The 61643-nt window shown below is 39.0% G+C and overlaps 1 protein-coding gene across 2 annotated transcripts; it reads left to right on the top strand.

Moving 5' to 3' along the window:
- The first annotated feature begins 4902 nt into the window (after nt 1–4902).
- Nucleotides 4903–56625, top strand: STT3B (STT3 oligosaccharyltransferase complex catalytic subunit B). 2 transcript variants are annotated; one of them, XM_086614616.1, is made up of 17 exons: nt 4903–4987; nt 5036–5183; nt 26879–26987; nt 28748–29035; nt 30732–30797; nt 34345–34444; nt 39019–39117; nt 40713–40859; nt 43539–43587; nt 45215–45369; nt 47102–47313; nt 48188–48375; nt 48870–49041; nt 51047–51220; nt 52279–52392; nt 53462–53674; nt 55679–56625. In XM_086614616.1, the coding sequence occupies exons 1-17, from the start codon at nt 4903–4905 to the stop codon at nt 55757–55759; spliced, it is 2400 nt and encodes a 799-aa protein (XP_086470742.1). In that variant the 3' UTR covers nt 55760–56625. The 2 variants fall into 2 exon arrangements, with proteins under 2 accessions (XP_086470742.1, XP_086470741.1); XM_086614615.1 differs by having other exon boundaries at nt 4903–5183.
- Nucleotides 56626–61643: the final 5018 nt, after the last annotated feature.

The raw sequence follows: 61643 nt of genomic DNA on the forward strand, positions 1-61643 counted from the left end.
GAGGTTGATGCAAAAGGTGCTGGTGGCAAAAGAATACGCTAGGGGCTGGCTAGGGAGAGCAAAAGCACTGTGATTCCTGGCAGGCCTGTGCCTGCAAACGGGAGTGATTTTTACCACTGCGCAGGTTGTGGGAAATGGAAATTAAGTAGGATAATTCAGACAGGAGAAGCAGAGGAGGAACATCAACATTGTGTTTAAAAAATATTCGAAAGGAAGAGAAATCACCAGTAGAACACTGTCAGAAGTAAGACAAGTTTCTACTGTTATTGAATTAAATGCTAGATGAAGGCCTTGTCTAAACACAACAGTTGTGCTACTTTAATTCAAATCAATTAAAAACCTCATTATAGTTGCACAGGGTGCAAAGTTCTTTGCAGACAATCTGGTATCCGTTTACAACTGGCTTAAGTGATTTACACTTATCCACAAAGGGTTGCACTTGCCTTAACTAAATTGACTTCGAAATTATTTTAAACTAGTGTCGTTTTGTCTGTATGGAGGCTAATAGATGGTTATTTTTAAAATGCATTAAACTCCACATTCTCAAGGATAATTATGTGCAATAGTACTATGTTTTCTCTCATTTAAACACTGTCATAGATTTTTAAACAACAATCATCTGGGCACACAGCTGACATCAAGCATCCTGCACCACATCAAGTTATGCTCAACTGTGCCACTGACGTTGTCATATTCTTCAGGTCAGGGAAGTATTGCATCGCTCGTTTCCAAAGCCACCCTCGAAAAATCTTAACACCAAACCTATTAATTTGCTCATGTGCAGGACCATAAAGTTGGAAGGACTGTTTAAGAGATTTCTTTGTTCACCTCAAACCTGAGCTGCTCTTCAAATGGCTTTCTAAATTAAGGTACCTACTCCTCTTAATAAACACTGCTGAATTGTTGCCAACACAGTTTGGTGAAAAGTATGAATTGTTCCCACCAACCACGATTTCGTACTTCTGATTAATAATTTATTACCTGGATGTGTCCATCTGCACCAATTTTGTTTGCTGTTCTTTCAATAGCAGACTGAGCATCAGTGATAGACGGTAGCTGTGTTGAGGAGTGAGGAGATCTCATCTAACATTTTCCTGTATGCAGCTCCACAACTTTCAGGATGCTCTGATTTGTACAACCATAACATGAATTGTGTGCTTAGCATTATCCCCTGAATAATTCCATTATGAAGAAAGCTTGAAAGTGAAAAAAGGTGTGGTTTTTTTTTTCCTAAGGCATTTGGCTATTATTTTACATGCTCAGAACAGGAAACTAATTTTCTATATGCAAAAGGGTTCATAATCACTACGTAAAGTCAACTGCTCAGTCACTAATGTGGACATTTTTGTGGGTTCTGTATTCAAAGAAAACACCATCATACACAGTGGAACGAATCAAAACCAAATTACCTTAAAACAAATGGAAGGACACAAGAGGACGGGGCAGGGGGGAGAAGGGGGGAGCTTAAAAAAAAAAAAATAGAGATTAGAAATCTTTCCCCATCAAGCTATTAGTATGGGTTGAATGTAGTTTTCAGTAGACATGTTTTGCATCTCCTCTACAGAAACGTACTTTCTATTGCTGTCATGGCAGCATAGCATCAAAATCACTTAATCCTTCCATCTCACTACAGGAGTCTATGAATTTCCACCTGTGTGCATTTGCATGATTTTTTTTTTTTTTTGTAAAACTACTAAACCTTATTTCATACAAAAATTCAAACCATGTATTTACAGAAACATTAAGAAAAGCTTTTACTAGAACTGTGCTTTTGCTGCCACTAAATTTCATTGCCCAAGCTCTGAGGTATTCAACAGTACAGACTTTTGAATGGTTTGAAAACGAATAGGCAACAATATCATTTGTTACCAATGACAAAGAAACACTTTACCATTAGTCAGCATTCAAATAAATCACATTCTGTCTGGGCTTGTCTATGCTCAAAAAATTGTCTGATTCAACTTTGCCAGTACAGTCAGAACGATATAACCTCCCTGTTGGATATAAAAGCTATAGCACTGAAATTTAAACACCATATAACCTTATTCACACCATGATCTGCAATATTTTTAAAATAAATCAGATTCCCAATCAAGGAAAGTTAACATTGATACTAAATTTTACATAAGAAACGTTCTGATATACAATTTTTTTTCCAGTTGATATGCATCATCAGTCCTTTTTGGCTCCCTGACATGTAGGGAAACCGTCTAGGCAGTGAGGCAGGAGAAGATGAACAGACAAAGGTATTCTACGTACAACACTACTATTTAAAGCAGCAAATCTACTGCATCGTGAAGCTTAAAGTGCTGTTACCTAAACACAGGATCTCAACTGTGAGAATGGAAATACCACACTGTCATTTCAGAAAAGTAGACCAGGACTGAGCCTGTTGTAAAATCAGTCAATGCATTTTAGAAAACGTTTGATAGTTGCAAATTTCTAGTCACATTTGCTCTTTGTTCATGAGCCAATTAAAATAAAAAATCCTTCACTTGAAATGCCAGTTGGTCAGCTCATTAAAAAAGTCTCACTGACAACATTAGAAAAGGGGCAAATGTCTAACTTAGTTTATCTTGAACATATTATTGGTCGATTTTAACAAGAATAAGAAAGAACAAGGGATTAAAAAGCAAACAAAGAATTTGTCAAACAAAAAACTCTTTCAAGAGCCAAATTCAGCAAAACAAAACCTCAAGACTTTCTGGAAGTTTTCATAAGCCTTATTCTAAAAGGGTATGTAAAATTGAGTCCTTTAGGAGTAACAGTGTATCAAAGTGCTCATATTAAAACATGCACACACTTTACAATACAGTAACTCTGCTTTCAAACCAAGTAAACAAATCACAGCTGCTGACTAACATAAGGAAAAATAGTTACATTCCCTACAAATTGTTAAACAGAGCTTTCCACTAAAAGAACAACTTTAATAGAAAGGCTCCCACTTCGCTTACAATGAAACATACTGTTTTCTTCCTCTGGCAAATAAAACAAAAACAGAGACAATAGCAAGGACTAATTAGAATGATATAGTTAGCTAAGGCACAGTGTAGTCTCCATCGATACTAGTGAAATTGAACAGCAAATCTTCAGGGCTTCTGAGGAGCCTTGTTTGACTGGAGCTCAGACAAGAAAACCCAGGCTATTTAATTTCAAAAATACACCCTACATAAAGATCACAACGTAAGTCATTAGTGTAAACAGTGCAAATAACCATATATTTTTATTTTGCCAGTGCTTAGTATCACACTTCTTCTAAAAGCAGGCAGTCTTTCACCATCTCAGAATGGAATGAAGGTCAGCAGGACCATTCAAAAGCCTGACTGCAAAGCTTCGCTAGCTTTCAGTTTTCTCCACGTTTTTGTTACAGCTGTAGGTTTCACAAAATATTTGAGGAAGTTACAAGACTCCCAAATAGCATTTCATCATGAAAAGTACTAAAAGAGAAGTCACTTTAGAAAAATAAAAGTCAAGGTTTCCATTCGCCAGTCTCCACGCCAGACTGGAAGTGCTCCCAGCAGAGGCAGGTGCGCCCAGACACCCTGCAGGTGAGAGCACCGGTCCCAGGCCTCGGCCAGGCCTTGCCTCCAGCTACACGTCCTCACCGCCTGAGGGCCAAGCTCTAGCACACTTGCCGCAGCAAAGATGATTCCAGAAGTACTTGAGCCCCGAGGAGGTACAGCATGGGAGAGCACATTCATACCGTGAGAGACAAACAAAAGCAGGCTCCAGGGCTGAGGCGGGTGACCAGCACTCCGCGCCAGCCCAGGGCCCCCTCACGGGAGGACGAGCCCCCCGGATTCCCGCTGCCTCCCGCCACACACACACCCCCCGCGCCGCCAGCAGCGCCACAGCACCCCCCTGACGAGCAAGAGGCGTTGGAGCCGTTACGGCCGTTGGCGCAGCTCTCGCGCGCTCAGGGGCTCGGGCACGCCCCTACCCCACGGACTACGGCTCCCGGCAGGCCCCGCGCCGCGCTGCCCGGGCGCCCCCGCGCAGAGCACGCCGGGAGCGGGGCCGCCCCGGCGGCCCGCACGCACCGCAGCTCCCTGGCGCGGCGCCGACGGCCGCCAGGGGTGAGCGCCGCTCCTGGGGGCGCCCACGTGACTCGCAGGCCTTGCTCTGATTAGAGCAAACCGCCGCCAGCCACCGCCGCCCCCTTTTTGTCCCCCCAATGGCTGGCGGCGAGCGCAAGCTCCCCGCCGCGCGCTGCCACGCCTTCACCCCCGCCGCTCCGATTGGCTGCCTGGGCTCGCCCCGCCCCTTTTAAATACCTGTCGCTCTGTGACAGGCCGTCACGCAGTTCCTGTTAGAAGGGCTACCGCGGGGATTGGTCGCTCCCCCCGCCGTCCGCGCCTTCTCCCCGGAGCCCCGCCCACCCCCCGTAGCTCCTCCCGCGCGAGAGGGCGGCAATGTCAAACCGCTCGCTCGCTCTGACCCGATCCGCGCGCCCTCCCGCCCCCTCCCGCCCGGGTCCTCGCGCGCCCGGGGCGGCCGTAGCCCTCTGCTGCCGGCCGCGCGCCCGCGGCTCCCCTGCTCTGCCCTCGGCCCGCGCGCGCGCTGCCGCTGGCCGCGCCCCCCGCCTCGAGCTCGAGCCCGGCCCTCGGCCTCTCGGCTCCGCCCCGTCCCGTCACTGGCCCCGCCCCCGGGCTCGCGCGCCGCACCGGCCCTCTCCGCCCCGCGCCGCACTGGGATGGTGACGGCGGCGGCGGGAGGCAGAGCCCGGCTGAGCGAGGAGGCGGCGGCGGCTGGGAGGCAGTGAGGACCGCGCAGGGAGCGGGCGGGCTCCGCCCCTCCCCTGCCGAGCCTCCCGCCCTTCCTCCCTCTCCCTCCCCCACCCCTCCTCCGCCTCCTCCCCGCACGCGCCAGGCGGAGAGGCTGCGAGGGAGCCCCGGGTACAACATGGCGGAGCACTCGGCCCCCGACAACAAGCACAAACCCGCCGCCAACTCCGTGGCGCTGCTCAACAGCCGCGCCGGGGCGGGCGGCGGCGGCGCGGCGGCGGCGGCTGCCGGCGGCCCCCCGGCGGGCGGAGGCGGCCTGTCGGGGGGCCTGTCGCAGCCGGCGGGCTGGCAGTCGCTCCTCTCCTTCACCATCCTCTTCCTGGCATGGCTGGCCGGCTTCAGCTCCCGGCTTTTCGCCGTCATCCGCTTCGAGAGCATCATCCACGAGTTCGACCCCTGGTGAGTCCCCGTCTCTGCCGGACAGGACGGGACGGGACGAGGAGGCGGGAAAGCCGCCCCCTCACGGGGCGCGCCTCTGGCGGGCGCCGCGTCGTGAGCCCCGGCGGGGGAGGTGAGGGGGGTGGCCCGCAGGCTTCCCCCGCCGCCGCCTGCCTCCCGCTCCGCCACTTCGCGAACTTGCTCCTTGCCTGTTCCGCCGGGCGGAGGGAGGGAGGGAGGGAAGGAAGGAGGGAGGCGGTGCGGACGGGACACGCTACGGCAGGTCGGAGGGAGCCCGAGGGGTCGTGGTGCGCGGGGAGAGGCGTGAGGGGCCGCAGCGGGGCAGGAGCCGGCGGGGGAAGAGAAGGGAAGCGCCGGGACCGAGCGGCGGTGCCGGGCACTTTGGTGTTCCCGCGGGGCGGGAGGGAGCTGGGCGGCGGAGACCTCGGGGCCGGGGAGGCGGCGGTTCTCCCGGATCCGGTGGAGCTGTGCGGGCTGGACGCGGCGGAGTTGCGGCAGGACCCTCCGCCGCGCTGCCGAGGGGCGCGGGGAAAGTTGCGGCGCTGGCAGGAAGGCGGGGTGCCAGGCGAGGACCGGGGGCTCCGGCCGCCGCCGTCGTGATGAAGCAGTTGTACCGAACGTGACCGACGCCCGGGTCCGGGTCCTTCTGTCGCGGCGTTGGTCTCCAGATGTGCGGTGCGGCTTCTCGGAGTGGTCTTTCCTTGTCGGCCGGGGAGGGAGGAGGGCGAGGAATGCACTGCAGGAAGTAATCTTCATAAAAGTGACTTGAGGGATTACAGTGAAATGGGTGACATTGATTTACTGCCAAGTGTTTCAAAGCTGCGTTTCTGAGCCCAAGGACTTTTGCTGTTTCCCACGCATCTTGATTTTTTTAAAAGATTGCTTTCCTTCCTGTAGAAGCTGTCTGTTCTTTCCCCTGTTGGAGGGGACTGAAACCATTTTATGTATAAGATCAAGAAATGCTGCACTCATTCCTTGCAGCAAGGCAAAGTGAAAGACAACGGGACATGTGGGGCAATTTTTTTTAATGCGAAATCGTGACAATTAGTTTCGATATTTGTGGCTACTTCGTCCTGGGAATCCATGGGTTTTTTAGAACTTTAGGTAGGGTAAGCAGCAGATGACTTTAGAGTAATGAATTCTCTGGTTTTAGTTTAAAATTTTATGTCTCGGGTCTTATTGTTAATCGCATGAAGGAAGGAGATACTTCATTTTGAAATGCACGGTAGATACTCTTAAACTTAATCTGAAATTGTACTTATCTGCAGAGAACACGCTCCACTTTGATAGTTGCAAAAGCACAACTTCCTCTTTTCTGGTCTTTCCCTCCCCCCCACCCCCCCCCCCCACCTCGCTTCCCACCAAAGTAATCCATTCACAAATCGTGGCTCAGAATAGTGGATAGAGAACAAGGAATTGCTTTGTTGTTAAATGCTGTCTGAAGTAATACACGCTTTGTGATGTGAAAGCCAAATATCTCAAAGTATCTTCAAAACATCAAGTAATTGCCCATAATTTAAGTGTTTTTCTGCAAAGGCAAATGAATGGATGGAATGCAAACTTTCAATTAATAAAGTTAACAATGGAGGGAGCATAGTTAAACACATCTGCAATGAGACTATGAACCTGGGGTTCTGTCCTGTGGAGTGTAATTCTCAGGCTCTTCTAATCTAAATTTAAGCAAAAAGACTTTCTATCATGGAGGAAACTTTCTAAGCATACAACCTACATTTTTGTACAACATTATCTGATCTTTATAATCAAGGCTCATCCTTGTTGGATAAATGGAAATTTTACAGTGTTGAGTTGCATAACTTTTGTTATTAAGCGTTGAAGGACATTAAAAAGGCTGCTATGGAAGTTAAGTTCATAGTCGTGATATGGTTGTAAAGATAAAATTCTGGTTTAAGCAGTGTGGAAGCTGATGCAAAGTCATCTTCCTGAGTACACAAATAGAAGGTATTGCTGCCTGTGCTGCTGTATGTACCTTTGCTAATTAGAGAATAGATGAAGTTGACAAAACGCATTGATTTTAATGCAGGTCTGTGGGAAGCAGTTGAAATGTCAAGAATCATGCTAGTGTCATGTTGCTGCATGCCAGAAACGGTAGAGGCAAATGCACTTAAGTTAATTAGTAGGAAAGAGAACCTAAAATGGTAGAAACTGAGGAAAAACAAAGGGCTTTCTCAATTGCGGTGGTAATATTGGTGGAAAGAGTAAAAAATTATGTTGCTCCTAACTACTGTTGAGTAGCTAGGTAGGAATGGTTTTTCACAGTTGTAAGGGTCTTACAAGTCTGAATCTAATGTGGGAAAGGAGCTTATGAAAAGAGATTAGAAGCAGTGCTCTATTTTTATTTTTTTTAACCACTTCTTTAGCAGCTTGCCAGGTAAACTGGATTTTCTCATTTATCAGGACAGTGGCCATAGTCTTTCCTGGTGGAACAGTTCCATAGTTTTCTCCATTCCTTTGGGGTTTTTTTCTGTCAAGCTTGCATAGGGTACCTCACAATGTGTTGATATGTCACCTATTCGCTAGTATCTGCTTTGTGATCAAGAGAGGAAGCTGAGGTATTTTTGATAAAATGAAGAGCATTTAGTCTTTTGAATGAAAAAATATTGTTGCCTTTAAGGTATAGAAAACTCATTTACTTAGGAATCCACTTTTCTGGTATGGATATGATAAGAGATCTGGGGTGGGAAGAAAGGGAGATTTGCCTTGGGTTTTCTGCGTATTAATTGAATAGTACTTTTTTCTAACACCTCTTTCATGCTGCATTTCTGAGAGTAAGTTAGGTTTTGATTTGGGGTCGGTTGGTGCAGGGTAGCTTTGCTTGTTTTATGAAGTTAGCTTCTGAGACTTATTCCAGTTGGCATTTCTTCCAGAAATGACCCAAATGTAGTACAATAGACCAAGGCAATAGAGAGAGGACAGCTTTTGCTTTTGATCTCGATTATGATACGATGCCTGTGTGAGGGCAAAAACAAACTTGTGTCTTAAGGTCACTGTACTGTCACTTAAAAACTTATAACCTGTTCCTCATTACTTAGGGTTACTGTTGTTGTTTTTTTTTCCCCACGCTGAATGCCTCTTTCGTATAGTATAGCCACTTTATTTTGATACATTCTTCATGTCTTGTTCACTTTCCTCACTTGAGGTGGTCCAGAGACTTTGAAAAATGTGTGTAGTTTTTGGCAGCTCCTGTGTGAGGTGAGCTGATACATGAAGTCAGTCAGCATTGACTTTAAGCTGTACTATTGACAGGCCTCCAGCATTTAACTTCAAGATTTCATCATCAGGCCAAGAACTTGAAACGTGGACAGTGATGGTACGTTGGGATGGACAGATTTCATGTCTGAAATTTGGTTCATCTGTTGGCTGGTTTCACGGCTGGGTGGATCAAGAGCATAATTTCTGTGCTACGTACACACAAGTGCACGGTGAAAGCTTTTCATGAAAGTACAACAGTGTGTTTAACTCAGTTGTCAAGTGAGTTCATTCTTTCTGTCAGATGTTGGCTTAAATGCCAGCATGGCTGCTGGACCAAGGCAACCAAAATTACAGAGTACTTGAACAGAGACGACTTTCTACGTACTGATTTGTCTAAAGTACGGCTCCAGCATGCCCATATGCTACTTCATTTGGCTGTTCGTATCATATATATACACCTAATAGTGTATATGTGTGTGTGTATATATATATATGTATACATACAAGGTAGATATATCCAGCGAGACCATTGCATCCTGATACTGCTACTGACTAAAACAGTAGCAACTTTTGGTACCTCAGTAGTTTTCAGAGAGTGCTATCAAATAGTAACATTCATTCTGTTTGCACGGTTCTCACATGTGTGACTTAATGGTATCTGAATCATTAATCATATCCCATGGCATTGGATCAAACTTTTGTCTTTCCCTGAGAATGTTAGCATCTTACTAAACACCAGATCAACACTAGTTACCTTAGGAGTGAAAGAGCTGGCTTAAGCTGGAATGCAGAAGCTCATGTACCTGAGCATGAGACCCTCTCTGTACCAATTGGCATGTGCAGTATGGAGCCCCGGTGCAATCTTTGTCAATTACGTTTGCCTACCTGCTACTGCCAGGAATGTTATCTCCTACTGTCCTGCCAGTTTCTGGTGCGGAACAGCACTGCCACAATCTCATATACGTCCTTGTGTTTTCCAAACCGACATCATTGATCGCTCAAACCAGCAGCTTTTTAACTGTCATCGGCGTGACTGTTGTTTATCATACCTCATTGGGGTAACATAATTGTGCGAGTGGGAAGTATGTTTTATATATGTGATAGCAGTCCACTTTCTCGTCATTGATACCATCGTCTACCGTTAGTGGACTTTGGTGAATGAGAATGAACTTCTGAAAATAAACATAAGTCCAGTGTTTATTGCTTGCATTTCAAAGGTAGACAGGTTAAAGGAAGTTAGGATTTTATTTTGGGCACAGCCAAAAAGACAGGTTTTGCTAGGGTCAGATCATATTTGCTAGATGGATTCTTGAGCTGATACGAATTTATTTCATTAATGAAAAATTAACACCTATAAGTATGAAAGCTTCATTAAAATACAGAGTGTAACTCAAGTGAACATTAGAAGTGGTGTACGGAATTGATCGAACACCGGAGGTTGTGTAAATATATTGATTTTGTTGGGAGAGGCTAAGGTTGTAGGTTTGTATTGTAGTTAGCTGATCTGATGGTTGCCTTTTGGAGTAGGAGTTCTCCTCTGTCACCAACTGTGCAGTCCTGCTTTTTCCTTTGTGCTTGCTCTAAAGCACTCATGGTGAGTTGATTCACTGAGGTGAATTCTCAAAATACTGTAATGTTTTAGTTCCCTGAGCCTGCCCACCATCAGTTTTTATTTTATAGTTTAGTTTCTTAATTTTGAGGAAGAATATGAACGTTGGAAAGTAATGGAATTAGCAACTGATTTTAGAGGGTAAACTGGGATTGAGTGTCAAGGTGGAGACATGTATACGTACAAAACCATAGCATGTTAAGACACTGGAGCAATAGGAGCGACAAAAGAAGGGGTATGTAGCAGTGAAGGAAAGGACCTTAAGCTGGTGTTCATAAGGGGAAAAAAAAATCATGTAAAGAGGATGGTAGTGTTGATAATCTCAATTCAGAATGCTTAATCTGTAGGCTGTGGGCAGATGTGGCTCACCCAGATAATTCATCTGGCCTGCTAGTGACTCTTCTTGCTGGGCAAAAAGACAGCAGATTGCATAGTAAATGTGTTTTCTTGAGGCGTGGCAGCCACCATCATCTCCAAACTGATATCTTTCTGGAGGCTTTCAACCCATCACATAATCCCACTTAAGGATTCTTTTCCCAAACACTCCCTTTTGTTTATAATCTTCAACAAGGTCGGCAACTAAACTCCACACAGCCACTTGCTCACCCTCCCCCACCTCCCGGGGATGGGGAAGGGAATTAAAGGAGAAAAGGGAAAGAGACCTGTGGGTTGAGATAAGAACAATTTAATACTACTACTACTAATATATGAATATATATAGATATGTATGTACAATGATAATAATATATACAAACAAGTGATGCACAGTGTAATTGCTCACCACCCCTTGGCCAAGGCCCATCCTGTCCCGGACTAATGATCCCGAAACAGATAAGTTGCAGCACTGCAATCCCGGATGAGCGAGAGGCTCAAAAAGAGAGAGAGAGATCACTCTGAGAGTGAGAACCCCAAAGGAGCAAAGGCCCTTCTTTCCAGCTGACCCTCATTTTTATACTGGGCATGACGCTGCATGATAGGGAATACTTCATTGGCCAGTTTGGCCTTCAATCCTAATTCTAAGTACAAATCATAAGGAGAGTTGTGGACCCTTTGTCCCAGCCATGCTCCTGCACACCGGCAAGAACACGGGAAGTTGAAAAGTCCTTGAGACCTCAGTGCCAACTATAAACATCAGTGTGCCATCAGCATTCTTCTCAGAATGAGTCCCAGACTAAAACCAAAACCCAGAGCTCTTCTAGCTGCTAAAAAGAAGTCGTCACTCTGTCCCAGCTGAAACCAGGACACAGACCTTGGGAAAGCATTTGATTCCAGTCTGGTTTGAATATAACCACTTTGGCTTCATTCTGAGATGTTGCAAATGTCATGAGATTAATATTAAAAATTTACCACAGTATCTTCATTCATAAGTTTTTTTTATGCTGTGACATGAGAAGTATTCTATTTCTATTTTATAGGAATATATTTTAAAAGATTGTGTACTTACTGAACAGTTGGATTAAGTATTTTGTGACTTTTTTCTAAATGTAAGATACATACTACATTAGAAAGATAAAAGTTGTTTCCCGTGTAGTAATATGGATAATTTTAGCAGGATTTCAGGTAGCTGGGTAGCTCAAACTCCTTTCTGTCATTTTATTATAGTAGGACAAATATTCTAGCTTAGTCTCCAAATGTGATTTAGTGGGGCCTGTGTGTTCATGAAGGGCAAGTTTAGAGATTTTTGTTCTTGAAGAATAGTCTGCCAGTTATCTTCCCCTTCCCCCTCCTTCTTAATGAGGAAGATCCAGATCAGGCATCTTTTTTGACCACTTCTTTTGCAATATGACATGAGTTGAGAAAGTCTCTTAGCACATGCCAGTCTGGCTTTTGGGGCTTTCTAGATTATAAGATAGTAAGTCCTGTATGTCTGGGGACTTGAACAGCCTTTCCTTGTTTAGGTACGTGGAGGGTGCTGTTTGGAAGCAAAGTAAACTTTTCTAGCTAGATACAGTGTTAACAATCAAGAAGGTGTGCAGTTGACTCTTCTGAACTTTTTGGCTGCTTAGGAAATTGCAGAAATTGGTAAATATTAGGAATTCAATGGAAGGAGGATAATATGGAAAAAGAACATTGGACAGAGTTGAAGGCATAGCAGAGGCTGTGCTTTGCGAGCGAGGAAACCTCAGGCTAGATTTGATCAGTTAGACTGATGGAGCTGAAAAGTGGTTCACCATGTGGCCTCGTAAAATAACATTCGTGTGAGAATAAAACCTCTGCTCCGTCTCTGCTATTGTTTTCTACCATCTTTATCTAGCAGGTAGTATTTCTTTCCTCACTTGCACAACTTTTAATTGGGATGAAAACCTCATCAGGCTTCATATGGGTGCAGTAATGGGGTTATGCATGGGAGGGTAGGAGGGGCAGCGTTCATAAAACGCATGCAGGGTATGGTTGAATACAGATACTATCCCTACAGTCATCATCTTGAAAACAGGAGGTGAGATAGAATGCTTGTGGAGTGTTGACCCTCTCATTGATTTCTGGATAGCAGAATGAAACTTGAAAAGGAAAATGTATTGGAATGTTTTATGTAGGCTGAGTCGAACTGAACCAGCAAGCCTAGCTTTTAATGCCATGATTTTTTTTTTTTTTTTTAAACTGCCTTCAACAAATACTCACAAACACTTGACTAGCTAGAGCAAATGCTATGATAAAAATCCTTGAATGGACTCTTCTTGGCAGGTATCCTATAATTTGAGCAGCTTAGTATGTTCTGTTTTTTAAACAGAAATTTGATTTGATTACATAGGGTTAGGGTGGTTTATAAAGGTTACCTTTTGCTTTCTATCATAATTCTGTCTCTAATAGTCTCTGGTTTTGGCAGCCTGAATCCTGATACTCATGTTTTTAAACCTGTCTCATCTTGAACTGGTGGGGGAAGGGGAGAATAAAAATTTTGGACAGTAAAGCTAGCGAGAAAATTTGAAATTCTATAGGTACTAATAGGTTTTTTTTTAATTGCTTGAGGGTAGGCTGGGTTTAGGGAGGTCTCTGCTGTTCCACAAGGACCTCCTCTGATTCAGTCAGATTATTTTTCATTTAATGTCTATCTGTGCTTGTGCTGCAGAGTTTCCTCCTTAATTTTTGAAAATTCCATTCTTGCAAGCCCTTTGAGGTACATTTGTAGTGACATTTAGGGCTAGTCCTGAAGGCTTCTTTCTACTTAGTGGAGCCGTTAAAGCTGCTGCTTTCGGAGCCTGTGGAGCCTGCACCCTGTAGCAGGGCATGTGCAGATGTTTTTGTTATTATTAGCTCTAACTCCTTTAGCATAACTTCTTTAACTGTCAGTCTAACCACTTGCTTAGAGAACAAAGTGAACTTAGAATATAGTCTTTCTGTGCTTTATGTCTGCAGTAAATTTCGTCGTATGTCCAACAGGTAGACTGCATTTCCGGCCCTGTAGCTGAGCAGAGCTTGTGATCTTTATCTGAGCTGTTGCTGGGAATCAAGCTGAGGTATTTTTAATGTGGGTAGCCAGTAGGTCTGGGCTTGAGAGGTACCATGAAATTGACCCTAATGCTGCACCACACCTTATATAAGTTGAAGCAGCCTGAGGAATGAATTTAAGGACATAGATACAACAAAATAACAGATCAGCTGCTATATTTCTCAGCTTACTGCTGTTTTTCCAGGGTAGAAGCTCCTGTGGCATATGGAGAATTAAATGCTTCCTGTACTTCAAAAGTTCTTGCTATTAAGTGAGGCAATATCCCAGTGCTTTAGAAAGAGAAATGGTCTATTTTAAACAAGGAATAACTGAGCGTTTGTCCATGACTGCTTGTAAGAGCAGGAGACAGCATTTAAAATGTCTGTCTGCTGTGGGAGACCCAAGTCCAGTACCATGCGCTACTTTTTAAAGAGCCTGTTTAATGTAAATGGCTGGGATATGTGAACTGTTATGATAATTACTTCGCAGTGTTACAATGCTTATCATATAATTTTCTATGGCAATTGATTTATATGGGTTATGTTAGTTATCATAGAATCATAGAATGGTTTATTGAAAGGGATCATAAAGATCATTTAGTTCCAGCCCCCCTGCCATGGGCAGGGACACCTTCCATTAGATCAGGTTGCTCAAAGCACCATGCAGCCTGGCCTTGAACACTTCCAGGGATGGGGCATCCACAACTCCTCTGGGCAACCTGTTCCAGTGTTTCATCACCCTCAATGTAAAAAATTTCTTCCTTCTATCTAATCAAAATCTACCTTCTTTCAGTTTAAAGCCATTGCCAGTTGTCCTATCACTACACACCTTGTAAAAAGTCCCTCTCCCTTTGGAAAGGGACTCTCTAGTTTGTTAGTTAAAGAGCATGTTCGGCTGATAATCCACAAAGACAGAATTGCTAAACACCTTTTCAAAACTTCCCTCACTTGAAACAATCATTAAAAAAAACCCCAAACCCTTGGGAAACTAGGTTGCAACTGAGAATGTGAGTTTGGTTTGATTATTGATTTTTTTTGGTGGTGTTCTTAATGGGAGTGCTGTTATTTTCTAGACTGTTTTACACAGTATTATTTACATTTACTTTAAAAGAGTGGCACACTGTATGCATGGGCACCATATATCCTGTTTGAATGGTAAATGGATTTTGCAGAAGAGAAAAATAGCATGTAATTGTGTAATTTTAAACTGTTCTATGTGGCTGGGCAGCCTATGCCTTGTGAGTTCTTTGCTTTGTTTTGTTTGGTTTTTTTTTTTTTTTCAGTCTGTGTTGGTTTTTTGCAATTGTTATACTGTAAATGGTAGCCAACTTCAAGTGCAAGGAGTGTGATTTTATTTATTTTTATTCTGATCTTCACAATAGATGGATATTTTAAGGAAATCTAGCTATGGAAAGCACCTGTTTGAGGATGCAGCTGACTGGGAAGATAACATGTTGAACAGAACACTTGTGTGCTGTAGCTAGAGGATTTGATAATACAGCAATGCATTTTCTTGACGCAGAAGCAAAACATAACAGAACAAGGCTGCTTGTCCTGAATACCTTTCTTTATGTCTATCTTTATCCACCTTTTTTTTTCTGTAGTCTATTGCGTATGTTGAATTTGCTTCCTTCCTATACTAAGCTTATCCCAAGCAGCATTTGGAAGTTCAGTTGACGAACTTAAAATTTCATAAATATTGTTTATAATGTATATCTTGAAAAGGGCAGTTTCATCTTCATGGTTGAAATATTTAAAGTTTATCATTTGGCTGTTAAAGACCTTTAAAATACCTTTAATTCTTTCTCTGGCAATAGATAAAATGCCTTAAAGTTGCAATTCTTCTAATTTAGAAAGTCAGTGAAACAAAATTGAAGCTTTGGCATTATTATATTGATGTTAACAACGGAAGTAAATGGGTGTCTCTTTGGCTCATTTTACTATAGAACAAGAGTAATGAAAGCCGATGCAGTGCTTGAGTTTTCCAACAAGTTGTGTAATGCTACTGTTTTGACTGTTTTATCTTATACAGGTGACTAGAATGATATATCTAATGTCAAATGTCTCAAGTAATATTTGAAAAATGGTTGTATATGTCTCACAATTCATTTTACTTTGTAACAGTTTTAATCTTTCATTTGCCAAATAGAAAATGGATTTTGACGCTGGAGAGACTGCCTTAAACATTTGCAACAGTATCTTAATTTGTGATGTCTCAGGTCAGCTAGTAATGACAAATGTAATTTTTCTCCTATGGCTAAATATGTTCAGGAGCCAAGGAATTTTTAGTTTTTTAATTTTGTAATCCACCACTATTTCACCAACGCTAGCCACACCCTTCCACACTAAACCCCAATTTTTGCTCAGGAGAAGAGTGGGTGATGTTTTGTGTCAAATATGTCATGCTTGTAATTGTTTCATCGCTGAATTTTAATTTCTAGCTTTTGCTTTATTAAGTCATCTTCAGGGTCCCTTGTTCTTTATGTTTCCATCATACTCTAGTTTCAACGCAACATTCTTACCTGTGCACATTGTGGGTTTGCTTTGTGATAGTATGTTCTGTACAGTACCATCTACTGTCTTCTTTCAGGGCTTTAAATGTTAGTTGAGTGCTTCTTTTACCTGGGAAGTTAAGCAGTGTTGTCGTCTATCTCAGTTATCTAATAGGTTGTGCTGGAGTACCCATGGATATCAATTGCATGTTGTAAAACACATGGAAGATGATTCCCAAGGCTCCTTCAGGAACCTCATGAAAGCTGCTGTGGTTGATAAGATGGTGATTCAGAGTGTTTTGTGTAAAACCTCACTCTGAATATCTACAATATGACAAGGTGCTGCTAAGCGTCTCTTCACTGGTATTAATTTGCTTTATTTGCATCTAATCAAGTGGAGCAGTTCTCCTGAATTTCCGATCATCTGTTGGGCGTTTCTTGGGATAGTTTTCTGCTGTGTTAATAAGTTAACTCACAGAAATCTGATAAGCGCAGGTGTCAGGTTCTGCAGCTGGATGCAGGGAGAGGGAAACTCCCTTTTTCCAGTGTCAGTGAGCTACTATGTTGCTCGAATCTCAAGTATCCATGAGTTCACTGACCAACAGGCCACTGGGTTATGGAGGGGTGAACATATCAATAGTTTCTCCTAAAGCTCTTCTGCTGTGCTGTAACTGTTTATAAGTTCTGCCAGAAATAAGACTATCATTGCTTAAATGGTTATATGGGATGTTTGGGATCTAGAGCCAAATCCCTTTTCTGAATCAAGAAGGCTAACTCTAGTTTTCTAATTTAAATGCGCATCTGTGGAGAGAGAGTTGAGAGGCCATATGGTCTGGTGGGGATTGAATCGTGAAAGGTCCTGGAACAGGACGATTTAATTCATGTCTGGAGGGTGAGGAGAGAGAAGATTTAGGATTATGTGACCTAAGAACTATCACTTGAGAACTTCTGCTAGGTCCTTCCCAAAAACTTTGACGTATTCCCTGCAATACACCTCTTTTCAGCCCCGCCTGAGCTGCAGCTGATCCTCTTGCTTTCGTATCCTCCTTTCCTCCTTCCTTTTCATGGGTGACCAGATGACCTTACTCCATTTTATGTGGCAATGAGGGAGAAAGGGTGGGCATGGTACCTCAAGTCAGTACTTGTTACTTAATAAAATGTTATTTGAAATTAAATTCATCCCTTTTACTGTTCATTAATATATGACAGATGGGCTGTAGCTACCAAACTGTGTACTAATGTAGCCAGCTGGTCAAAGAGGTGATGGATTTTGGAAATGACATGCTCCTGGACATACGATAAACGAGGCAATGCTGGGTGTAGTCTATGTTTCTGTAATAGCACTTGTGGCAGAAAGGCATCGCAGCCTCAGAGCGTATGTGTGCAATACTAAGCCTAGTTCATCTTAACAGTGTTGCCTCACCTCCATATTTCAATTGTATTTTCTTTTCTTTAAAAGCCTCTTCAAGGTTGCTTCTGAACATGAATCGGATTTTACTAAAGTGACAGAGGAGCACAGTGAAGTAGTTTGATAGTTACAATATAGTAATACTAAGCAATACTAGAAATTCCATCACGTAATGAGAAAACAAACGTAGCTTTAATTTTACATTGTACGTGGCAGGAATTTAATATTAATTATAAATACTGAGCGCTGTAGTCCCTGAAACACGCTTAATCCATAATGTTTCAGTGAAGATACCTAATAAAAAGCAAATGATGTTTTGTTACTACATTTTTGTGTTTCTTTTGCATAGTCTTTAAAGAAACATTGGTAACAGTTAAGTCCAATTCTTAACAAGTTGAATTAAATTCAGTGTAAACTTGCTTTTTTATTTATTTAGACTTATTTGAAACAGTATGAAACATAAAATGAATGTAGTGGGTAGCTGATTTTAAATTCTGCTTGCCATACTTGTTTCAGAATAAATCGGACATTGAAAGTGGATCAAGAATGCAAAATGTAGTTAGAAAGATTAACTCCAGTCTGTGTATTGCAGGGAAGGATGAAGACCGCTTTCTGTTGTCATCTACTTTCCTGGTCTTTGTTTGTTTTGTTGGTAACATCCTATTCCCACATCAATTTCCTCCAGTGTGAGAATATGCAGTCACTTTGCAAACAGCTGGAAGTCTTTCTGCCCTCAGCTGGAGGCCACCATCCCTTCTGTTGGACTGTATTAGTAGATCATGTGAGTACTCCTAATCTGCTTCAGAAAAAAATCAGGTGAAATAGTTTAGATCATCTTTAGAGAGGTTTGCTTTTTAGCTGTGATTCGAGCTAATTTGTCTGATTTGGGCACAGAAGCAGATTAGGAGTGCTTCTGCACTCCTTTTAACTAGCAAAGGTCAGTTGAAGGATAACTGCCACAATTAAATTTAGGTGGGTGTGTAATTCAGTACATGGCATCCTGGAGTCGTGAATACTTTTTTTTTTTTCCCCCTTCCCCTTATCCTTTTTCACTTTGGGCTATATTAATGCATTTTTCTTTTCAGCTTCATTTGATTAGGGCATGAGTAGATCTATCTCAAGGTTTCTGCAAACCCTGGGCATATTGTTTGATTTGTTCTGCAGATAGCTGTATCTGTATATCTATATACGTACATACACACAGTGGAAAATTACCTGATCCCTGCTACATGCCGGATGGATGAATGCAATGTTTATGTCTGTTTATGTCAGGGTACTGAAGGGTTAAGCAGAATTTGAGCAGACATATTTAAGTTAGATAAAACTAGGTCTTTAACCTGGCCTCAGTCACTGGACAGAAATTGTTTAAGTTAGATAGACTGTCTAGTTCTGCCCTGATGATACTTTGTATTATCCACTTTGAAACATTCATTTTTATTTTTTTCAGCATTCATTGTAGTAAAAAGTCAGTAAGTCAATATTGCAACAGATGGAGCTGAACAGGTGCTCTATGAGACGTCCAGCTTCTTGGACTAAACATAATCTACATATAGAAAGAACAATAGAAAGAAAGCATAGTCAGAGAATTCAGGTAACTGAGAGCTAGTTGCAGGAGGAAGAATAGCAAGTGCATTAAAAGATGGGCTAAAGAGCAAATACTTAAGCAATATTGAATGAAACACTGTTATTTTAACTTGCTAAACTGACTTGGATTGCTGACATGCAACCACAGTGCTGTAGATTCTTCTAATTTCTGTGAGCTAACAAAAAAATCTATGTTGGCATAATCTGTACAGAGTGGTTTGATATCTAGTGTCTGGTTCTAGCTGGACCTACTCTTTCTTATATTAAATGGAAGTTCAGGTCACAGGCTGTTGGTTATTGAGGGGTTAACACAATAGTTTCTGCTATTTCCACAGTGCTATAACTGTTCAAATGTTGTGCCAGAAATAAGATTGTCATTGCTTAAATGATTATATGGCATGTTGGTGATTTAGTGATCTTTCTAAAGATCCTGTTTACTTTTTACTATGTCTCCATATTTTATGGGTGGAAACGGTCTGCCAGGCTACCTTGTGTCCAGACTGATTCCTTAAATTTCACTTAATGGGAAGTGATTGTGAAGTAGGTTCAAGTGCGTTTTGATGTACCTAGTACTTCCACAGCTACCACTGCCTTGTAGCATACAGGTGACTTTATGTAATAGAGATGATGACTGAGCCACATACTCCCAAATAGTTGAAATAGAATTGAAGTACCCACAATGAATAGGAAATATCCCTTATTTTACTATGTATTTCAGACTATTCTTTTTTTTTCCATTAGCAGTTTGCCTTGAGACATGGAATAGTTCAAAAGCAAGATAGAAAAAAGTCATGAAAATGCCTAATAGGCATCAGAGAAAGTGTCTGAAAATGTAGGCAGATATACGCCTACTATAGTGATGATGGGAAGCATATCGTGGCTTCAGATGTGGTATATTGTGTGAAAAGTATAAGCTGTGGTCATGGAACGCTCTAAAAAGCTTGCAGCTCTTGAGCAAAAATTTTGAAGATGCCCTGGGCTCTCTGAAGAAGTTAGAGTGACTGTGTGCTCCCTGTAGAATTTTGTGTCATTAAACTACTGGCAGCATGCAGTTCTTGATTTTAGCACTTGCTAAGCGTGACATCTTATTGCAGGCAGTGAAAATACCATGCCAAGTAGTGGCAGTAGGAATGCTGTAATCCTTCTTAAGCATGTTGGGGATATTCTGCTATTCTTAATGGTTATTCTATAACCATTCTGGTATTCTTCAGGATTTCCATTGAGCATGATTGAATGTTGGACCTGAAAAAATAAGGACCCTTCTGGTTGTGCCATCCAGCTTTTTTTTTTTCTGCCTGGGCTTTCTACTGTTCTTCCCCATCAGGGATTATTCTAATGGTATTACAAAAAGGAGGAGTTTCATTGCTCAGCTGCGTTCCAGGGACAGAAACTTTTTCTTCCTTTGACTCAGAATTTCCATCTTTTCTGAAGTTAGGTGGCCACATCACTGCAGAACTTTCTGCCATTTTATTAATTCAACATCCTAACTATCCTTCGTACAGCAACAGAGTCTTTGCCACATTTTTCTGAGTGAGTGTGTTTGCTCAGAATTAGGAAATCTGAAATCAAAAGCAGGATTATGACCGATTTTGAGCCTGAGGGAACTCAGAATGATAGTACTGCTGCCAACTCTCTTATCAAACGTTATACTTCCAGTTGACAGTTGACTTCCAGGATGCATATTTCTCTTTTCAAATGACCCTCCTTGCAACAAAACTCCTAAAGATCAGTTGGGCCTCTCTAAACGCAGGGCACTTTTGGGACCTTTCACCAAATACTTGATTTTAGTTGATGCTTATCTCGGAGTACAAGAGTAACTACCTATCCATCTTTTTTGAGATAAAATCATAAAGACTAAACCATTAAAAATGCCATATTTAACCCCCAAAGAACCTCAGAATTAGGACAATATTGAACTCTATGTCAGCCAAAGGTTTTATTTTTTCTTTCTGATGGACTTAGCAATCGTCTTTCAATCAACTTTAATAAGAACTGTGCAAACATGTTCCATGTCCCTTGTGGAAGACTGCGTAAAGCTAATGCATTCATGACTCCTTAGTGTTAGTTGTCCAATGAGGTGCAGAAGCTCTGGTTGAGTGTGCAAAGCGATAAAATCTTCCACATAAAGCTGTGGTAGGTGTGCATCTAGAGGAATTCCAGAAAAAAAGATTTGTGGACACTTAAATACTTGATTATATATAAATGTTGTAATTAAGGACAATTCATGCAATGTATCTTTATGTTTGTATTAGATTTAAGACCTAGTAAAACCATTCTGCTGGCGTCAGCTTAAGTTAAAAAGAAAGGTACGTGAGATTTTTCTGAAATAAAATTGCCTGGTTGCTCTTCCATTTTGTAGAGTTATGTCGGTTTTGGCTCAGGTAGATGGAGGATGACTCTCCCATCTTGCTGCTTCTTACACATGGAGAGCTCAGTGTATGTTTTTGATACTCTTACTGTGATGTCTGTAACACCTTCGTTTTGGGTTGTGGTAGGAAAGGCTCTTCACCTGTCATGAGTACTTTTGCCTACAGGTATTGCTGCTGCAAAATTCTGATCTTGATTGGTTAAAGCTGGCTTAAATGTCCGTACATATTTTTCCAAGAATATAAACTCAACACAAGTTAGCATTTCCGTGATGAGAAATACTGTCATAGTACATTGAATTCCTTATGTGATTGATGGGGTGCCGTACTTCCGTTTTAAAATCCATATGCAAAATTCATTGTGATAATTGCTTATCCGTAGATACAGACTTCAGAATAAGTCTTTCAGGATGTTGTGCTTGTAGTGTAATATGTAGGCAAGCAGGTGTTTTAAAATTTAATATGGAATACTGTATGTATTTTTCTTCATTTCAGTGGAAGTTGATGAAATTTCTTGTTAGATTTTCCATAAATGTGTTGCATTGAATAAATTCTTCTTGTTAGATGCAAAGAATATGTCAGATGGAGAGTCAATCCACAACTATCTCTTTCAAGAATGTAGACTTGCCATCTCTAATTAGATGCTGTATGGCAAAATTGATTCTGTAATCTACATTTGCATTAAAAACTGACTCCTAGAATTGCTCAGATAGCTTGTGATGTTCACAGTTAGTTTGTATCGTGTCATTTTTCCAAGTTTGCAGATGCGAAAATTTTGTGCATCTGCAGCTGAAGACTTTTAGAGCACAGAAGCCTTTATAATTGCAGTCTTAGAAAATTTTCAACAGATTCTGCTAGTAAGGAATTATATATTCTCAAATGGCTATAAAATGCCAGATAGCTTGAAATTGATAGTGTTTTCAACAGTCAACAACATTCCCACAAGAAGCATCACGCCGATCTTGAGCTCTGTTGTAACTGGAGGGTCAAATGAATTCCATCACCATCAGTGTAATTTCCCTTAAATGTTGTTCAGATCTGGATGAAGTAATTGCATTGCTGTACATGTGCTCTTTTCTTATATGTTCTCACTTTCTCAGTAGCCCGAATTTTATTTGAATGTTCATCTTAAGTAGTACTTTTGTCAGGGAAATATAAGCTTAGGAATGTCAAAGCCAAAGATGTCTCCTTATAAATATAGCAGTAATTGTTGCTGAGAAGTGCTGGAGAATTCTGTAGCTCCTGGAAAGAGCCAGTGATTGCTGTGAATAGTCTTAACTAATCATCTTACAGCTTGTGTCATCAAAAAAGCAGTTCATAAGGTGGAATAAAAATCGAACCCAAACATGAATAGATAGTTAAGATTAACGGTACATAACATATAACTGAAAACTTTACAGGCTTTATTTTGCAAGTTGCCTAGTTAAGCTTTCCAAATTAATGCTGCTACTAAAAAAAAATAAAAATGTCTATGCTGAGTTACTTTGCTGTTGCTGCTTAAACTCTGTTCTCTGCTGAAATTGAAATGTGCTTTGAAAATGAGAACCATATCTTTATTAACTCATCTTCAGTTTTCAGCTGAACCAACCAATACAGGTATCTCCGGTAGTGCTACAAAATTAATGGTACCATGCATTGAGTGCTTTTGTGATCATCAGAGCATCCCTCAAATGGTTCAAACTACAATACCAGGCTAATTTGGTGTTTGGGACTTTGAATTCTGAAATGTCGAAAGACTTAGGATTGTTCGATGATTCCTTTAAAGGTTAGCTCAGAGGAGGAGACAGTTCAAACTACAGACCTGACAGAAAGAGGCAAGGAGAACAGCAGTGCATCACTTTTCCTCCTAGAACGTCAGCTAAAATAAGAAAAGTCAACGCTTATTGGTGTTAGTCAGTCAGGTCTTTAAGAGCTCTTCTCTGCTGAATGTTCACAAGTGTGTGGCTTCTTCACAACATGGACTGAGAACTTGAATATTCATCTGTCTTTCAAGCTAGGTTCTTAATTAGGCATGCGCTTCATATCATTTTGTTCTTCATTCTTCTCAGGTCTGTCTCAAATTGACTTGCCTTAAAGGGATAAGGAGGGGAATCTTGGGAGATGGGTGAGAGGTTCTCATACCACAAGATCAGATGGGTATAAAGATTGAGAGCGGGAGAAAAAGGATCCTTTCCTTCAGTCTGGTCCTGTCACATAGTACTGCATCCTATTTAGTCACTGTAACCAGTAGTGTACTCCAGTTGCTGTGTCTCCTTGGCTAATGTCTAGCCAGTCAGAAAGACGGTTGAATAAAAGCCCTAAATATCTCTGTCACCTATTCTCGCTGCTGTTGGAAGAACTGGAGAAGGCAGTGACACTCAAGCCTGAGAAGTGCAATCCCTACCCAGCACTGACTGTTCTTGTCTCCATTACGATTCCTCCCTCAGTAGCAGCCCCTAAATCTCCAGGATGTGGGCATAGGCAAAGGCAGCACTTCTGATATTTCTCAGAGCTGTTTCACACCCCTGTGAAACCTGTAGATGGTTGTAGATACCATAACAGTACTGCTGTAGCAATACAATATCACTGTGCTGCCTTTCAAACAGTTTGAAAAGTACCAAAATGGTAAAAACGTTGTGTGCCTATGGTTTGCCATACACTGTTCGTTAGCAGCTGTCTCCATTCTGGCCAAAAGGGAAACACTTTTATAAGGTACAGGCTTGTCCGTAGAGTGCTATGAAGTGAGTAAGCGGCGTCAGAGCATCATGCTGGTGTTACATAGTCGCTATACCATACCGTTGTCTGCCCATGTCTGCCACTTTGTCAAGGCCTGAAGCTGGCTTTGATAGGCAACATTACTTATCAAATGTCTCCTTACATATCCCTATATTTATATTTACATTTTAATTTATTTTTGGTTACAGGTTACCTAGTGGGAGGGGAAGTGAGCAGGCTTTTTGGTTTTAGATTTTTTTTAAGTCAAAGTTAGATGCTGTAGTTAAGCTTTTAAATATTTTTTATAGGTTTCTATGGTCAGAAAGTCACTTCTTGTTCTCATCTATAGGTCTTCTCACAGTGGAAAATTAAGTACCTATAGTATTACTAACCATTTCTACTGTAAAGACACGCCCAGTTGTCTCTATATGCTTTTCATTTGTGGCAAAAGAATCAATTGCTTTTTGAAAGAAAGAGTTAAATAGATTTATATCTATCCGAAAGTATATTAGGAGGCAAGATTAAATTCTTACCTCTTAAGTGGTAGAAGTAGAATGCTGTTATGTTGCATTTCAGTTTTGGGTGGTAATTCACTCTTATTAAAGACTTAATGGATGCTGCCAAAGCACAAGACAGTTGTTTGCATCCTTCTGAAGTCAGTTGTGAAGCTTTACTAGTTCGAAACATGAGGAGAATGTCAATATGTATTCTTCTTGCCTATTTCATTTGTTTAACTAATCTTTTAATGCTCTAAAAGTAAACATTAGTCATACTTTTGTAGCCTCTGTGAGTTTGAGTCATGACTTAAAAATTTGAAAGTAACCCATGTACATATCTTTCTCTTTTCCTTTTTAAAGTTCTAGGATAACAACATTGACGGAGTTTTCAGTGCGTTTTAAGTCCAATCCATAGCTGGCTGTATTGTACACATCCTGTAGGAACATAGCACTTCTGCTTTGTCTCACACCATACTGCAGGCACTTACGTGGCACTAAACAAATTAACAATAGACCTTGCTATACTAAGATAAGAGGCTAATTTTACAGGTACAGCATTTCATAAATCACATTATAATGACAGTTCAGAACTGGAAAATTAATTAATATTTAGAAATCTAGTCAAATGGGAATAGTTGCAGGCTTATTAGAAACAAATGTCACATTGGTGTTTGATACAAAGATTTCTAGGTCAGAATGACTGATGTTTGTGTGAATTTTCTTATATAAACGCGACTAATTACTCGTGAAAGTCCACAGCTTTCTCAGTTAATGTATTCTACATAACCGCTGATTTACCACGTAAGAGAGTGTTCCTGAAAATACTGCACTCTATTTTTAATGTCACTTGACTGATGCTGTGATAGTTCAGTGAGTGGAAACATGCACGTTTGCTGACAACTGGACTTGAATTTCAATTCATTTTGTTCTTTTACTGTGTAGATGAAGAAATCTGCTCATGACCTCTGTGTGGTTGTACTTCAGATGTTAGACTTGTACTGATTAAACAAGTAGGAACTTGATGGGTCTTACAGTCTTGAGTGACATTAGCTTTATTCTGTTAAAACGAATTAGTCCAAAATAAACCTGTGATATTTTGGGAATCCTAGATATACTAAAGAATTTGATGTAGTTTTAAAATTTGTGTTAGAAGTGATGCATGTTACTGATACAAGTGGATAGTTTCATAAAATAGACAAAATGAAAAATACACATAAGCTTTTCTACTCTTGGATACTAAGAGTCTTTGGAAGTCTTTCATGGTGGTTTGCTCATCTAACCTGTTGTCTTTTATGGTATTCTATTTAGTTACCTGAATTTCTACTTAACTAATGAATATAATCTTTAATGCTTCTTTAACTAATGAATATTTACAATTAGAATATCTATTAGGAGAGTTGGGTTTATGGTTTTTGCTTGGTTTAGAAGTGGTATTCATCCAGGCTTTTCTAAGCCTAAACTTTTTTTACAAAACTTTACAGCATCAATATCTGTAGCCTTGTTAGTTTGGCTTTTGAATGATTGTGAATTACAGTTTGGGCTAACATGAGCTGCAGTTCTCACAGCAGTCTGATGCCTAATTTGAAGAATTAATGGACTTTGTAATAGTTGAAGGGTTTTGCCAGAAAAAGGTTGTGCTAGAAAAGTCAAAGATTAATGCTTTGATGGAAATCGTGGTTTTTTAATGGTGTATGGGCAATGTGGAAGACTGAATTGAAGGTATGCATGGGAGAGGGCTTTTGTTCTACAAGGAGTTTTCTGCGGCAGAGAATGTACAAATTTTGAAGATGAAACTTCACCTGTGTAGATTCTACATTGTGTAGATTCTTGTTGATTGAAAGAAGGTAATATGTCAAGGCCATTAGATTCATAGTGTGAACAAATAGACTAGTTCCCTTCGTTGCATGTTATTACATTACGTCACCTCTCAATGTTACATGAAATAGAGCAGCAGCAGATATACTGGGTAGCTATCCTGTCTCAGAATGGGAGTCCTGCATTCTTCCATTATCTTAATTCTGCTTAAGTGGTATTCTGGATGTGGTAAATAACTGGTTGATAGACTACATTTGAAAACTAGCTTTAAAAAGGAATGCAGAAAATGACAGGAGCGTTTGTAAGAGTCACAGAAAACTTTTTAATGTATAAAAAAAAAATAAAAATCCCCAAACCTGTAATACTTCATCCGTGTATATGCACTGTCTGTAGAAATGAAGAAAATATATTGGTTAGTAACTGGGAACTTAGTAATTTACTTTAAAACTCTATAGATTTAAAGAGGACTTATATGCTAAATGAGATGCTAAAGTTGAATTGCTTTCCAGGTCTTAGAAAATAGATGACTTACGGTATGCCTAAAACTGAGGTTCTTGATTTTTGTCTCCTCCTCCCCCTCTTATTTCTTTCTAGGTTTAACTATAGATCAACACATCATCTTGCATCCCATGGGTTTTATGAATTTTTAAATTGGTTTGATGAAAGAGCATGGTATCCACTGGGAAGAATAGTAGGTGGAACTGTAAGTATTGTAATAATAACTTAAAGATTATTTTGCAGTAAGTTTTTTGAACTTTCAGTACAAATTTAACATTGATAAAAGGAGAATCTTAAGAAAATACACTTTTAATTATCAAATTGCTGCAGGAACAGCAAAGTTAGTTTTTAGCTACATGAACTAAGACAGTAAGTAAACATGTGTTAGTCTTGTTCACAGTATGTAACTGGATAAAGAAATACAGACCTGGGTTTTCCTTCTTTACATATGAACTTCTAATAGTGATAAATAAGGGTATTATGACTCCCGTGATTCTAATACATGAAATGAAAAAAAAAAAAAAACAACTAGTTATTTAAATTTGTTAAGGCACAAGTTTTAATCCAATGATATGTGTTGGCTAGACTTCATGTGTGTATGGAAAATGTTAGGATTTCACTGGGAAAAGACCTTTTGAAATTAAACCTGTACGAAGCATCAGGAATAGGTAAGATTGGTATCGATGCAAGTTACAAGGCAGGACAGGTGTAAGAAACAATATTATCAAATCAGAATACAAATCTCATTCATTGGTAGAATAGCTTTAGTAACAGTAAGTAACACAGCCACGTGTTACTTAATGTATTAAGGTGCGTTAAAACTTTTTAATTATAGTACATACCATTTAAATGCATTTACAAAGTTTTTTGTAACAATGAATCACCATTTGGTTTAGTATCTTAGAAATACTTGAGACTCTTTTTTTATATATATATGTGTGTGTGTGGTTTTTCCATACCTGTCTTATATAAGGTAAAAATGCTTAGAACATAGAACTGAAACGTTGATTGCATACATTATTTTGCAAGTCATATACTATATTATGTTTTAATAGTTTATCTTGAAAACCAGCTCTCTCAATGTAGGGGAACATTCTGTTGTCTGTTAATTTAATTTAGTACAACGCCTTTCTTAGCTTTCGAAAGAAACTAAGGCAGGTGAAGTACATATTAACTTTTCTAGTACATATTGATTTTTCTAATGTTGATGAATGTGGGAGGGTAGAATTCCTATTAAGAATATTTTAAAGTTCTCCAATATTCTATGATGGGTTCAATAGATTTGTGTAAGTCTATGCTACCTTTCCTGGAGGACGTCTTAATTCAATTTTATAGGACTTTATTTTAATCCTTCATATCCTAAGACATCTACAGGTGTCTTGCAAATATATAATACTCAACTGACTGTCTGGCAGCTTTTCAACTCGAAAAAAAAAAAAGTCTTATTGATGCACATTTTCTTTCTCCATCGGTAACAAGAAGTGAAAGAGTGACATGGTATATTTTGGAGGAAAATGGATAGGGCTGGGAAATGTTTGTCTTCTTCTTGTTATCTTAGGGTTTCGGGGTTTGTTTTTTTCTTAAAGCTGTTAGCTGGCTTGAAATTATCTTGCAAACTGTAGCTTCTGCTTCCATACCTTAAATACAAATTCTTCTCATTTTATGATAAATGTCAGGCAAGACAGGATATTATTGGTATGCTGCTTATTCATTTACAAAATGGATTATATGTAATTGTTAGCATTTGGATAAAATTTAAAGAAGCTCTGGTACTCAGCGGTGTTGTCAAAACATGATTAAAGTAGTATTAAAATAATTCCATTAGATTTACCTGCTCACTGCATATATCAGCTTAAGAAATGACTGTTTCATTGCAAATTATATTCAAATAAACCTACCATGATTGTTTTCTGCAATAATCTAGTGGGTTTTGTTCTGTTTTGTTTTGTTTTTTTCTCCTTTTAGGTCTACCCAGGACTGATGGTGACAGCAGGCCTTATACATTGGATTTTAAATATGCTTAATGTGACAGTCCATATAAGAGATGTATGTGTGTTCCTAGCACCAGTTTTTAGCGGCCTTACAGCTATTTCTACTTTCCTGCTCACCAGAGAACTGTGGAACCAGGGAGCAGGACTTTTAGCTGCCTGTTTTATTGCCATAGTTCCAGGTTACATATCCCGATCAGTAGCAGGATCATTTGACAATGAAGGCATAGCTATTTTTGCACTACAGTTCACATACTATTTATGGGTAAGTAATTACTGAGCCTTTTGCTTTGGAAAGGTTTTTTTGGTTTCTCCTCCAACCAAATGACTGATTTTTCTTAGAATCCATTGAATTCTTATTTTCCTCCCTCTCATCCTTCTTCCCCTTGGCTGTTGATCAGGCAAGTACTGAGAAGTCACATGATCTGAACCACTCCATAATCAGGCTCTTTAGTTTGCTGCGTAAAAGTACCATTCAACTGAAGTATGTGTGTCCTATAGTAGTAATAACAATAATAATCATGATAAGTCTATAAATTTAAAGCAAACAGAAGGGTTGTTTCTGTTTTTCAGTTTAGAGGTGTTGGTACTATGTGAGTATCAAACTTTAGCCTCCGTATTTAACTGGTGAAAAGCAATAGACTTGGAATACAAAGTGCTTTGAATCATCTTCTGGAGAAGCTTTTGACTGTACGGAGGGTCTGGGCTTTGACTTAAGCATCCAAATTAAATACCCAAAGCTGTCCAGAGCAAGATACTAATATTGCTTGTATGCTTAAAAAAAAGAATAGTCTGATGTCTTTTAATTAGATGGCTTGCTAGTGCAGCTTGTCTGTCACTCCTTAATCTTTATGTAGAATTGTATCTGTAATGCAGTTTTGTATGAAAGAGTTTAGGCAAGCTGGAGTTTTTCTGGACTGTTACATCTATTTTGGAAATATCACAAATAGCATAACTATATTGTTGATTCAGCATAGACTCTGTATGGTACTGTCTGTTGTGCGTGCCTTGAATGCATATATTTTTGATTTTTGAGTGTCTCCATGTATGTACGTGGTCATTACAGCTTTTCCTATGATTTTGTCAAGAGTTCTACTTTTCATAAGCAGATGCATACTTACAAGTTTTTTAGCTCTAGAATATTTCAAACTTGGGATATTGTTGATAGGAGTATAATGGAAGAGAATTCAAGTTTTTTGTGACTTAAATGCAAGTATTTTAACTCTGGACTTAGAATAAAGGTGTACTATGTTTGGTAACAGTAATAGCATCGACCTATGCTGTTACTTTAAAACAACTGAGACATGATAGCAGTTATCTGTTCTTCTGGAACTCGTGTTTAACGAAACTGCATAGTGCAATAATGTTTGCATGAAATACGTATGAATCAAATATATTTTATAGATAACTTTCTAGCTTTATTGAATGTTGGTTTTTCATTCCTATTTTCCCACACCACAATCACCACCATCAGTTTTGGACAAAATCATACTCGTGGGCCAGTTTATGGATCCTGCTAAACTTTTAGTATCTGGATACTCTCATTAACCTTAAGTGAGTTTTTCAAAATTACAGAATAGCTCTTTTATCTATAATTGCAAAGTTGGATCTGATGCCAGCCAAAGTCAGCCATCGATAGTCTACACTTAGAATTATGAAGTAGTCTAATGTCTCCGAGAATGTAGCGTAGAGGTGTTGCAACTACTTTTCTACCTCAGATCATGAAGCAGAGAGTTGCATTGCATCCTGCCTCTGTTGTAACTAGAGAGATAGGTATAAGCTGTTTGGTGTATGAATGAATTGGACAAATGGTTTGGTTTTATGGACATCAGTTCAGAAGCATACAAATATAAGTTGATACGTGCTGAAGTTCTCGACAGCTGTTTTCAAATGAAATTTTGGATTGTTTTTGTTTGTCCAGTATTTGTTTGTAATTCATAAATCCTTGGTTACTTTTAAAGGTGAAGTCTGTGAAAACTGGGTCGGTTTTTTGGACAATCTGCTGCTGTCTATCCTACTTTTACATGGTAAGCTTTTTATATCGCTAATAGCTAAGCTATTTGAGTAGGGCTTACATAACCCATATATTGACGAAGAGCAGAAGGAGATTTTAATCTTTGTTGAAGCCATAATATAAAATTATTGCTTCATATTGCTATTAAAACCTTAAATATATGAGTAAAAAGACGTAATAAATATTTTGAAATTTAAAGTATTTAAATAAACTCAATGAAAACAATTGTTTGAAAAACTTTACTTACAAATTTATCCTATGCTGTGAATGTGTACTCTGATTCAGTGGGAATTTTGTTTTGGTGCAGGTAAATTAAGGTGGAATTTTGATATTCATGTGTCTGTGCCATTATTACTAAAATGCAATAGTAATATTTAAAATTTATGAGAAAAGTTACACTTACATAACTTAGAAAGCTATTTCTTTGGATATAATTATGCCATAAAGTAAAGCTTACCACCAGAACTGCTGAATGAATTCAATGTCAGATTAAACAGTCATAAAGTGTGTTTTCATTCTTGATCTAGGAAGATGGAGGCTATTGTGGAGATGGTCCTAAGGGCTAACAGGGGAAAACAGTAGTAAAATTCAGGAGATAAAACTAATAGCAAAATTGAGAGAACTGATTTCCCTCCACCTCCATCTTCTGAAACCTTAGACTTGAGGAATTTTCCTATATGAATCAGTCAAAGGTCTTTTTTTCACCTGATAAACTTTTTTTTTTTTTGTGGCTATATGAAAAATAAATTAGCCTCAAAACAGCCAGTGGTGGGACAGTCAGGCTAATTGCTTGGTATTGGTGAAGACTGAGGTCTCAGATATTGCTTTTTTACAGTCAGGTAGCTAGGCTTGCAAGAAAAAGGAACTTATGAACTGATTTGCATGACTTAATTTAAAGTACAAGGTTAATTCAGAGTTTATCTGGATGCTGCCTGATTTTCCTCTAGCTTTAATATTCGTTGGGTTTTCTGGGAGATTTTCGCAGTTAATACAGCAAATAATAGCTCTGCATATGTCGCCAAAGAGGATAGCTATCTCCTGTTAAGAGTACATTTATTTCCTCCCTCATTTCTCCTCCTTTTTGCCAAGTCATTAAATAAACAGCCACTTCTATACCTGGCGTTGCTGTTTATATAGCATTACAGTGAAGAGATCCTGTAGGTTTGGTGTAAACTTACGCAAAATTGGACAAGTAAGATTTTGAATTATTATATTTATATACCACAGTTTTGTGCCAGTTTATTGGCAAGATCCTCTAAAAGTGCTGTTCATAAATATGCCGATAACAAATATAATACTTTTAAAATTTTACTGCTGAAAAATCACACAATAACAAGTTCTTCCCATCTTAATCTGACTAGTGTCTTGATCTGTGGGATTTTACGAGAGGGAGGGGATGTGATCTAGAGTGTGCATGGTGATAAAATGTATGGAATAAATGTCATCATCATGACATTCAATCCTTGAATATAAATTAATGTTTTTTTCTTTTTATTTTCAAGTGCTGTCAACTAGTGAAAGGTTAAGATTTGTCCATTCCTTAGCCTCAGTGATTAGATGATAGAATTTTATTGGTACCTACTTTATCCCTGGTGGTGGCTTCCATATATTATATTTCCCTTTGGGAAAGAGCTTTGTTAAGATGCCCTTCTAGATGTTTCGCTTGGATAAATTTTTAGGACAGAGCATGATTGTACTATTTGTTATATAATATTAATATAAACATATAATTTGACTTTCTCTGATGGAATTAGTTATGTTTTCAGTGTAAGCTGAAAATTAAATCACAATTTTGAGGTAGTAAGAGTCAATCCGTGGTGGGGAGTTTGAGGAACAGATCCTTGAAAGAGAAATGGGTACTGCATGAGCTGACAGAAATCTTTCTTGATACCTAAATCTGCTTAAAATACATACCTAACTCACTGTGGTAATTTGACTCATTGTATTCCATAATGAGAAGAGTTTTTTCCTTGCATTTATATTTTTAGCATTTATTTGACTTTAGCAACTTCTGCTTCAAATAGCTTTATATGACAAGGAGGTAAAATAGAACAAAGCTTTACATTGAAGCAAACCTTGTAGGAGTAAAAGCATGTTTCCATTCTTTTTGCCAATCTATGAGGGTGCCTCAGTTTTGTTGGAAAAGTTCCAAAGTGCATCTTCCGTTCAGTATAGTCTTCAGTGCTTAGATTTTGTTTAATATTTTAATTAGATAATTAGACATGCACGTCTTTGGTCCATACAAAGCTACCTGCTTCATTCAAACGTTTCCATAAATATGACAGTGTCCTAATTGCACATTTGTTCTCATTCTGTTCTGTCTTACTTGTGTTCACATAATATTTTCTCTCAATTAATAAACTTGCCTGTGAAAACCATGATACTTCATGCTAGTAATTTGGCAATAACGATAATATGAAACAAGTTTCTAGGAAATTTAGAAGATTTCTATTTTGGTTGTTTCATATTGTCTGAATCAGTTACACCAAATTGTGAAACGCTGGGTTTTATATTATTAGTGTCAAAAAACAGTACTTGGCCTCATCCTTATTTTAGAATCTGTTCTATAGAACATAGTCATTTGGGTTTCTTTTTGGATTCTAGAGCTTTAAAAATACCTGCATGAATCTTATCCCTAAAGTACAATTAAAGTGAAAACCACATTAGCTAGCCCATTCTAAAAATGAAGATCTAGGGTGCATATGGGAGAAGTCTAGACTGGAATTTGACAAGAGGGCATGTGTTAAAATACAGATTGTCTACTCAACATTAGCCCTTCTAAATATGTTAGAAATGTAGATAACACATTGTAATGATGGCTCATTAAATCTTTATCTAAAGCAGCAATCAGTGATATATTGATACCATTGTAGTGTTTCAGTTCTAAGTACATCATACTAGTGCTTCTCAAGTGCTCCTGTTACTACAGGTTTGCAGTTTCCCTGGTGTTGTTGTGCACCATTCCACAGTGCTCAGCCCTGCTTCTCTGTGCATCCGCCCCCTTCCTTTGTTTCTTTCCTTACACTGCAGCCTGCTTTGACTACTCTGCTGTAGGAGTTCTACTCCCAGAGGTGTACCTTGCTCCCTTTCTCCTCTCTGGCTGGAGATGCTCTTCCCTGTCCCCACCAAAAAGTGCAGAGCGTGGTGCTAAATTTTTTTTGTCAGAATTCTGGATCCTACATGGGAGTCCTACTACTGCCTTGTGCTGCAGCCTTCACCATACATAAAAGCCCCCAGCATCACATTCTTGTTTGTCAGCATGACCAGATTAGCTTGGGATGAGGAGGAGGTATAGGAAGGATGGCCTTGAAAATGCACCAGCCCATTTAACAAGTCTTTAATACTTTGATATGGAGGGGGTGTGTGTTTTGTTGGGGTTTTTCCTTTTTTGATAATTAATATTGTGAAAGATTCTGGTGGTATTACTAGTAATTCTGACTGCTTGTCTAGGTGGGGTTTGTGTTTTCATGTTAGACCATCAGGATATATACATCCAGCACTGGCTATCCTAAGAATTGGCAGATATTTTCAGATCTAATTTCCTCTTCCATTTCTCTTAGGTCTCTGCATGGGGTGGTTATGTTTTCATCATCAACCTTATTCCACTGCATGTGTTTGTTCTATTGCTGATGCAGAGATACAGCAGAAGGGTCTACATAGGTAAGTTTTGTTCATTGAACAGTCATTCTCAAATACCTAATCATGAGATACAAAATTGATTATACTGATGTGTTTTGTATCAAGTGAGAATTAAGTAATTGCATATCAGGTTGCATTTTATTAATTTGATTATTGATTATAGTCAGTTCTTTTCCACAACATGGAAATAAAGAGTTAAAACATAGTCACACTTCCAAAATTTCATCTATGTAGCTGCTAATTTTTTTTTCCTTTCTAGTGCATTGAAAAAAAAAAAAAAAAAGATTAGATGGTTTGATATTTGTGGAATCCTTTTAATATATATTTTTAATATATATTATGTATATGTCTGTAATAATGTTTCATATTTTTATCTTTTCCTAGTATGTTAAACAATTGCTATTTTTAAAAAGTTGTGCAGCAGAAAGTATACAAACATATAGTATATTGTGACATATATGGGAAAAGACATAGGGAATTTTAAGCAGTCATGTGTATTTTATATAACCTAGACTAAAAAGTAGTGTAAGAATCTGTCCACTCCATGTGAATACTTAAGATTTTATTGGGTTAATGGGTCAGCCTTCCTTCCTGTTTCAGGAATGTGTGAATAGTAATCTAAAGAGACTAACTTTTTAATTGATTTGCCTGACATTTAAATACTCTGTAAACTGTTTTTACAGAGACTTTACCAGTTAAATCAGTTGGGCATGGTGTTGGTGTGTGAATGAAATAAATAATAAGCAATTCAGGTATTCAAAGGTTTATAAGTTAGGACATTTTTGACTCCCTAATGAGAAATCTTTATGATAGTTTGAGAACATAATATGAGTTGGAGGTGTAATATCACAGAATGTTTCTTTTTTTTTTTTACCCATTTTAATACTGTTTTATCTTTGTATTTTTAATTATTTTAATGCTTTTTTTAGTGCCTGATAGAGAAATATATATATTTATATATATATTTAAACCATTACATACTACATTATTTACTCAAGTTCAGTTTTGTATTTTTGTTTCCAAAACTATAAATATTGGTCTTATGCTTCTTTGTTTATCTATTTATGTAATTCAGAAGTGGAAAGTCTTTTAAAAAAAAGAAATAAAAAGCTCTAACTGACCTTTAATTTTTAATGTTAGTGTTACTTAACTTTTTCATTAACTACTTCTTCATAACTTAAGGGGAAAGGAGTTGTTCTTGTTTGCTTTTAAAATTATTTTATCAAATATTTTCATTTTCCAATTTCTGTGAGTTAGGCAACAGAGAATTAAATCTACTAATTATAAAATCCTCAAGCGATGTGGTAACCAGAAACAGTAAAGAAAAAGTACTCTCACTTTTTCAGCGTTCAATGAACTAGTCTGTGAACTCGTCTGGGGACAATAGCACTGCAGGTTCATGTGAATTGAAGGTTTTGGCAGACGTTTGTTTTGCACATAGGTACAGTGTCTTGAGCTGTTATTGCCCTTCAGCTGAGAGGGAGATGTGCTTCAGCAGAGGTGTCAGAATGAAGCTGTGAGTGCTGCTCTACTGTTTCATTGCAACTGGTGGCTTAATTTGAGCTTTCATGGAAAGCCTCACACACAGAGAAGTCTGTATTTGCATTAGTATGTGATTTCTAGGTTTGTTTAACGGGATGTTTTTGTAAAACACATCAGAATGTTCAAGCACTTCTAGACAGAAATTAGGTGTGCTTCGCTTCCAAACTATTCAGATAGGGACAAGAGTTTACAAAAGCTCATTGAAGTAGGGAGAATAATGATAGTTTTGGAGTTTCTGTCATATGCAGTTGCTAGTGTGCCTGCAGCAGTCTCATCATTCTCAAAAAACTACCAGTCTGCAGCTAAAACTCTTGTATCAGCTGACAGTAGCTAGTAAAATCTGCATCCATTTTACTATTACTGAGAATTTTGGGGTTTTTAATCTCTATATCAGTTGCTTAATTCTATTTTAAGCTAGTGTGAGCCTAACTTTTGTACCAGATGAATGTTTAGTCTAACATAATAACATAAATGTAGAGAAAAATATATGGTAGCAAGTTTTTAAAAATAGTGATGTTTTCCTAGTATGTATTTTTCATATGACTACTCATACACCAAAGAAGAGGTTAATGGAACATGATCTGATATGCCTGGCAGTGTAATTCAGAATCATTTAATAAGTAAACGTTTCCCAGAACGTGAATTTTTTGCCAATTTTAAAATATTTTATGACTTGCAGGCAGATGAATTGATCAGCCAGATAACTTCTGACCCAGTTGGCATCAATGGTGATCCCACTACCTACATTACCTACATTTGAAAGCTTAAGCTTTGCTTTTTCTTTTCTTTTTTCTTTTTTATTTTTTTTTTCTTGACAGTCGTCTGTGTCTTTCATTTAATATCTTACTAGCTAAATAATTAAGAACAAGTGCTTACAATTCCAGTGTATTAGCAGCACTTATACAGGTAAAAACCTCTTTTTTCAGGTATAGGAACCATTGATATTATTTTATATTATTGTACTAGTAGTTTCTGTTTCAGTTTATCATATATTTAAAATGTAAATGGTTTTATATTGGTACCAATATAGATTTAAGCCATGCTTGCACACTTTAGAGACTTGCTAATTTTCACTTCAATCTGTATTATTTTTTTTCTGTACAATTTTTCAGTTCTGTATACTTTTCAAAATATTTAATGTCAAAAACAAGCATCTTCAAGAATTTAAAACTTAATTTCAATAATTCCTTGGTTTATGTATTGGATTTTATAATTTAAATAGCAAGCAGACATATATTTATATCAACTAATTCAGTATTCTGAAACTTTAGATGATTAGTGTTTATTTCTGGTGATTATAGTCCATTAATTGAAAGTACGTGGCCCTGTATTTGATTGTACTCTCTGGAGAAGTTCTTCAGTAGGTTCTTCCTGTATTTGTGCAGTGTACAGCCACTAAGATTGTTTGTAAAATGAGTTTTTCGACAGTAGGTCAGAAGTTTTTGTTCTTGACCTGGTCACAGTTGTTACCATGAGAGTAGCCTGCAGGAATCAAAATCAATTTCATATTTTTGCAAAGACTGTGCATGCAGTAGAATGTAAAGGAACATGGAAAGTTTGTGATGATACATCACCTTGAGGTATCTGTAAGTTCCTACAAAAATTCTCCTGCTGTGTAAATTGCCAAGTTTTTTTTTAATGCCAGGCAGAGATATGCGATAGCTGTTTGAAAGAAGTGGAAATAAGGGATGAGGGAGTGGATAGAAAATGGAACAGTTACAAGATTAGGCTTAAAAATGATGATTTACACTGGTTTAACAAATGTGAAATATAATGATTTATGCCAATCATTGAACTTCCACAGGATGGCAGTGTTGTAACACTTTCATGGTTTGGTAAATGATTTATGTTGTAGTGAGTCCTTCAAAAATTGAGCTTCCTACAGCAATACCGTATTTCAATGACGTAAGAGAGAATAGATCAGTAGGTAGGCCAAGTAGTGCAATACAGGTGCTTGAAAGAACACACCAGAGAAGGCAGCAAGTGGTTGGAAGTACCATCACAGCCACTTCTGTGACTCTTGGAAAGCATACAGTACCCTGGGGGCATAATCCCCCAGTGAGACCACACAGGTGCTATGGAAACAATACTACTGGTAAATGATGCGCTCCCAAACCTGTTCTCATGGAGGTTAGTGAAGGATTGTATGAGAACAGAGATCTCCTCATAAGATAGAGGCCATAACAAAGACAGTGTTTATGATTTGTAGGAATGTTTAAAAATCTGGGAGATAGATTATTGCTCTTTGCCACTAAAGGAACAAAGCTTCATTTGGACTTTAAGTTGGCTGGTTACTTGAAACGTAATCAGGCTCATGGCTGTTCTGAGTTGGTATTTCTCTCTTCCTGTCCCCACTCTTCACCCTGGAATACTGAGGACCAAAACTGTCAAAATAAAGTATATGACTCTTAGTGCATACATAATAATAATTCATATTATAAATACTAATATTAATGATGTTCTTGGCCTCTACTCTCTGGGGGTTATGAGTCCCTATGGTTGATATAGATCTATTAATGCATGTGATTAATTTTTAATTCTATTGCTTTTCAGTTTCTAGTGTTAAAAAAAAAAACAAGCATGCCTTTCTGCATTTCCTACATAGGTAGTGGACTGTTAAATATTTTGCTGTGTTGAGGTCTGCTCCTTTCAATTTCTCCTCCTATAGAAGTCTTCTTTTGTCACTTGTTGTCTGAGAGCTCTTCCCCCATCCATGACTTGCAAAAAGAAGATGGGAAAAGAAAACTATTTCCAAGCTAGAGCATCTTAGGTAGATGGTTTATTTTCCTAGGAGAAGAAAAAACTACTATTAGGAACAGCAATACTTTGCTACTTCCTCTAAAATTGGATGCAATAGGCAGGTTTATTCTAGTCAAAGGAGACAAAAGTAATTAGGATGGCTGAACTATTTAGAATGATACGGGTCTGTTTCAGTGTCACTGAAGTTGGGAGACGGATGGACTCTACTATGGAACCAATGCTTTTTGAAATGTTTGTATTTATTTTCTTCCCACCTGTCTCTTCCTCCCCTCTCCTCACTCTTTTTTTCCTAGCATATAGCACTTTCTACATTGTGGGGTTAATATTATCGATGCAGATACCTTTTGTGGGATTTCAGCCGATTAGAACAAGTGAACACATGGCAGCTGCAGGTAAGAAAATTAAATGTCTGCTTCCAAACAGCCCGCTTAGCACAAGAAAACCTCAAATCCTTGCGGCTTTATTTCCTTGTATTAGAAAGAACACATACTAACAAACTAAATTGTTGAAGAAAAAGAGCTACAATTTAGTGTCTGTAGGGAAGTTTTCCTTCCAATTGACACATTATCCTTCTTTGTGTGAGTTAATGGAGGTAAAATGCCTTCATAACACTGGATCAGTTAGGCATTCTGACAAGCACTTATTTCACACATTGATAATCTCTACTGTTTTGTAATATAATGTTGCCTTCAAGCAATGTGCAATTGAAACATTCCTTATTGGTAAACACAGTTTTTACTGAGGAATTCGGTTTTAGAGTTGATAGTCTTCTGTAATTTTTCCAAAGCGGGTTAAATACAAATGACTTAAATTACTAATCAGGACGCTGATTTTTAAATAACTGATTTCAATCTTGTTTGATTCTTTTTATTTCTTTAAAGTGAGTTGATTTTTCAGTAGTTGTTGACAGTCAGACATCATGATTTCTTGACAACAATAACCTCTACTAAGACTGACAGGTTTACATTTAACTGCATACACTGTTTGTGTGATACAGTTTAGTTTGTTTTAGATATATCAGATTTTTTATTATGTGTAGTCACTTATCAAAATGTATTTGGGACAGCAGTTGGAATATCATTAAAATTTACCAGAAGAATAGAGATATTTTTTTTCTCAACAATCTGAATATAATGGAAAGAGTAGAGATTATCCAACCACATTTTTCATCTGAAGAATTTTACATTTATTTCATTAATGTCTTTCTCTAGAAGTTCAGAACTAGTGAATGTCAACATTGTGCACCTCAAATTTATTGTGAAATTGAAAAAAGATCCTACACTTGAGTTCTATTTTCTTCTGTCAGCTACCAGTGAATTTTCCCTTTTGAATGGGCTAATCATTGGATTGATCTGATTTTATACATTGAAATGAATAACAGAAAAAATCATGTCCAAGTTTTAGTTTAATCTCAAACAATCAACAGCCTTTTTGAGGGTGTGGGATGCAGTGCATTCCGGTGTTCAACACTAGCTTTATGTAATTCAGTTGTCTGTATCACCTAATGCTTGGGTTTGTGGGTTTTTTTCTTTCATTAAATCCTCCTGTTTTGTTCAGTAGCTTAATTTCTACATTAGCCCTGTTTCTATGTTGCCTGGGGTCTATGTCTTAATTTTTCACCAGGTCTAGGTATGTTAACCTGTGTTTTTGTCATGTCAATGCCATCTAGTTTTCAGGTGATTCTCTCTCTTACCCCAGTTTAATTTGGGAGCGAAGAGGCAGTGGGTATAGGAGCTCTTGATATAATAAGCAAAGAATGTTCTGGAGAGTATTTTCTCTCATTGCAAGTTTCTGTCATTGCAAAAAAGTATCATCCCTGTTAAGTATCAAGGGCTGTTTGTCAGAAAGTGATTTTATACTAGTTTTTAGATGTAAGAGTGTACCTTACATTTATTTTTCTAATTCAAACATAGCCAAAGTATGCCAATTACTTTAACAGCTGTTACTGCTTTTAAGCATTTAAACGAAAACTTTCTTCTTTTTTTAGGTGTTTTTGCACTGCTGCAGGCATATGCATTTTTGCAGTATCTGAGAGACAGATTAACAAAGCAAGAATTTCAGACACTGTTCTTCTTGGGTGTCTCATTAGCTGCCGGTGTTGTGTTCCTGAGTGTCATCTATTTGACATACACAGGTAAATAAATGTGAAACTAGCTTACCTTTGTAGCCAGTAAACCAGATGATCAACATTTGGTTTAATCTAAAGCAGTTGTGGCAATGTCACAGCAAGCCAGTGCCCATGTTGCTCTATATTTCTGTGTGTTGGAATTCACTGTGCTTTCTGGGCTGCATTTGTAGCATCATTCCAATCTTTCGGGTTTACCCACAGTCCACGTAATGATGTAAGAAGTCAGACTGGATGAGGAACATAACTATAGCCAAAGTGCGCTATGAAGATACGTACAGCTAATCTGTTCCGAATAGCATTGATAGGTCAAGGTCAGATTGCTTACTTTTTGAAATACTTGAATCTGATTTCTGCGTGACTGGAATTAGTCTGTAAATTCTACTCTACTTCTGTGGTTCAGCCTCCAGTCTTCAGGGCAGTTCTATCCAATCTCACAAAAACAAGCTTGAGTTTGCTTGGTTGCCATCCCCAGGTGGCTCACTGCTGTCTTCTGATGCCATGATATACTTCCTTTGTGATCTAATACCATACTTCCTTCCTCCGATGAAGAAAAAGCAATCTTATTTTCCTAGCTAAATATATTTTATCCATGCAAAAATTGATTTTTGCTTGGTTTAAATTGCATGATCTTAATACCTCAAATACAGTTCTGTTTTGTCAGAGTTTTATTTTGGAAAAAACCTTTTGTGAGACTTAAATTGTTTTTAGTTTAACCAACTTCTTTGTTGTTCTTCTTTTTAGCAATGTTTCTGGCATAAATTTTTTTCGTATCAGTTGTTTAACATTTTGGACTGCTTAATAGCAGTTTTATTTTTGTTAATACTGATACCATGATTCCAAAAGAATGCTTAGCGTCTCTGTTTAAAAATTTTATGAAATTTGATGGTTTATGATTTCCTTTTCGCTACATATAAGCAGGTCTTATTAATACTTAGCAAAAATTTTCAGACTGGCTTATCAAAACAAAATTCAGCTTCTAATCTCAGTGTGCAGCAAAGTATGTCTTATGTTAAGTTCTTAGGAAGTGTTGATTTCAACTTCTGGAATTCACTGATCAGCATCCCTGTACCCAGGTAGAACAAACCTCATTCCCTCAGCTTCTGGTATGCTGTGTGATCTGGGATCCTGACCATGTCACGGCACTCTGATCCCCCTCTCTCTTCTTAATAATCCTTTTGCAAAAGGGTGCCCACATCTGGAGCCTGTATCCCAGGTGCAGCACCTGGAAGAAGGAGTTTGAGCTTCTGGATTGAACTCCTGCCTGCCGTAAGGCATGTCAGCCACTCTTTTCAGTTTAGCATGGTTCACTGTTTTGGCCTCTGGGATATTTTTACTTTTTACTAGCCACCAGCTGGACTCTGAACCACTGAGTACTACTTTGAGCTTGTCAGTACAGCCAATTTTCAACCTGTCGAAGAGTCTGTTTGTCCAGCCAGTTCTTCTTCAGCTTATAAATGAGAAATGAGGAAAATGGTTCAAAAAGCATTTAATACTGTATTTCAGGGGGCTGTGCTCCATGATCTTTTCAGGGACTCAGGTTACTGCCCTGTAGTTTCCTGCATAATTCCTTCTTGCCTTTCCTAGACATGTAGCATTAACCGTTTTCCAGGTGCCAGAGGCCTCCCTTATCACCCTGATGAAGATGCTGGGTGATGCATATTGGCCAACTTTCCAACACCCTCAGGTGAATGCCATCTAATCCTCATGTTTTGTGTACATCCAGAGGAGACCATTACCGGTAGTTCCCCATCTGCTGGTAGCTCCTTCTTGTGCATGCAGTGATTTGGGAGCAAGCTTTACATCTGAAGACTGAAGGGAAAAATATATCTTGTTGTAGAACATTAACCACAATATTTAAATGTCTAAACTAGATATTAAACTAAAACTTTCAGTCAAGTTAATCTGATATTGAATATCAGATTGAGGGAAGACTTACTGTGTCATGCACAAAGACTTGGGTAATAAATAACAGGATTTAACTTTCTCCTATTTCAATGTGTCTGTCTGTCTTCAGAGGGAGCTGAAACAGTTGCAAGGAAAGTGGAAGTAAAACTTAAGAAGAATCTTACTAATAACTTTTAATAATAATTTTTATCTTTCATCTAATAATGATACTGTTTCTTTTCATCTTATGATATTCAAGTATCTAAAGGCTTTGTTTTAAAAAATAATATGTAAGACTTATCAGCATGTCTAGTAGCAGTTTTTATATTCCATGTCATGTAGATCCATCAGTGGAGAAACAATAGGAAACCAGTATTCCGTTGAGTATTGGTGTTTTGGCTATAGATCATTCCCAGTTTCCTGCTCAGGCATGTCAGAAAAATTAAATTCTTTCTTATAAATTATGTTTTCTTTTTCTTATACTTCTTTACAGAGTATAGGTTGTTATCTGTCATGTTATTTGAGAAATATTTTATTTATTATTGCATTCTTTGACTTTTGGAGGTGTGTGTGTCTTGATACTCGGTGAGTACAACGCAATCTTGTAAGAGAGTGTTCTTCTAAAACTAGCTTCATGGTTGATAGACTTTATAGCCTGCCTAATGCAGTAGGTCTGGTTCACATATATTACAAGTTCAATGAAATTTGTTTGGTTTTGTGCTATCATTTGAGGGAGTAGAAAAATTATTGGATTTAAATACCTAGGCAGTAAAAGGTTTTTTTTCCTCTTCTCTTTTTCAGGTTATATTGCTCCTTGGAGTGGCAGATTTTATTCATTGTGGGACACTGGGTAAGTAAGGATAAAGGATATAAGGATTTAGATATCAATAGCATTCTACTGAAAACTAATAATCTTTTGCTCTCCTCATCCTCAAATCCATTTAGTATTCCAGTCAAGGAGAAAACAGTAGGCTTTAATCAGTTACCAAAAGAGAGCATTTTTATTACTATTTCCTGATCTTTGCAACCATCTCATTAATTTTTGCGTTAAATTTCTTGCTTCTTTGGAAGTCTTTGAATATGTCATGGTGTGTTTTTCTACATGAAATTGTAGTGCTTCTCAGCATAAAATAACCCAAAGTTGTACCAACACTCGAGGACACATTTAAAAAATTACAAAGAGCCTTAAACTTACGCTATTTTCATTGTGTAACATTGCACAACATTGCACAATATCACAAAGATGTTGCAGATATGATCTTGCATGTTGCCTGTTAATTATGTTCATACGTCCGTTTTGTGTATGCAGATGTCTACTCTGAACAATTCTAGCTTATTCATGTGTGTTTTCATGGGTAAAAACCCAAGTTAGTTAATATTTTGGTTTAGTTAACCTTTAAAAAATCCAATGTTGGATTCTTTAGCCAGCCAGGAGAATAGGAATAAAACTCAAGATATTTTTCTCAGATAAATGTATTTAAGGTGAAATACAATTAGTAGGTTTTTTTTAAGATCAAAAGCAGGGATAAGAGAACTTGAAACTTTTGCAGTTCAGGTTTTTTCAGGCTCCAAAGTCCAGTTCATACAGGACTCTGTACCAACTCTGTAATAAATGTAGTAGAATAGATGTCAGTAAAGAAGCCTCAGCTTTATTTGAAGAACATATATATGTTGTTCTTTGCCTTTGAAGTAGTCTATGTATATAAAGCATTAAACTTTTGAGGGCTTGTCTACATTAGAAAATCATCTTGTGTTAAAACACACAATGCAGTTTTGAATGAGAACTATATCTCAGTGAAGAAAAGGACGTATGTTTGATACCTCGCCATTCAGTCACGTAGCAGCCCAGATTAGGTCCTGTATGCACGGCTTCCTTTAATGCAGAGCACAATTTTGTCCTTCTCTGCACTGAGTGTTTGACATGTTGTTTAGCTGACGTGTATTTCCAAGTGTAGACAAGGCCTGATTTTATTTCAGCATCTAAAAGAACGTGAGGGCATCAGTAACCGGTCTAGTATTTAATACTGTAACTTTCTGTACTAAGAAAATTAAAGTATTCTGTGTAGAGGGGAGTTTTTGAAATAGTGTTGGAAATCTAGAAAATTTACTGGCGTGCATGATTATCTCTTCAAAATGTAATGGTGGGGCTTCCATAGCTGTGTGTGTTCATTTTTATGATTTTTGGCTTCATATTTAGATGTAGTAAAACAAAACATTCATAATTTTCATTCTTTTAATTAGTATAGAAATAATCCTTTATATTGGTGTTTTAAATAACTCTATACACCAAATACTTCCTAAATGCAGTAAGACTTGGAGACTTCTTTGGTATAAAAGTTTCATCAGATTTCTGCTGAATAGAGCACTTGCCATTTTAAATTGAAATGCTTCCTGTGAATTTTAGAATTCCTAATGTTTGCAAGTTTTAATGATTTTCTCTTTTCAAAATAATTTGAACTGAATTTTTTTTAAAAAAGGTATGCGAAAATTCACATCCCGATCATTGCCTCTGTGTCTGAGCATCAGCCTACAACATGGGTTTCCTTCTTTTTTGATCTGCATATTCTCGTGTGTACTTTCCCAGCAGGGCTGTGGTTCTGTATCAAAAACATCAATGATGAAAGAGTCTTTGGTAAGAGAAAATATTTAAAAATTGTTTTTAAAAATCTTGTCTTCAACTTGATTCTATTTTGGTTTTGTGTACTCAAAGCTAGTATATAGCTTGTTCTAAAAAAGGTTTAAAAGTTACGTGTTTAAAGATGATATTTACAAGTTGCCTGCACCCAGCAGCTTTTAAACCATTTATAAAAATGCAGAGATTGGGGAAATGGTGATGGAGTATCGTCCCAAGAGATGGGATTGAAATATTTGTCCATGTGGTTCTGTCCTGTGGCTGGAGTTGCACGCTCTTCCACATGCTGGTCTTGCAAACCACGCGTGGGGGCACAGTTCCACAGTACAGGTCAGCCAGATGAACAGCTCAGTGCAAAGGAAAGTCCCTTCTCCAGGCAGCCTGCAAGGCAACCGACCCTTCCCTGGGTGTCTGGCACTCATCCCATCACAGATGATTCAAAATGCCTTTTCTTTCCAAATTTTCTGCTATTCTAGTGAACGGAATTACTTGCTGTGGAACAAGTGTTAGATAAGACACAAGCCGAAGTGGAGGTGTGAGGTCTCCCTATGTCAGTGACAACAAATCTGTACAAAGCTGTACTGTGAAAGCAGACTTTTAAGGTTGCAAATGAGGCTTGCAAGGATGTAATCTGAAGTTGCAGCCCATATGGAGGAGTAAAGATCACTCAGGTCTTGGGCTTTTACCGGGACGGGAGGCTCCAGACCAACATAGCTGCCTCTTAGGATTACCTCAGAGGTGTGTGGGCACTGGGAACACGTGTTAAATTCAGTGGCTCTGGGGTCTTCTGTGCTCTGGCTTACAACGAGTCCTTGTCAAGACCAGTGCTGGGCAACTCGCTTTCAGCCTCCTACTGCTGCATCATCCATTTAAGTCAGCATAGAGAGACCTGTGAGTGAGAACGGAGAGCCGTACTACTTTACCGCAAAGTAGAAAATATTTGTGATGTATCCTGATAAATCACTGTCCATTCATGCTTTCCATGGCAAACCTTTCACAAAAATGTTAAACTGTAGCAGACAAGGAATAACCACTATTACTTGAACAATAGATGTTCCTAAACAGTATATACAGGTTTGTTTGGGCTTTTTGCCTTCTAAGAAAAGTGTTCTGAATATTCCTCACTATTCTGAAAATCTCATTTGTTTTTTTTTTGGGGGTGGGAGGTAGTGGAGATAATACTGTTCAGGAAAACTTGCTTCAGAATAGGGCTCACAATATCATAGCATTTGTATGGAATTATAATGTAGACAAGCCCCCAATTTGTCCACAGATATCTCTAACTTAAATTAAAATTTGATATTTACGTGAAATTCTAACACTTCCTTTTGCTTTTTCAGTTTCAATAACTTGTTTGGCCTAGAGCTGTTTGACCTTTTTAATCAAATGAAGCTCCTGTGTTATTCCAGTAGTATTTTTGGTGTGTGATATTAAATTTCACTAATAATGTATCTTCTGACACATTATTAATGCATATGAAAATGGGGTTGTGTTATTGTTAACAGTTGTTAAGATGAACTTCAGGAAGGGTTTGAGACTGAAAAGGGATAAATATTAATTGAAGTGTGTCTCTGTAAATTAAAAAGCATTGAAATGCAAAATGCACACTCAAGTCTTTATACGCACAGATGCTCAACCCACTTCCAGAAGTAGTTTTATGGAGAGCATGGATATGTGCAGTCAGAGCGAGTGCTATTTTCTAAATGTCATCAGTAGATTTATTTCCCTGCAGTTGCTCTGTACGCCATCAGCGCCGTTTACTTTGCTGGTGTGATGGTTCGACTGATGCTCACCTTGACTCCAGTGGTCTGTATGCTGTCTGCAATTGCTTTCTCCAATGTCTTTGAGCGTTATTTGGGGGATGATATGAAGAGGGAAAATCCACCAATAGAGGACAGCAGTGATGAGGATGACAAAAGGAACCCTGGCAACCTGTATGATAAGGTGAGGGGAGGCACCAAAAGTTAGGAGTCAGTAAAAAGCTTATTTTTACTATTTTATTTTTTTTTCCTTTTGGTCAGAATATTTTAAATGCCACTAGAGGTCTGAATCACTAGCATTGAACTTTAGAACAAGTACTGATGTTCCCCAATAAGGTGTAACTGATGTCCTGAAAAAAAAAAAATCCATGTCAGTGTGGAAGTGGTTCCTTGTAGTTTTCTCGGTGATGAGCCTTTAACCTAAAGGGAAGGGTACCCTGTTGACCCAGCTTTCTATGGAAGCGATGGCAGACAGTTGCTCGCTCTCCTTAACCGCTTAGAGCAGTTCTGTGCCACTGAATGCCTCCATGTTTCCATCTTGTATTTCCTCTAAGATGTGGTGAAATTAAAGAATAATATATTTTATAGAAAAATATTTCTAGACATAAACCTGCATGCTCTCTTCATCGTGAAGGAGATACTGTTAGGTACTGGGTTTTTTTATCTCTTAGGCTTAGTTACACTGACCCTGGCAATGCATGAAACTTGGGTTTCCCCCTTTTCCTCAAGGAAAATACCTGTGCCTTTCTCTTTTCCACCCTGCCTTATAAAAGGGCATCATCATACTGAGACAAACCAAAGATGTGTAATGCATCGACCCTCACATAATAGTTGGGGTTTTTTTTTCTTCTGAAAGAGGCTTTCAAGGAATCATCCATTGTTCCAAGTTGCTGGACTGTCAAAATATTCTTGTGCATACTTAGTTATATGCTACAACTTGGACTAGCTTTATAGTATCTCGTAGCATTTATGGGGTGCATGTGGTGAAGAAAAAGGCATGGGTTCCATTGTCAGGGGTGATAAAAGTTGCTGTAACTGATGTCTTTGTGTTCGTTTAGGCAGGCAAAGTGAGAAAACATGTATCTGAACAGGAAAAAACTGAAGAAGGACTAGGTCCCAATATCAAAAACATTGTTACTATGCTGATGCTCATGTTGTTGATGATGTTTGCTGTCCACTGCACCTGGGTAACTAGCAACGCGTACTCCAGCCCCAGCGTTGTTCTCGCTTCCTATAACCATGATGGGTAAGTAAGGTCTACAGGTCTGAAAATAATTAAAGGGCAAAGGCTTTTCCACTTCCTTTGCGTTACAATTTGCTATACCTTCTTTTAATCACTTCTAATTATATTAAGGCAGAATTGTCACGTGAATAAAAAATTCTTAATACTCTAATTTTCAAAAAGATACAAGATTTTATGAAATATTTAATGTAAATATGTAAAGATAATCCCATCCAAAGCCAGTAAAGATTATGATTTTAACAATGAAGTTTTTGAGTCAATTGGGAAAACTTGTTTATGAATATATAAAATGCGTTTAGTCACATCTTCAGAAGCAGTTCAGCTTCTGGCCATTCAGCTGTTGGTGGATTCAGACTTACAACTGTTGGTGACTGAAGCCCTCAAAGGGACCTGAATGGATCAGAAAACCCTTATTCGTGAGCCCGGATTTATCATAGTGCAGTTTGTTTGTTGCTGGTGTTTGTACTGATGTGACTAAAAGGAACTCTGTTTTCCAGCACTCGGAATATCTTAGATGACTTCAGAGAAGCTTACTACTGGCTGAGACAAAACACAGACGAGCACGCCAGAGTGATGTCGTGGTGGGACTACGGTTATCAGATAGCGGGAATGGCTAACCGGACAACCTTGGTTGATAACAATACTTGGAACAACAGCCACATAGCCCTGGTAAGGGTGGCAATTTTCTATGGAGTAACAATGCCAAAATGTTTACATTGCAGTAGAGTATGAAATTGTAAATATCTGTTGGTGGAGAGTATGATATTAAGGAAAAAGTTTATGAATAGCAATGGAGTTGCTGCAGATTTTGACAGGATTCTGTCTTCTCAAATTTGCAACTGGACAAAACATTTGTACATTTAATTTCTTTCTCTTGTGAGGAATAAGTTTAAGATGTGTGCCTGTGCACAAAGGCATTGCCTGTGGTTACAGGAGCACCACCCTCGGCAACTTAAACTTCTTTTCAGAAACAAAAGAATGCTCTGTGTTGTAGTTGGGTTGCAGTCTCCCTGGGGGCTGCGTAATGACAGCCAGCCATCACGCAGGGGCCGCTTCTTCGTGGAAGACCTGTGTCATACTGAGCGGGCAGAACAGGGGAGGGGCTTTAGGAACATGTTGGGACAGTTTCTTGTCCTGTGTCAGTACCTGCTACAGCAGTTGGACCAGATCTGCAGACAAGCAGTGTTCAAAATCAACAAATTAATCAAGCTGTGCTTTGAGCATACAAAGTCCTGAAAAAATGCGTATTGGGGAAGGGAGGAATCCTATGGACGTGCTTTTGACAGGGGCAGGGAACTCACATCAGCCAAAAGCAAGCTTGGAAAATTGTACTGTTGATGCTAATCCCAGTCAACAAGCCTTCCCGTGTACAAAGGCACTTTTATTGAGATGGGTGACCTGACAGCATTAGTGTGTTTTAGATGGACGGTCAGCTCGGATAGCTCTGTCTGCCTGCCTCTTCTACCAGAGGTGGAAGTGCAGATACTGCACCTAAACCAACAGATCCCTGCAGGACAAGGCACGTCAGGCGACGAGAGAGACCGTGGGAGCCATCTGGATTGCATAAGCACAGTAACTGTACACGTTACAGCAATTAGCAATGATGGGTTTTAATAAAGAATTTTCTCCAGCGTGACTGCTGGCGCTGTCAGGTCCCGTTCGGAATGAGCACTCCATAAAGGGGAGCCAAGCAATAAACACGTGCTATGGCGGATACCTGCGCTTGGGCGCTAAATGAGGCGTGCCTCGGAGACACGGCCGCTGACTTCCGTCTGCACAGAAATGGAAATCTGCCAGATAGTTCACATGGATTAGGATAACGGCCACGAAGCTGAGGTTCTCGCTCTTTCTGACAGATTGCAGCCTAAGCTTAGCGGTTTCTAATGACGTTCTTAACTGCATGTACCGATTCGGATGCAGAATTACGTATGTTGTAGTTACTCCCTTTTGCTACAGCGAGATACTATTATGCCTGAAGTGCCAGACCTTCAATAGCAAATGGAACTACTGACCTGAGTGGATTCTTTAAGTGTGGGAAGTGACCAGTATGGAAGAGGTTCTGGATACAGCTTTAAAATTTTTTCAAGGCCAAAACTATGTTATAACTCCTCTAGAGGGTGTATCTATTCTGACGTTTTCTCGGCATAAACTTAACGTTGAATTCCACGCTGAGGGTGCCTGTGTGCTCCTGAGTACAATGCAGCATGGCTGCTTCATCAGTGAAGGACAGAGCTCAAGGAAAAAACAAAAACATCAACACAAAAAAACGCCAAGAAATTACTAACATTTCAAATAATTTATTCACTTTGTGTTGCGCCTAAAGCTTTGAAAATAATTTCTAATTAGGTATTTTCCGCAACACTAAGTTTTTGGCAATACAGCCATGACTTGTCTCTAAGTGCTACAAAAGGAAAACCCTTATTGCTAAATTTTATACTGGAAACACTTATTTCAACAGGCAGCACTCCTCTTACAGAGGAGAAAATACTTCCATTTAGGTTGGGCTTTTGAGTTTCTAAATAGACACAATGGGTTTTCTTTCTCTAGAATGAAAACGTGGGCCTTGGTTGGCAGGTGTATTTATTTTTGGGCTTTGGTGTGGCAGGAGATTGATTTGTGGATCTGTTCAACGGGCAGCTGTGCAGATATTTAAGGTATTTTTGTGCCGATACAGGTGGGAAAGGCAATGTCATCAAATGAGTCGGCAGCATACGAGATCATGAGAAGCCTGGATGTGGATTATGTTTTGATTATTTTTGGTGGTGTGATTGGCTACTCTGGTGATGATATTAATAAGTTCTTGTGGATGGTGAGAATAGCAGAGGGGGAACATCCCAAAGATATTCGGGTAAGTGGAAACATACACAGGAAAACGGAAGCATTCTTGGCTGAATACTGTATTTCTGTATGTTCATCTGGACTGTTTTGGTTTTTTTTTTTAACTTTTATTTATGTTGTTGCTTTTCTGGTAGTGCTTATTACAGTGGAGGGAAATCTCCACTATTTACTGTAATTTTATCTGAAAAATGTGTTATGGGTTGTTTTCGTAGAACAGTAGGAGTGCAGAGGCCTGTAGGCCAGTTTCTTTCAATATTTATGGTTTTGAAAGGTCAGTAACCTCAAAAGCTTTTCACTTTTTTGGCATGATACTAAAAGTACAGGATATCTTTTGTAATTCTTGCGTGTGTGTGTCTCACTATGCACCATCCTGCTTTAAAAAAGTAGAAGTGTTCAGACTGTTTAAATGGTTGGCATTACAAACGTCTTCAAACTCAGTAATAGTAGAAAACAAGTTAAAGTGTTAATATTGACTTATGTAGAGTTTAAGTTATTCAAACATCTCAGAGATTGCAGAAGTCTGTAGTAATATTTGCTTAAGCCTAACAGAAACCTCTAGATATTGAGCACAGGCTTAAAGGGAGTAGTCCGTGTATGTAGTTTCATCTTGTACTGGAGATGAAAATGGCAGGAATTTTTTGTTTAAACAGTGTGCATATATGAAGCTTATAGTAACATTGCAGACCTTGTATATCAACAGAACAGTGCTTTTCACCTTTCTGAAGAACAATTTTTTACAGATGCCCAACCAACTTTCATATTTTGAGATCAGTCTTCCGGTAACTGCTTCCTGTGAAGTGACAAAACTTGTACCAGCACAATAATATGGATTTAGGAAGATTAGTCCTTTGGGATCTGGGTTACAAACTACCTGCTTATAACTATTTTGCCTTCAATGAGCACCCTCATTTTCTGTTTTAAGACTAGCTTAAATCAGCTTTTAAACTGTAAAATTCTGTGGATTCTGCATTGAAGGTGTTTTTTTTGGTGTGGAGAAGGGAATGGGAAATGACCTTAAATAGTAGTTTAGTTTATATTGACTCTTTGTGTCTTCTTTTATTTTAAAAGGAAAGTGATTACTTTACCCCTCAGGGAGAGTTCCGGGTAGACAAGGCAGGTTCTCCAACTTTGCTGAACTGCCTCATGTATAAAATGTCCTATTACAGATTTGGAGAGATGCAGGTTAGTGCTACAGCTTACACTGAATCTTAATTGAAATGTGAGAAAACAAATGTTATTTTGATGTATTTTCCGTCTTTTAGATTGAGTGTTGCTTGTAGTAGCAGAATGGGAGGTAAGAGCCAGCTTTACAAATTAAAACACATCTAGGCATGTTGTACTCTTTATAACCTTTAGAAAAAAGTGTTTCTGCTGCTAACCTGCTCTTGCACTCGGCTTTCTGCTGTCCTTTACTTTGCCCCAGACGAGCATCTTAATTCCATTAATGCAGTGCGCTTGCTGAAGCATTAACTGTTATGTTGTGGAGAGCTTTAGATTTGTTTTTTTTAATAGCAACACAGAAGTGTAACTGTTAATCGACTATTTAATATCCATCAGAAACGATCTGGTTTCTATCCAAGTCACATCAGGGTATTAAACAACATGGCACTTATGTAATAGGGGCATAATTCTCAGCGAGAGTTGTCACTCCCCTTTGGGACCATCACGTGTATGTATGGAGCTAAATCTGCCTCGTTTGCTTTTTTTTTTTTTTTTTTTTTTCCCCTGTTCTTCCCTTTGCTGCCAGGGGCCCTTCATATCCTGATGTGTTAGCACAAGAAGCCTTTGTTCAGCTAAAACTGATGCCAGTGGATCTTATTTGTGACGTGGGGGTCAAATTTAACTGACAAACAGGAACTATTTCAGACTTGCGTGGAAAACAGTGAAAGCACAAATTGTCGCACTGTAGAAGCGAGAGCACAAGGGAGCAGCTATGCTAAAAGGCCACCACAGGTGCTGCACCCCAGACTTTCCCTTGAGTAGTTTCATCTCTGAATGCAGATGTGGTATCTCTATTGAGACATGAAGTGCCTTCTCCTAAAACATCTGTAGGAGTAAGAATCAATTTGTCTCCTCAATTATAAAAAGGAACCAAGAGTATCTTCTGTGTAGTAGTAACCAGTGCAAGACAAACGCTGTCCTTCGACTAGACCAGTTGAAAGCGTTGCCTTGTGGCATGAAGTGACGCAGTTTGCAGTGATAAGTGTTTTGGGTTTTGTCTCAAACTAATACACAACTTTAATTTTTGTAGCTGGATTTTCGGACACCCCCTGGATTCGATCGTACACGCAATGCGGAGATAGGCAACAAAGACATTAAATTTAAACATCTGGAGGAAGCCTTTACCTCAGAGCACTGGCTTGTTAGAATATACAAGGTGAAACAACTAGACAACAGAGAGACATTGGATCATAAACCTAGAGTAACCAACATTGTGCCGAAACAGAAGTATTTGTCAAAGAAGGTGGGTTCCCAGTGAAGTAACTGAGAGGGGTCAGGAGATGATGGCAGTTTCTTTTTAACAGTGAATCACGTAGCTGGTGAATTATGCATTTCCACTAGCCAGAATGTTACGGATACTGTTCATGTTAGTGTCCAATATCAGACCTGCCTGCTGGTAATAATTGTTAATTTACTGTCTGCTTAACTTAAAAGCATGTGAAGACACAAGGCTAGATTTTTTTTAGGCAGAATGCTAACTGGAAATAGAGTGTGTCACTGGCTGTTACAACTCTTAAGTCTTCATGTAACTGGAAGTATAATCTCTGAAGTACATCAACTCATGTTTCAGTATCTATGGCTCACTAAGAAAATAATGTGGAAGTTGCTTTCTGACTTTGTTTGAAAGTAGTGATGCCTAGAAGTTTAAAAATGGCGATTTTGTATTAAATAAATTAAATATGAAACTTTTGTTGACGGAACTTTAGTGTCTGGCTGCTTCCTGTTTGAAGTCATCTTCATGGTTTTAAAAGGGTTAGCTGTGGTGTGCTACTTCAGCCTATTAAGATGTGTTACCAGGGGAGCTGGGGAGAATCTTAGCAGCCCTGTCCTTCACAACATCTGTTTTCCACATATTCAAATAAGTCTTACAAAAGGAATTCCAGAATCCTGTCAGAAACACGTGTAACGCACTAAATTAGTGTAGGCTGTAAACTTACACTGCGTCATGGAAATACAAGTAAAGAATGTTAGAGGGTAAAGATGCTTATTTTTGTGATTTGATGCAAGTTCATAAAATAAGGCATTTGGGAGTTGTCACTGAAGCTAGACTTACCTTAAAAAGGAAATTATAAGCTTTATTGAGCCTATCATGCACTTACACTGTAACTTTTGATCTTAAGTGACAAGCAAGGCTGTATTTGTTAATGACAGACACATTGACCCCACTGAAGCTGTGCACATCTCTGTTCCCTGTCTAAAGATGGGATAAAAGTTGATGCAAATTCTGGTCCATTGCCAGCTCCCACAGCACAAGCAGGCTCTACTTCCCATTAAGAAACCCAAGGACCAGCAAAGAGCATGGGGGCCAATGTCTGAACTAGGATTTCTTAAATGTGTTCTGAAGGGCTCCTTCGTAGCCACAGGTTTCCAGCAGTGGCTTCCGTACTGGCAATTCAGTCCATCTCCTACCGCTCTTCCATGTTAGGATGACATTGCCCAAGCTCAGAGATGTAACATGTCTGAGTATCACAGATTAGTTTGTTTCTGTCTCACTTTATAATATTACTATTATTGTTACTAAAAGTTTATATTTAATTGACATCATAGAGCCTGCTGATGGGCACAGCACAGCGCAGCAAGTGTGGGCGCTGCTGACTTTCTAATGCGTTGTGGCAGGCATGGTGAACACACAATTCCAACTGCCATGAGCTAAAACTGTATTTATACACCTTTGGATTTAATATTACCTAAGACTAACATTAACGCTTCCCCCATTACTGCCTTTAAAAAAAAAACAACCTAAAATATGCTGATAAAGACACATGAGCAGAAAGCACTAACGGGCCTACAGACCAACAGCAGAGGATTAAAGACTAAAATGTGATTATCCAGTTTTTATTTTTGAAAAATGCTGCTTTGAGTAGGTATTACTGTTGATCACCTTGCTAACTTCTCAGAGAATTGAATAGTGCAAAAGATGCAAAAGGTCTTTCCAAGCAAAGCCAACTCTACTCCGCTTCTGCTCTTTTGGGCATATTAGAGCTTTATTACGTTGGTTCATATTCATTCTGGCTCAGCACAAGCTTTGAAACAACTCTACAGATCTGGTAGACAGGGCTTGCAAATGTTGGGCAGGAATTAACAATCCCAACTTTAAAACCAAGAACTGGATAATACCTAGATGAGGGTTTATTATCCTTAAGCTCTTTAAAATCAACCTAAAGATGAGGCATTGAAATGCACATCACTAAACCGCGGTCAAGCCTAAATCATTAACTAACACATTTTATTCTGTTTTTCTTTTTAGACCTCCAAAAGGAAGCGTGGCTACATTAAGAATAAACTAATTTTAAAGAAAGGCAAGAGACCCAACAGGAAGACAGTTTAAATACACTGTTATGATTGCTAATACGAAGCAGTTGTCCTTGAGATAACCAGTCTTTGCCTTTAGCTCAAGTCATGTTTCACAGCAACATGAGGGTACAGAACCATCATTGGTCCAGATTATTGTACAAAATTTTCAGGCAATGTCTGATTAAAAATATTGGCTTATTGAGAACAGCTGTTTTAGATTTGTAATGTGAAGCACGACAGAGCTGCTATCCAAGTCTAGCAGCGTTTTTTTTTTTTATTGGTACATATTATCCTTCAAATCCGCTGCGAATTTGGACTGACGGCACCAAAGAACCCTGCAATTTGGTCCTTGGCACATGCATACTTGTCAATCTTTTTTTGAAATCGCTGTTCAGCTGAGGAGCGGCAGTATGTAAACTGGAATGCTGAAATCTAAAAACTGTTTTCAACAACTGAGAGGAAGCAGAGCTCTCCGAAATTAAACTTGCAAAATAGGTTACTCCCATGATTATTTTTTCAATTATTTCTTTCAATGTCCTTTTACTCTTGCTGCAGGCTGGTTTTGATCTGGAGTGTAAGAAGCAAAGCTGCAGTTCTCACAAGAGCTGACAGGACAGAATAATTGGATGCTAGTTTAGGTTGGACAAGCTGCTTTTGTTTAACACGGGATTGCAGTATTGCTGCCTTACACTGTCATTTCGTAAGGTAGACAAGGCAAATCTTGCACACTGTAGATACAAGGGCTAAATTTGTATCCTGAAAAATCTGAAACGACAGTAATGAATGCTGTAGTAACGTACAACTGAGCATCACGTAGCAGCTGGTGCTTCAGAACAGAAATTAAACTATTTTAGGTAACTGTTTACATTGGTAAAGCAAGTATAGCCTGTTTAATGAGGGGGGGGAAAAAAAAAAAGGTTGACAGGTATACAAAACCCCTTTTCTGTGGCTATGGAAGGGAGAGGCTTTGCAGACCTCTTCCCCCCTCACTGCCTTATCGTGTGAGGGTCAAAGTCTTTCTGGTAATCTGTTTCTCTGCATTTTTATTTAGAGTGCTTAAATCAATTGAAGAAATTCCAGCTATAGTGCTATTTGCTTTGTCTGTCTTTTATACTGTTGGTTTTTTTAATAAAAAAAAGTGGTGAAAACTGTCAGATTAAATGCACTAAAATATAAATGGAGACTGAATGAACATGTTCACTTTCCAACTATAGGAAAACTTTATACAGACTTGAAAATTTTCTTTAATTAAAATGAAAGGATTTTGCAGTTTGTTTTCCTGCCACGGGCTGTAACTTTTTATAGAAACAAAACTTGCATCAGTGATTTGATGTAAAACGCAGAATAGTATGTACCTTTCACGAAGAAAATGTAAATTTACAGTGTTCTGTGAGAATGTTACTGCTGACTTCTTTCCCAAGGTGTAGAATATTTTTTTGATTTATGAACTCATTTTTGATGCCGATGGTTTATACAGACCAATACTACAGCTGCAACATTTTCACAAAGGTAATTAAATCTGGATTTCTGGGCCCCCCTGTCGTTTGGAGATTTCATTTTATTCTGTTGCTTTAAAGCTCAATGCAGACCAGTTGTTGACTGTAGGGGAAAATAAAGTTAATTCAAGTTTTGTGTTAAGGGTGTTGTGTCGGTTTTGTTGTGATTAAATTAATTTATCACCGGGACTATAAGCAACATGTTATCAAGTCATTCGCACTCTGTAATGCAGATGTGCTGACCTCATGAAGTTGCTGTAATGAAGCCACAGCAGCTACTTAACATCCTTCCAGCTTAAATTTGTTGAGCCGAACACAGGGCCTCTGCTGTGAGGAAATGAAGGTGGCTGCAGTATCTTCAGAGAACAGTAGCCCTCCTTCCCAAACACGTGTTGCAGTGAATCCTTCCAGCAGCTGAGCAGCTCTCCCACCAGCAGAAAGGGTGGTCATGTGACACGTAATTTATAATATCTTGCTTCTTCCAAGCAGATCTGCATCCTGCCCCCTCACCATTAGTAAGAAAGAAGCGATCTAACATTTGGAAGAACATCTGAAAGTCAGCAGAAGAGATGCTGCCGGTCAGCCTGTGGTTTGGCAGTAACTCAGGTTTGTTTTAAAAGGAGGAAACACAAGGTTGCCCTCACATCTTTAGTTTCTTTGCAGTTCTGTCAGATTGTTTTCCATCACAGCTGACAGTGTTCTCCTCAACAGAGCAGAAATAAGTGAATCCTGTCAACGTTTATAGCTTTAAAAGTGTTATGTGGAAGAAAAATAAGATCACTACAGGCATCTCAGCCAGCCTGGGCCTGAAGTTGCCTACCACTTACCTGAGCTTTCTTAAATACCGTTTGACTTCAGGGCTTCTGCTGATGCTCTGCATCTAAATGAAAAGTTGGAGTCTTAAAGGCAGCCACTTAGAAAAAACAAAGTTACAAAGAACTGGCAGGCGGCACGTCACCATCTTGGTTCCACAGCAGCCTGCACACCACATCAGTTCCCTGGTTCTCCGCCTGCATCCCAGAGCTACTCAGCTAAACTAACTTCTGCCTCCTCTCTGAGAACTGAGCCACACTCGTATCAGCAAAGAAAATCCGAGCATCTTGCATCGTTACCAAACCTACCTTCCATACGAGCTGATTTCCTTAGCTACAGCCATCCTTTTGCTGTTCTACTAAGTCACGTTTTGATGAAGCATAATGGTCACAAAAACATAAAATCTGAAGGGAAAAAAATGTTTAAGTTAGACTCTGGTCTTCAGTTGCTAAGGAACTAAAACTGCAGTGTTGCTGAAGTTCTGTATCGCTTTATCATTACTGTTGGAAGCAGTGAGGGCAGGCAGCATTACTGGTAATCCCAGAAGAAATATTTTGACTTGTGGCAGTAATTCCATAACAGAGGAGGAGAAAAGTCATTAGTTAAGTATCTTGATAGATTTACTCTTGAAAAACCAGTTGAATGCTCTGACTCAGACCTCGGTACATATTAATCCCACTATGAGTAAAAAATGGGAGTAAATCATAAAGGTCTCTGCCTAAAAGCGCCAGTAAGGTCTTTAAACCAGATGCATGAACTGCCCCAAGCCGTGGCCCCGAAGCAATGCAGCGGCAGGCGAGGACACGGCTGGGTACTGCTTCCTGTCCTGTTTACAGCCAGTGGTGTTTTCTGTTTCACACAAAAACAAGGTGTCCTCACGCAACAGTTTCCAGCGCTGTGGATCCATGTTTAAAGTGAACCAGAACCGCGTTGGCTAACACCTGAAAAATGTACACCCGGATCCATGAAGCCTCTAAGCACGTTTTTCCTTCTCATGCAATTGACCAATGCTGCAATAATTGAGTTGGGTTTTAAGAGGTATCTAATCCACAATCTCTGTTCATGACAAAGTTTAAATGCAATGTGATTTTGAGAAACAAGACAACACCTTAACTTACTCCCTTTCCGTTTGTCAAAATAAGGCACTTGTTCCCCAGCCCCTCCTGAAGCTGCGATGGACCCTGTTCTCCCTGCGTGGTGCTGTCCCATTGAAACAAGAACACTCACCTACACTGCCTCTGGCAGGGAGAAAACCCAACGGCAACAAACCAGGTTCAGCTGACCAGCCGCTTCTGTCAGAACCAGGCGGATCAGCTCAGTGGTGCCCTGGGTGCTGTACACTGCTCCTGCACACCCCAGTAACTGGTACCAGTTAACTCATGCTTCCGTGGAAAGAGAAAGGGCGTCCCACTACTAAACGAAACAAATCTTTTATTCATAAGCATTGTCATTTTAAATTCACAAATTATGAAAGGAAGGCAAATCAGAAGAGACTGCCAGAGCATCTTTTAAATGATAAAGGTATAAATTTTCGTTCTGAACATTTCTAATTTAAGAAAGAAAAAGGTTGCATAGGCTTTCTACAGGTGTGCACAAAAAAAAATAAATCTGGAGTACATGGAGGTTTTTACATTACAATTCAAAGTGTACATTGGCTACTTGAAAAGGAAGATATTTACTTGCACGTCCAAGACAGCTATCAGAACAACCTACGGAATAAGGCTTATGAATATTCACTTATCAGTCCTGTAAAATATACTGAACACATAACTATCAGAAAAACAAAATGACATTTGTGAATCTTATTCTGGAATCTCTCGCTGATGGGATCTTTTCAAAAAGGACTATTTTTATGTTTGACTCTCCCAAGTTACTTTTGAAAAGAAACAGCGGTAACGGCATCAGGGGATTCCTCACAGCATCAGAACAAAACAGAACATTTATCGGAGCACAAGTGGAATGTTCTCGGCATGCAGAAACAACCAACCATGCAGACAGAAAAAATCTCCAATAAATTACAAGCATAAAATTACTCAAATTTCTCCTTAAAAGAAGGGCTACAGCATCTCTGTAGCCTCGACAGTCGTACCATCAAAGCTGAAAGAGGTCTACTCTTTCAGGAGCACAGGCCTGCATGCCTGACAGAGAGGTCTTCAATGGCTATTTCTAGTGAGTATGTGGCTTGTTCTTTGGTGTATGAAAGTCCACGTTCTGGGAGGATGTTCCACGTGTTTAATTCTGCATTTTCGATTGTTCTTTGTGCTGATATTACAAACTGTGTGAATACTTCTGGTTACTTATCAGTCTAACCTCTAGAACAAGGGTGGATCCATTATAAAGTTAATTCTCGTGGGTGATAAAATACGAGTTTTCCTGATGATACTCAGTAGTAGTTCAGTGATTACTATGACAGCATCAATTTGGTTTTGTTACAGAAAAACCTTGACTATTCCTAAAAATAAGGGGTTTTTTTCCTTTAAAAAAAAAGTGTCAGTTACAAAATCAAGCTCATACAGTCCACATTTTTTTTTTAAAACAGGATTTAAATAATTTATAACATGAATCTTTCTAATGTGCAACAAAAATACATACAAGCAGACAAAATGGCATTTAGGAGGAAAAAGGAGCCATGCCTTCATTAAATAGGGATCTGAAGTTCAAATGTAACTATCTATTAAACCTGATGTCCGAACGAACAACTAATGTTCGTTCGGACACTTCAGACAACTAACGAACCTCCCTGTGTTCACACCTCCGTTTAGCCTTCTGAGTCGCTCAAGAGATCTTCACACCTACCCAAAAAAATCAGTCAGAAAACGCAGGCCGCACAAGAACAGATACAAGCAGTGCTTTGACCTAAGCGTGTTTGTGTGGTACCTACAAAGCGTAAGCGATCGGAGTAGGAAAGCAGAGAGAAGGCACAAACGTAACCGGTACTACAGAAAGGTAGGCAGCCGTGCTACTGTCTGTTAGCAACACCGTGGTTTCCTCACGGGGCACTGCAGAAAGCAGCACTGAGCAGAAGTCGGCACATTTTACATTTGCCTTTTCTTGTCACTCCTCTCAAAAACATCTTCACTTTCAACAAATACGAACTAAAGAGCAACGAAGCTTTAACACAATTTTAGAACCCACCTTCTTAGGTGTCACAGTGGTTACCTCACAAACCAAGATCAAGCTACAAGACTGTTCACTTGCCTTTTTTTTAACTTTACAAAACAAATTATATCTCATTTGTTTCATTAATATTCTCAGTGTAATAATTTACTAAATTATTACTTTTACATCAGAAAATCATTCATCTGAGAAGGCTGGTTATATCATCTCTATTCGTCCAAATATTTCATCCAGAAGCAATCAACTGGGTCAAAAGCAAAAGAAATCAAAACACAGGTCTGCTTGGAGCCTCAGTATGGAATCAAGGGCTCTGACCAGACGAGCTCCCTCCGATTTCCCAGAGCAGCCTACAGGACTGCCTCTTGGCTGGTGGGGAAGGCTCACGCCCGGCACAGTGGGGTGGCAGGACAGGACCCCTGCCCAGCCTCGCCCGCCTCAACGCACAGCCTGGCATGTTAGCGGGAACGCACCAGTGCCGGTTTAGCTCCAAAG

This window comes from Tauraco erythrolophus, chromosome 7 (genome assembly GCF_009769465.1).
Source record: "Tauraco erythrolophus isolate bTauEry1 chromosome 7, bTauEry1.pri, whole genome shotgun sequence".
NCBI lineage: Eukaryota > Metazoa > Chordata > Aves > Musophagiformes > Musophagidae > Tauraco > Tauraco erythrolophus.

Excerpts from the sequence above, each read along its gene's own strand:
- STT3B (XM_086614615.1), top strand. The coding sequence starts at position 4,903 with ATGGCGGAGCACTCGGCCCCCGACAACAAGCACAAACCCGCCGCCAAC. Across the intron at positions 45,370-47,101 it reads CAATGATGAAAGAGTCTTTG|TTGCTCTGTACGCCATCAGC; the intron begins GTAAGAGAAAAT and ends ATTTCCCTGCAG. Across the intron at positions 51,221-52,278 it reads AACATCCCAAAGATATTCGG|GAAAGTGATTACTTTACCCC; the intron begins GTAAGTGGAAAC and ends TTATTTTAAAAG.